Source organism: Sorex araneus, chromosome 11, assembly GCF_027595985.1.
Source record: "Sorex araneus isolate mSorAra2 chromosome 11, mSorAra2.pri, whole genome shotgun sequence".
NCBI classification, from domain to species: Eukaryota; Metazoa; Chordata; class Mammalia; order Eulipotyphla; family Soricidae; genus Sorex; species Sorex araneus.
The window spans coordinates 26,458,432-26,528,554 of record NC_073312.1 but is presented as its reverse complement, the minus strand read 5'-3'; the positions used below and the strand labels follow the sequence as shown (position 1 = coordinate 26,528,554).

The 70,123-nt window shown below is 51.7% G+C and overlaps 2 protein-coding genes across 2 annotated transcripts; one reads left to right on the top strand and one right to left on the bottom strand.

The window, feature by feature from the left end:
• Positions 1 to 31,392: 31,392 nt before the first annotated feature.
• Positions 31,393 to 35,803, top strand: WNT8B (Wnt family member 8B). The gene is made up of 5 exons (XM_004616411.3): positions 31,393 to 31,422; positions 32,583 to 32,721; positions 33,479 to 33,604; positions 34,608 to 34,750; positions 34,978 to 35,803. The coding sequence occupies exons 1-5, from the start codon at positions 31,408 to 31,410 to the stop codon at positions 35,521 to 35,523; spliced, it is 969 nt and encodes a 322-aa protein (XP_004616468.3). The 5' UTR covers positions 31,393 to 31,407; the 3' UTR covers positions 35,524 to 35,803.
• Positions 35,804 to 39,883: 4,080 nt separating this feature from the next.
• SEC31B (SEC31 homolog B, COPII coat complex component) lies at positions 39,884 to 69,805 on the bottom strand. The gene is made up of 26 exons (XM_055119132.1): positions 69,507 to 69,805; positions 66,985 to 67,071; positions 66,517 to 66,640; positions 59,303 to 59,498; positions 59,050 to 59,145; positions 57,585 to 57,725; positions 57,118 to 57,260; positions 55,428 to 55,527; positions 55,145 to 55,306; positions 54,557 to 54,691; positions 50,797 to 51,027; positions 50,191 to 50,265; positions 49,649 to 49,762; positions 49,238 to 49,337; positions 48,469 to 48,647; positions 47,731 to 47,857; positions 47,312 to 47,457; positions 46,567 to 46,740; positions 45,760 to 45,921; positions 43,072 to 43,249; positions 42,379 to 42,654; positions 41,705 to 41,763; positions 41,432 to 41,578; positions 41,083 to 41,193; positions 40,620 to 40,691; positions 39,884 to 40,085 (listed from the first exon to the last, which is right to left on the bottom strand). Exons 2-26 carry the CDS (start codon positions 67,067 to 67,069, stop codon positions 39,906 to 39,908), a joined length of 3,513 nt encoding a protein of 1,170 aa, XP_054975107.1. The 5' UTR covers positions 67,070 to 67,071; positions 69,507 to 69,805; the 3' UTR covers positions 39,884 to 39,905.
• Between the last annotated feature and the right edge of the window lie 318 nt (positions 69,806 to 70,123).

The following is a 70,123-nucleotide window of genomic DNA, read 5'->3' as shown; positions in this document are numbered from 1 at the left end:
CCCATTTGGTCCCGCAAGCCTGCCCGGAGGGATCCCTGAGAGAGCCAGGAGTAAATCCTGAGCACCACCAGGCATGGCCCAAAATAAAATAAAAATTAAAAATAAATAAAGATGAACAACAGAACAAAGTGACCCCGCGCTACAGAATCATGGAGCAGAATTTAAGGACGGCTTGCTGTTCAACATTCCACTCTCCGCAGCGCGCAGGAAGAATCTTCAACTTGACCTACAGTAGCATGAGGTGGAGGTTTTGGAACGACCGATTCAGTTATCAGCCTGAAATCACAATCACAACCTCTCTTGGCAGGATCCCCCGCCCCACAAACGGCCTGTGCCACTCTGTGAGGAAATCTTCCTTCCAAGTGATCACACCTCTCCCCTCAGAAGTCCTTACTGTCCATAGCACTACTTTCATTTTCTTTCTTTTTTTTTTTTTTTTTTTTTGCTTTTTGGGTCTCACCCAGCAATGCACAGGGGTCACTCCTGGCTCATGCACTCAGGAATCACCCCTGGCGGTGCGCAAGGGACCATATGGAATGCTGGGATTTGAACCCGGGTCGGCCGCATGCAAGGCAAACGCCCTGTGCTATCACTCCAGCCCCTACTTTCATTTTCTGAAAGCCTTATGACTTCAACTTCTTCCATTCATGTTGCTGTGATAACGCCTCTTCTATTTTTTCTTTTGTTTTGGGGCTACACCTAGTGATGTTTAGGGTTTACCCCTGACTCTGCACTCAGGGATCACGTTGGCAGGCTCGGGTGGGGGGGGGGGGAACCATCTGGGTGCTGGAGATCAAACTCAGGTCCGGCATGTGCAAGGCAAATGCCCGACCTGCTGTACAATTGCTCTGGCCTTTTTTTTTTTTTTTGCAGGGGGAGCTATTTTTTTGGAAGGTGGGGGTCGAAGGAGGGGCACTCAGTGGTGCTCAGGGCTTACTTGATGCTCTGCATCCCGGGATCACTCCTGGTGGTGCTCAGGGGATCCTAAGAGATGGTGAAAACTCAGGCTGGTCACAGCAAGGCAAGAGCTCTACCTGCTGTACTGTTTCTCCTGCCCCATTTTTCTTTCTGCAACTTCTTCCTGTCACTGGTCAGTTATCTGTCTTGGCGAGATAGATCTTCTTCCTTTTCCTCCCTTCGGGGTCTTCTTTATATCTCACCCTTGGAAGACACCTCACCGGCTCACCTGTTGCTCTAACCCTTGCCATTGAGCAAGCGGTGAGTTAGGCCATGTGTGTGGCAGAGATTCAAGCCCGCGGTTTGCAGTCCGAGCGCCTCCACTCCAGTTCAGGAAGGCAGCAAACATACCAGAGCAAACAAAACCATGAAGAAACCATGACTTGCAACCAGGTGAGCCTAGTGAACCCTCTAACTCGAGAGTCCAGAAAACTAAGCAGCTCGAAGACTCAAAGCAGAAAGATGACGCCCCGCCAACCCTCTGCCAGGAAATCTTACACAGAGCTGCAGAGCTATGTGCCTGGCACTGCCACCTCCCAACTCGGGGGCCCATGCTGTGAGAAAAGAAGGAGAGAGTGGGATGGGGAGATGGGACAGCAGGGAGGGCGTTTGGCTTGCATCTGGCCAACCCAGGTTCCATCCCGGAGCACTGCCAGGAGAGATTCCTAAGTTGCAGAGCCAGGAGTAACCCCTGAGCAATTGCCAAGCGTGGGGGCTGGAGTGATAGCACAGCGGGTAGGGCGTCTGCCTGGCACGGGGCTGACCCGGCTTCAAATCCCAGCATCCCATGTGGTCCCCTGAGCACCGCCAAGGGTGATTCCTGAGTGCATGAGCCAGGAGTGACCCCTGTGCATTGCTGGGTGTGACCAAAACAAAAAAATTGCCAAGTGTGGCACCAAAACAAAATAAAATAAAACAAATAAGGTTTTCTTTCTAACTATATTATTGCAGTGGACCACTTAGCACAAGTAAAGGCATGAGAGGTGTCCAAGTATCAACATACATCAGGAGTGCGTGTGCGCGCGAGACAGATAGATAGAGAGACAGACAGGGACAGAAGAAGTCAGAGCTAGGATGGGATCATTCAAAATATGTGGAATCAGAGCAAAGAGACAGTGAACAAACCTGCTCTACCAACATAAACCAGTGTGCCACTGAGTAGAAATATTGCAATAGGTCAGATCTGTCAATTAATGCTGGACTTGTGTGCACCATTAAAAACAGGGTTAACTCAGCACAGATCTAGTATCTCGGCAGATAATGTGTTTGTAAAGCCATACACTGACTCAGAACCACCGTAGTCTTACCCTGAGCAGGCTGGTACATATCTGTGCGGTGTTTCTCCGGGTTTAATCTAGCTTCTCAACCCGGAGTTCCTCTTCTTTCTCCCTTCCTCACCCGCGGCTGGACTCAGGGAACTATCTGTGGTGCCCGGGATGAAACCCAGGTCGACTGCAGTCAAGCAGTCCTCTCTCTGGCCTGGTCTCTGATGTGGGCTGGATGGGCCCGGCCACACGTTTTTTCCGGGATAACCCCACAGGGAGAGCAGCCTCACCTGAAAATGTAAGGGAAGGGCGCCCTCTGCAGGAGAAGCTGGCAACTGCCGCCCCAGAGAGCGCTCTGGCGCGGTCTGTGCTTTTGCGTTGATAGTTTCGGTCCACGAGGTGGCGCTGCTGCTCTAAGTGTCATTTCACAGCAAAATTCAGGAATTTCAGAAAGACGGTGACAGGATGAGAGAGGACCTAATGCGATGAGATGGAAAGAGAGAGGTTTGGGGAAGAAAGCAGTTCTTCCTACCAGTTAGGGCTTCCCTAGCAACCCAGATTAGTTAGACCCGCTGCGCGTAAGAGAGGGAAACCCACGACACGTTCTCTCAATGATCATGAGGTGGGGTCCCTGATAAGCATCCAAACGCTCCTTTTCCAGGTGCGCGACAGTGAGACCAACAGCTGGGCACAGGTTGTGCACGCTAGAGTCCCAGGTTCCATTCTGGCACAGAGAAACCCTCCCAAGTCCTCAGGTGTGTCCCCAACCCCCCGCAATGCCAAGCAAAAGAAAACGCTTCTGGGTGACCCAGTGCCCAGTTCCTAAGGAAGAGATTCTCTAGCTACAAGTAACAGGACGGAGAGAATAGTCAGAGTCAGGGCCCCCTCTCTTTCAAATAAACCCACATGCCATGGTTCCTACAGCGTTTACAGCTTGTGGGGTGAAGGAGGGCACAAACATCTTATTTTTGTGAATTTTACACATACAGTGGTCCAGGAATACTGATGGAGACTTGTCTCTGTCCATGTCTTCTAAAACTGACTGTCTTCTAGGTTTTGTTTGCTTGCTTTGAGCTATACTCAGCAGTGCTGGAAAGACCCAGTGATGCCAGAAATTGAGCCCAGGGCTCCTGCGGGCAAAACAGGCTCTCTAGCTCATAGAGCTACTCTCTGATGATTTTTAAAAATAATTTGTAAGGGCTTATTTTATTTTTTAAAATTGGGGGGTGGGGGCTAGAATACATCCAGTGCTGCTCAGGGATCACTCTTGGCTCTGTACTCAGGAATTATTCCTGCAGGGCTCAGGGGACCAGGTGGGATGCCAGGGATCGAACCCGGCTTGGTTATGTGCAAGTTAAACACCCTATTCGCTGTACCCTCATGCTCTGGCCCTGATTCATACTTACTTATTTCAAACGAGTAGTAATTTGTAATTCACAACAAAATTACAAAGAAAACAAAACTTCCTTCTCATAGCAAGAAATAGGCAGCCTCACACATACGTCCCCCGACCCCCCGCACAACCCCCTGTTATCAGTGTACCTCCTGGGATGGTATTTTTGTTCCAATGAATGAAACTGCATCAACGTCTCATAAGGACCCAAAGTCCAGAGTTTACATAAGGGCTCACTCTAAGTTGTTCCCTTTGTTGCCTGGACAGATGTATGAAGGCGCCCGTTTCTCACCTTAGGACTAGACAGAGTCGCTCGCTGCCCTAACAAGCCTGTTTTCCATCCCTCATCCCTCCCCCAAACACAGGCAGTTACAATTCTCAGAGGACTCGGGAAAGTCAGAAAACAGGACCAGGCCATATGTAGCCTTCACAGTGTGCCGCCTCCTTTCACTCAGTCAGAAACTGAGTTTCCTCCGTGTTTCCTCCGTGTCGTCATTGCTTGACCGCTCAGTTATTTCAAAAATGGAAAACTATTCTGTGGTCTGGAAGAACTCAGTGAACTTACCCAATCATCTACTGAACAGCATCTTGGCTGCTTCCAGACCTTGGGAATGGTGGATGAAGCTGGAGGTAAACAGCTGCTTGCAGGTTTCTCTGTGGACGTAAGTTTTTCATCCCTTTGGCTAAATGCAAAATAATTACTAAATCGAAGGGTAAGTGGTTGTACCATTTTGTGTTCCCACTGGAATGGATAAATGTTCTTGTTGTCCCATACTCTAGAGAACCTTTGGTATTGTCTCTGTTCCAGGACAATGGAACTATTGGAACTAATGGAACTATTAAATGATGCAAAGACTTGGTGAAAATTTGGCAATTTCTTAAAATGTTGAACATACACATAAGTAGTGTATCCAAACTAATCCAAGCAGTTGTTCAAAATAAATGAAAGTACAAAGAAGCACAAAGAAAGAAAGTAACCATACAAAATTTGTAGTAGCCTTTATTTATTTATTTATTTATTTATTTTTATTTATTTATTTATTTTTCTTTTTGGGTCACACCCGGCGATGCACAGGGATTACTCCTGGCTCTGCACTCAGGAATTACTCCTACCGGTGCTCAGGGGACCATATGGGATGCTGGGATTTGAACCCGGGTTGGCCGCATGCAAGGCAAACGCCCTACCCGCTATGCTATCGCTCCAGCCCCAGTAGCCTTCCTTTTAAAAGCTAAAAAACATCAAGACAATCAATAATACCATTAGGACAGAGCAATAGTACAGCAGGTAGGGTGTTTGCCTTGCAATCAGCCAATCCAGGTTTGATCCCCAGCATCCCATAGTACTGCCAAGAGTAATTACTATGTGCAGAGCCAAGAGTAATCCCTGAGCATCGCTGCATAGGTTCAAAAACAAAACAAAACAAATCTATAATATCATTAGCAAGTGAATAATTAAACAAATAAAGGCAACTCATATACCTGCATTTAAAAAAAAAAGGAAACAAACTCTCTGAATGCAATAACGGAAAATTCTCCAAAATGTTACATGGAGTTAAATAAGTCACCAGGAGCTAGAGAGATAGTAGAACGGGCAAGATGCTTGCCTTGCATGTGGTTGACCAGGGTTCAATCCCTGGCACCCCAGATGGTCCCCTGGGCACTGTCAGGAGTGGTCTCTGAGCAGAGCCAGGAGTAAGCCCTAACTACAGCCAAGTGTGGTCCAAACACCTCCCCGCCACCCCCCTCACACATACAGAGAACTCAAAGGGACTCAAAATCATACTATATGATTCCATTTATGCAAAACTCCAGAAAATGAAAACTAAAATATAGAGATAGAAAGATCAGTGGTTGTTTGGGAAATGGGATCAGAATATGGGGAAGGGTAGAAGAGAGAGAGAAACTGCAAAGGGAAAGGAGGAAACTTTTGAAGAAATATTTATTCCTTTAACCATGGCAACAGAGTTACCCGTGCACATACAGGTCAATGCTCCCCCTATTGTACATTTTATTTTTATTTATTTATTTATTTATTTATTTATTTATTTATTTATTTTGCTTTTTGGGTCACACCTGGCGATGCACAGGAGTTACTCCTGGCTCTGCACTCAAAAATTACTCCTAGCGATGCTCAGGGGACCATATGGGACGCTGGGATTCGAACCTGGGTTGGCTGCGTGCAAGGCAGATGCCCTACCCGCTGTGCTATTGCTCCAGCCCCCCTATTGTACGTTTTAAATATATGCAAGTGTACAATATGCCGGCCAACCTGGAGTGGTTAACATTCTCAAATGAAATTTCAAATTGGGAGTGTATGATAGTGATACGTGGCTGAACGGGCATTCAGACTCCTATCATTTTATTTATGAGGGGGTGTGGGCTGTACCCAGCAGTCCTGGGGGCTATGCCAGGAGCCAAGAATGCTCTCACCCCTTTGCGTGCTCTATTCGGCTATAATAATTTTAGATTATTACATATTAGATGTGAGATGACAAAATTTGTATCTCACTAATAGTTTATCTGTTTCCATTGTGTCAGGGATAAAACCTAAGTTCTTTCCCCCCAAGGTGACACCCCTACCCCTAACATGATTATGCCTAATTTTGGGTTTGGGGACCATACCCAGTGGCGCTCCGATGCAAAGCCTAGTTTGGCACCTGGAAGGGACCATCCTATGCTAGGAATAGACCCCTGGGCCTCCCACATGCCAGGAAAGTGTCCACCACTGACCCACATCCCTGCACCCATCATTTTTATTTTTTTGGCTTTTTGGGTCACACCCGGCGATGCACAGGGGTTACTCCTGGCTCATGCACTCAGGAATTACTCCTGGCGGTGCTCGGGGGACCATATGGGATGCTGGGATTCGAACCCGGGTCAGCCGCGTGCAAGGCAAACGCCCTACCCGCTGTGCTATCACTCCAGCCCCCCTGCACCCATCATTATTTCCCAAAGGTTGCTGCATGTGAAGCAGTGGTCATTTTCTTCATAGCCTGTGCAGGACAGACTCGCAATAACCAAGTACTTTTACACGGCAATACCAAAAACTGCCAAAGGAGATGGGGGAAAAAAAAAAGCCCAATGTTACCTAATTTTCAGGTCTCTATCACAATTTTCTCTCAAGACAAGAGATGACACATCACAAAGTCACGTGGTAACAAGTGCCGGTGAGGATGTGAGCACAGGGAGCGTCTGGGTGCTGATGGTGCAGCTGTGAGTTACACAGCCTCTGCAGGAGCCAGATAGAGACTCCAGAAAAGGTTTGAAATAGAATTACCCCAGCGGCCAGAGCCCCGCTTCCCGGCAGACAGTCAAAGGAAATCAGAAGAGGATACCGGGACGCTCTCTGACCTTCCGCGGTCACGCAGCACTGCCCACAACAGCTAGGAGGCGGGAATAGGCCCCGTGTCTCTTGGTGGGAAGAATAAAGGGGAGGTGGCATTTATGGTGGAAAACTGTGGAGCCCCGGGAAAAGAAGGAAGCCGCCAATTGTGGCAGAGTGAGCTCAGAAGACGCTCATCGCAGTGAGCTAAGACAGGCAGAGGGAGAAAATACTGCACGTGGAATAGGGTCAAACTCAAAAAACAAGAGGGAAAGATTGTCAAGGAGTATAGACATCCAGCTCTGAGACGACTGCGGGCTACAGAGCTAATTTAGGGGCCGAAGCAATAGTATAGCGGGTGGGTGCTTGCCTTGCACATGGCCTACCCGGGTTCGATCTCCAGCACCATCCCCCGCCCCAAACCCACCAGGAGTGACCCCCAAGTGCAGACTCCGAAGTAAGCCCAGCCCACTACCAAATATGGTCCCAAAACAAAACAACTTTAAAAAATAAAGAGCGAGGGGCTGGAGCGATAGCACAGTGGGTAGGGCGTTTGCCTTGCAAGCGGCCGACCCGGGTTCGAATCCCAGCATCCCATATGGTCCCCTGAGCATCGCCAGGAGTAATTCCTGAGTTCAGAACCAGGAGTAACCCCTGTGCATCGCCGGGTGCGACCCAAGAAAAGCAAAATAAATAAATAAATAAAAATAAAGAGCGAAAGCAGAACATGCCTAGAGTTGTGATACTATATTGTATCACTCATGTTTGCAGGGAAGGAAGCTGAAATGTTTTCGCCCAAAAACTGAAAAGCATATAAATATGCAAATGAGTTAGCCAGACAGGAAGAGACTGTTTCTGGTGCAGAGACACGCCAAACCTTCTCATGTCTGAACAGATGACTGGCTAAAGAAACTCTGATACATTTACACAATGGAATACTATACAGCCATTAGAAAAGATGAAGTCATGAAATTTGCATATAGATGGATCAACATGGAAAGTATCCTGTTAAGTGAAATGAGTCAGAAAGAGAGAGGCCTACAGAAAAATTGCTCTCACTTGTGGAATATAAAGTAACAGAATTGGAGACTAACACCTCATATTATTAAAGATTATTAAAGACAAGTACTGGGAGGATCACTCCACAGCTTAGAAGCTGGCCTCACATACTGGGGGAAAAGGCAGTTCAGTTAGAGAAGGGACTACCAAGTAAATGGTGCTAGGAGGATCCGCTCGGGATGGGAGACGCACCCTGAAAGTAGACTATAGACCGAACATGATGGCCACTTAGAACCTGTATTGCAAACCACAACACCCAAAAGGAGAGAGAGAGCAAAAGGGAATGCCCTGCCACAGAAGCAGGGTGGAGGGGGGGAGAAACAGGGTACGGATGGTGGGAGGGATGCTTGGACCATTGGTGGTGGAAAACAGGCACTGTGAAGGGATAGGGATGGATACTTGAGCATCACATGACTGAAATGCAAGCACGGAAGTTTGTAAGTCTGTAACTGTACCTCACGGTGATTCACTAATAAATAACTTTTAAAAAAACAACAACCTTCTCGTGTCTTCTTTCACTCTCTTCAACAAGAATTCAGAACAACTGAACCACAGCCGGGGTGGAGGAGGAGGAGGAGGAGGAGGGAGTGACCAGGACTGGGGAGAGCCACACCTCCCAGGGGGCATCCCCGAAATGTGCAGGTCACAGGAAATGTCGAGGGGTGGGGTAAGGCCCAGGGCAGGTGGCCCCTCACCCTCCCAGCACGGCAGCAGGGGCTGAGAAGGTGCGTGGGAACCCGTGCATTTAACTGGAGGGTTGTTCATTTGTGTCTGAAATCTGGACATTTCTTCAGAAGTTTAGAGTCCATCTAAATCGCAGAGGGTGTGGGGGCCGGAGTGATAGCACAGCAAGTAGGGCGTTTGCCTTGCACGTGGACGACCCGGGTTCGATCCCCGGCATCCCATATGGTTCCCCAAGCACCGCCAGGAGTAATTCCTGAGTGCAAAGCCAAGAGTAACCCCTGAGCATCGCTGGGGGTGTGACCCAAAAAGAAAAAAAAAAATCGCAGAGGGTGACCTGCAGGGCTGGCCCTTGCCACCTGCGGTGTGGCTCTGGTTCGACTGAGCAGTTGCCTGTTTGGCTGAGCGGTTGCCCGTCTCTTTGACTCACCCTAAGGCAGCAAGGTCTCCTCCCTCCATTCTGTCCCCAAGCAGAGGCCGGCGGCTGAACAGAGCGGCCTGCCTCTATATTCTTTCCTTTGTCGCATTTCTTCTATCTCCTTTTAAGTGGCAGCCTAAAGACACCTAACATAAAACCCGCCGCCTGGACTACGGTTAAGTGTCCAAACAGCTCAGTGGTGTCAGGTACACACGGTTCAGTGACGTTGGTATACTCACACGGTTTGGGAAACACATCTACCCTCTTTCCGCTCGTCCCAAACCATCTCCTCTTCTGTACCCTACCTGGGATTAACGGCATTCCAGTTGTTCAGATTCAAAACCCCAGAAATCAGGGCCCGAGAGAGAATTCCAAAGGGTGGAGCACGGGTCTACCAGGTTCACGGTCCCACGCTTGCTCTCCGACACTACTTACACTACGGGTACCACCAGGTGTGGCCCTAGCGGCTCTCAGTACCACTGGTCCCAAGTGGCACTGCACGGGCTGTGCCAGAGCATCTAACCATCCTGGGTCCTTGGATCACTGCTCGGGAGGATCTCCCTGCACTGTCCCCAAATCCCAGAAACAGCTGCTATTGACTATATGGGGTTTTTTTGGTTTTTGTGGTTTTTTTTTTCTTTTGCTTTTTGGGTCACACCTGATGATGCACAGGGGTCACTCCTGGCTCTGCACTCAGGAATTACCCCTGGCGGTGCTCAGGGGACTATATGGGATGCTGGGAATTGAACCCGGGTTGGCCACATGCAAGGCAAATACCCTACCCGCTGTGCTATTACTCCAGCCCCTATTTTTTTTTAAATTTCACTTAGCAACTCCAATCTACTCCACCTTAAATTCCAGTGATTTTTGCCTCTACCTTTTCTTCTTTCCAAGGTCCCTTCCTTTCAAATTCCTTTACCTGTGTCTTAATTTAAGTCCTTATATTACTTAGTCTTTCTTGCCTAAACAAAGAAGTTTCACAAATGATATCCTTACTTCCTCCTTAATCTAGTTTTCTAAATTAACTTTAAAAATTTTTTTAAATCATGTGATTCCTCTAAAATCAACAAATCATGTGATTCCTCTGTTCAGAAACCTTCAATAACTTCATCTACACAATGAAATGTGCTTTGCCTGGCACCCAAGGTTCTATGTTATCTGACATAACTTATGGGTTTAGACTTGCAGAGGGATGTTGTGACTTCAGGGACTTGGCAAGAAGAAAAGCTTCATTGGCGATGGACACAGAGGAGTCTCTACCTCCTCAGAGAACAATCTGTTACACCAGCATGACCCTGGGTTTATGACGGCCCTCGGAAAGCCCTTCCTGTTCCCAACCAGTGTAAGGAGTAGATACAAAGTCCCAGGTACCAAATAGGAAATAGCTCTTCCTGTCAGTGTGTGTTATTTTTCCTTCTTTGTTTTTGGAACACACTCAGTGGTGCTCAGGACTCAGTCCTGGCTCTGCACTCAGGAATCACTCCTGGTGGCGCTAAGGGAACCACATGGGATGCTGGGGATTAAATCCAGGTTGATCACATGCAAGCCACGCGTCTTACCGACTGGACTAACCCTCTGGACCCCAATCTTATTTTTCTTATTTTGTTTTTGGTGTGTGTGTGTGTGTGTGCGTGCGTGTGTGCGTGCTCGCGCGCGCGCACGCATGTTGGGGGAGGGGCACCTGGTGGTGCTCAAGTGACCATATGTACTCCCAGTGATCAAACCAAGGTCAATTATGTATAAGGCAAGTATCTCCCTGTTCCTCTGTGTTATTTTTCTTTCAGAAATAATAGAACTATCGTTTCTTTGTAAAATCAAAGAACCAAAGTATTGGAGGTGTTGGTGGGTCCCCTTCCCTTTAGGCGCCCCTGCCCTTGACAATCCACCAGCATTTCTCAATTTCTTTCTCATTTGGTCTTCAGTGAAATATTACACAGTCTTTAAAGTCAACCGTGTTGGGTCAGCATGACAATAGATGCAAGAGATAACTTTGGACAGGAATTGAATGTTGAAAGGGACATACCTGATAACCTTTCAGTATCTGTATTGAAAACCACAAGGCCCAAAAGGAGAGTGAGAGAGAGAGAGAGAGAGAGAGAGAGAGAGAGAGAGAGAGAGAAGAGAGAGAGAGAGAAGTAAAATGCTTGTCACAGTGGCAGCGTGTGGGGCAAAGGCCAGGAGGGAAATGGGGACCATTGGAATAGGAAAAGTACACAAGTAAAGGGACAGGTTTTGGAACATTATATGACTGAAATCCAATCATGAACAACTTTGGTAATGTATTTATCACTGTGATTCCATTAAAAAAAAACACTTAAAAACAACAACAAAAATAAAATCAGCTGTGAATCTAGTGTACTGTATTTTTCAGGCTTCTGACCTCGTTCTGCTCTCACCCAGGTTCTCACGCTGCATTTCGGAGCCTAGTACTGAACACAGGCATTACTGCCCCAAACTGTGGCTCAGCCAGAGCGCCCCAAATGCTCAGAACCTACCTCCAGTGGAACCCCCACGCTGGGCCACCTCCTCCTTCACTTCCTTGTCTGTAGTCTCTTGACTTGGGGGACACGCACAGAATCTGTAAGGGCAAATCCGAAGTTGTGAAACAGATCCAGGGTTCAGATCACCGGGATGTGCGCGCCATCCTTTGGCTCCTGCCCATGAAGTAGGGGAGAGACACCGTGTTTGACACCCCAGGGACCCAGAGGCAGGTCAAGTGGCTCCCGGGCCAAGTGAACTGGAGAGAGAGGCTCCGGGAAGCCACGGGGGTTTGGAGGGGAAGTAGAGAGCCCAGGACATGAGCCCCACACTGGGTTAAGTCTCCCTGTCCTTCGAGTCTGGCCCGTGAACCAGGATTGAGTCACATTTGTCAACAGACTCTGGAGCACCCAGGTTTGAATCTGGGCTTGCAACCAAGTGCACAGGGACTCCAGCCTTGCTATTTAAAGCCTTTTTTTCTTTGGGGACCACATCCAGGGTCTTCAGGGCTTCCTCCTGGTGGGACTTGGAGAAACCCCCTGAGGTGCTGGGGATCGAAGCTGGGTCAGCTGTGAGCCAGGCCAGCGCCCTACCAGTCCTTCTATCCCTTCATTCCCCTAAAGCCTCCGCCTCACACAGAGACAGAGCAATGCGGACACTGCGTCCCTCAGAGTTGAGAATTCAGTGACTTCAGCCACACAAATCCCTTTGGAGGGTCCTAGGAAATACTTGATCCAATTTATTATTTTTTTTTCCTCTGGTGTTTTGTTTTGGGGTCACACCTGGCAATACTCAGGGTTTACTCCTGGTTCTACACTGAAGAATTATTGCTGGTGGTTCTCAGGGGACCATAGGAGATGCCGGATACTGAATCTGGGCCAGCTGTGTGCAAGGCAAACTTCCTACCCACTGATCCTATTGATATCCATTTTATTTATTCACTTTCTTTTTTCCTTTTGGCCACAACTGGCAATGCTCAGGGTTACTCCTGGCTCTGTGCTCAGGGATCTCTCCTGGCGGTACTCAGGGGACCAAATGAGATTCCAGGGATCAATGCAGGTCAACCACATGCAAGGCAAATGCCCTACTGACTGTACCATTGCTCCACTCCTATTCATTTATTTTCTAATGAAGTAAACAGTCTTATTTAGGAACTAAGAGGACAGAGTGATCCCTGAACACAGAGCAAGGAGTAAATCCTGAGGACTGCCTGGTGTGGACCACCCCACCCCTCAAACCGCCCCCCCCAAAATAAACTCTTTATGGACATTGTCTTGGATAAACTAAAGAACAAAATGACTTTTCTATAATTCTCTCGAACTATGGAAACTCATACAGAGCAAAGAGTTCACTTAAGTGTCCACAGAGGCCAACAAGTCAATGTAGATAACTATGTAGATAAATACCAGTTAGACAATATGCTCAAGGACAAAGGGAAGGAATGATGAACAAACGCAAACTCTCCATCTCTCACTAACTGGGGTGTGCCATCGATTTTCTCAGTCTAAGGGTAAAAGCTGATCCTACTGGGAAGTGAAAGGAAGATGGAAGGGAACCTACCCTAGCACAAGGGATGAGAAGACGCGAAGTCGGAGACACAGTCTTTGGGACATGTGAAGGGGAGATGTGACATGACTTACTCTTGTCTGTGAACCCAGGAATCACTCCTGGTGGGGCTCAGGAAACCGTATAGGGTATCGGGGATTGGACCTGGGTTGGCTGCATGCAAGGCGAATGCCCTACCCACCATATTATCTCTCCAGCCCCAGTTTAGGGATATTTTTTTCTTTTTGGGTCACACCCGGAGATGCTCAAGGGTTACTCCTGGCTCTGCACTCAGGAATTACCCCGGCGGTGCTCAGGGGACCATATGGGATGCTGGGAATCGAACCTGGGTCGGCCTCGTGCAAGGCAAACGCCCTCCCTGCTGTGCTATCGCTCCAGCCCCAGCCAGGTTAGGGATTTTTGACTAAACAGTTTATTTGTCTAGGGGGGCTGAGGGCCACAGATAGTCCTGAGCTCTGCTGGGTATGGCTAAAAAAAAAAAAAAGAAAGAAACCAAATAAATAAAAAAAATCCCTAAACTCCCTGACTAAAATTATTTGGATAATAAATTAATGTCATAATTTTTTTTTTTGGTTTTCCAGCATATGGAACAAGAGGAACAAAAGGGAGAGAACCAAGACTATCTCTGGGGAGACTTTTGGAAGAGGGGTGTGGGTGCTAAAGCAGAAGATGTGGTCATTCGGAAGTAAGTTAGGGGTCCGTGGAGTACCCCTGCACTGCCCTGGGCAATAATTCCTCTGCAGTGGGACATAAGGAACAAACTCAGAGACCTGCGTGCAAGTGACTGCACATCCTATTGGCTTTCCCACCAGAGTTTAAGAGTTTGGCTGTCGTCTGAAAGGCTTCCTCATGTATGAAGCTCAAATTCAGCCTTCTTCAGGAAGCTTTCTTAAATGAGCCTGTATGATTACCATCAGTTAGGAGCAATTTAATACCTCCTTATTTAGTAGCCTTTTATTTATTTGGGGGAGCTTGAGGGTTTGCTGTGCCATCCATTTCTCTAGCCCCTAAATTGCATCTTCAATTATCACCTTACTAGCTCGTAAATCTCTCTAGGACAGAAATCGTGTTTTTGGCTTTTACGTGGGCCCGCCATGCCCAGCCGAGGGCGAGGCGTGTTAGAGGGGTTCCACGAGTCAATGTTCTATGGACAAGTGGGAGAGAAGGGACCATTTGTCTCCCTAAAGTTTCTCAGGCTTCTTTCTTAGAGAACATTCGAGACAGACCCAAGGGCTGATGCTTGCCTGGTCCATGGTATCTTTTTCTCTGAAGAAAGTTATCTGAATGCAAATGATGTCTGAAAGCCCCACAAAGGACAGCGGGAAAGTCCAGAGCCTCCTAAATCCCCTTGGAGTTACCGGGCACTCCCCGCTCCGTGTCTGAGTGAGGTGGGAGGGCGACAGGCAAGAGGGCGGAGAGCGCTCCATGCCCTGATTAAGTGCAAGGGATTTGCTATGTCCCTTGTCCTCCCCCCCACCCCTTCTTTCTTTGTCCTCTTGCTCCGTGGTCCTCTCTTTGTCCCCCTTTCCTCTGTCCCCTTCTTCTGCATTTGTCCGGGAGGATCCTGGAGTGTTCTTTTGATCGACTCAATCTTTCTCTGGCACTTGAGTTCTGATTGGCTGAAGGACTTGGGAAAGGGGAGTGGGGGGAGGACCACGACAAACTTTAATTAAGTAGATAATCTCTTCTTGGAAGTTTGGCAGCTCCATTTCACCTCCCCTTAACTCTGTTTGGGATCGCTTACACGCCAAGGAAGTTGGGGTGTGAGGAGAATTCCATCCCACTAGCCCTGAGAGACTCCTTCCTCACCTTCTTCCCTCTCCATCTCCCCGAGGATTATGTGTCTCAGGAAGCCTTGTGTGTGCCTCTTTCTTTTCACCTGTGTTCTCCAACTCAGTCATACCTGGTAAGTAACCTGGATTCCAAGCCGGATCCGGGAATAGGCAAATGTCTCGCATCGATGGGAAAGAGCTGATTTTCCTTTTCAGAACTGTCAGGAAGACTTGGGACTCCCCGAGGGAAACTCTTCGAAGGAGTTGGGCTCCTCCAAAAATGATGGCAGATTTCAGTAAATCACTTGGACTCCTAATAAGAAAGGGATTAAAATATCGGGGTTCCTTTTTTTTAAAAAAAAAATAGATGGCTATATCACAAGTGTCTGGCGTGGAATCTGAGAGTAGCCTTTTTACCAAATGCCAATGTCAGCAATTTAGAGGAAGGTGGTTCAAGTAAGTCCCACTGTAAGTAGAATCTGCTCTTTGAGGTGAAGTCTGGGGATGAAATTCAAAAGGAACTGACTTTGCACTGTCTGGCATTATTTTTTTCATTATTTTTTTCCGCTCATGTTGCCATTTCCTAGAGATTGAACATTTGAGTTGCTGAGTTGGTATTGGGTTAACAAACATAAGAAATAAAATTTTTTAGAAATATAAACTTCTCTATAAATGTATTCAATTGATTAAACTTAGAACTATCTCTAGTTTGCTCATAAAATGCATGTGAGGATGCACTATAGGCTATAAACCATTGCATAGAGGACATCATTTTTCTTTAGTTATTGGAAACCACGTAAGATCTCTGTACCTAGAAATTTTAAGAAGCAAGCACACAATGACATACAGAAGTTACACATGGAGCATGTGTGTTGTTAGGATGTTTGGAGTTTCTCCCCAACTAAGATCAGTCTGTCAGTTCTCATTTCGCCCATCTACCTTACCAAGATATGAATCCAATTGCTATATAAGCTGTTGAGGGAGCAAGAATCCGAACTTTTCTGCTGCAACCCACTTCCTGTGCTAATAGAAAGTGTATTCTTATCACAAATGAGGAAAGCCATCTTTATTTGAGGAGATAAGAAGCTTTCAAGTGAATAACAACTGTTTGCAAGTTAATGGAATCATTCACAATATTTCTGATGATAAACTCAACTGTCAAATCATTGGTCAATTTCGATCAGCGTTTTAATTAAATGGTTGATGTTTAAACAATCTGTCTTCTCTCCCCCTTATGAGAACAAAAAGACAAAAGGGACAGGGGACTATTTTAGAGGCGGCCTACAGAGGTCCGTAGTATTCTCCAGCTGATTCAGTATCAGCAAAAGAGAAACACGAGATTCCTTCCCCAGTCACCAGGGCAGGGCCGAGAATTGTTCTATAAAAAATACCTTGGCTGTGTATTGCTTTCCCGCTGTTAGGGGTCATGCCCACTTCATTCCCATACTGACACAGACACGCTGAAAGGTGGCTGGGATGCTTGTCTGTCCAAATTCAAGTGTCTGGATTCAAAAAGAAAAGAGGAAGAAAAGAGAGAGAGAGTGAGTGAGAGAGCAAGAGATGTGAAATAAAGTTCTGATTTAAAAACAGGATTTAAGAACTCCTTCCTGCCTTGCCTGACTTTGAGGAGAAAATGTACAAATCTCCTGTCTAATGCAATTAGATTTTAATTGCTTTTCCCCTAGAAGCCCCAGTTTGAATTAAATATTTAGACTTTGCCAAGAGTTTGGGTCTGGGTTTTTTTTTTTGTCTCTTTCTTTTTGGGGGGGCATGTGGGTAGCAATTTTTAAATTTAACGTTAGCGCTTGATGATTCTTCTAATGAAGCTATCAGGGTTTTGTACAAGGTCATCTTCCCCTTTGTGCCATGCAGGGAAATCTGACCAACCACAGCCTTTCAGATGTTCCTCTTAATACTTCATTATCAACCTTTTATGTAAGGGCCTCAAAAGCATTTAACAAATAGAGAATCACCATTTCTGCTTGGCTGTTCAATGGTGGGCTCGCCTGAAATTACTGTCTAAAAGAGTTTATCCACAGAAATGCCTGTGCTTGAAAAGGAGAGAATAAAGATGACATTTGCCTCGGTGTCTCGATACAAGATAATTAGGGGCGAGGGAAGAAGCATTCCCCATACTTTCTTTTTGTTGATAGTAACTTGGGGGGGGGGAATCTTTTCTTTGAATTTTTCTTTCAAACTCTAAAAGGCTCCCCCCCCCAAAAAAAAAAAGAGAAAAGGGGTTTATAACCATAGCCAGGCAGACGGCCACGGTTTGGAATGATGGCCAGAGAGGAAGTGACTAGAAGTGTTTACTTAGATTTACTCATCTGGAATGAATGGGACCAAACACGCTTTCTTCACTGCTGTCTTCATTTTACTCCAAACAACGTTTCATAACGAGACCTGGTCTCACCCACTCACTCTCTTTGCTCAACGCCATCATCTGAGAGATACGTGGAGACCAGGAGGTTCACGGTGACCCTCCCTTGGGCCTTTCGAGAGAAATCACCATCTCTCCTTCTTTCCAAAGGATTTCCACAGGCTCAGTTTCCTTGGCACAGCAGCGCAGGAATTTAACATTTTCAATTATGGAATGGGGCTCTAAGGCAGCTTTTGAAATACGTGCTTCCCTGGAAATCTCCCTCTGGCTCTGGAGTTTATCAACAGAATCCAATTTTGCAGGATTCTGATAAAGACAAGCAGGTCCCCTCACTAGCAAAAGCTTCAGGGACTGACGCGGGGTCATTGGCTTTGAATATTCTCAAAGTGTCTATAGCTAAAACTGCTCTTCTCTGTAGATATGTGCTGCCATTTTTCTTTCTTTTATTTTTTCTTTTTGGGTCACACCTGGTGATGCACAGGGGTTACTCCTGGCTCTGCACTCAGGAATTACTCCTGGCGGTACTCAGGGGACCATGTGGGATGCTGGGAATTGAACCCGGGTCAGCCGAGTACAAGGCAAACATCCTACTCGCTGTGCTATCGATGCAGCCCCTGTGCTGCCATTTTTCAAATGTATGTTATAACCCACAACATAAACACATTTTAAAAGGATCACACTTATGGTAAGCTGTCATCCAGTTAACTTTTTGCAGAGTGTTTTTATTTCCCCACTCACAGACCCACCAAGAAGAACAATTATAGTCAAGTGAAATTCCACTAAGTTTGGTTGCCTTAAAAAGGAATTCTTACCCTTGCAGACATGGGGAGGCTGAAGTTAGGAAAATTAAAGGGAAGGTGTGGGCCAGGGAGATGGCACAAATGATGGGAGCATATGTTTTGCATGCAGGAGGCCCCAGGTTTGAGCCCCAGTGCTACATGATCCTCTGAGCACTGTCAGAAGTGAGTCCTGAGCACTGAGCCAGAAATAGCCTCTAGCATTCACCAGGGGCTTTTTAAAAAAATATTTATTTTATAGCCAAAAAAAAAAAAGCCACACCAAAGAAGTGAGTGTAAGGAATGGCATTGGAATCTGAAAAAACAATATGCCAAAAGACTGACATACCTAATAGCTTCCCTGATCAATGAAAAGGGTTCATGGTCAATTAAAACAACACTGGGGTCCTCACAGGGTTGCAGTGGACCAGGTTGGCAGCTGTGTTGTAGTAAGTCTTTCTAAGGACTAAGGCCACAATCACATAAGTTTAGTTCCCAGTTTGGTTATAAAGTTCCTCAGCATTTTGAGTCCTGTGTTTTGCCTTTCTCTCTCTCTCTCCATTTCTTCTGCCATGAATAAGAATGATGACCACCACAGTCTATTTACAAAGACTGTGAAGTCCTGCAAAGAGTCCTTTCATTTAGCTTTTCTTAGAATATGTCAGTGTGTTTGAGTAATGAGAATGCTCAAAGGCTGTATGCATGTGGGTGTGTATGTCTGTGTGTGTCTATGTGTGTGTCTATGTGTGTGTTATGTGTGCTATGCTACAAAGGATTTCATTTTTGTGGTATTGTACAGAAAAATATGGAATATTTTTAAAAGGGCAGAAGAAAAGTATTTTCGATTCAAACCTTCTTTCTTCCATTCAAACCCCCCTTCTTTCCCAAAGGAAAGATGTTGCTTTATTTTCCCCCAGTGAACACAATTGGTTTAATGGTGCTTTACGTCAGTGAATGCTACTTTCTACTGGGACCATTAATAAAACCCCCTTTCCTGGGCTTCATTTTCTTATTTCTCTCTCCATCAGAAAGGTAGTGGAGAATTCAGAGAGCTGAGAGAGAGAGAGAGAGAGAGAGAGAGAGAGAACTCAATATAATTTTTCTTTGCATCCTCATTTTTCAGAAAGCAGGTTTCCCTTACTAGGTGTGGGCAGCTGAGGTGGTTTGGAGTCAGGGGAAATTCTGAGTGTGTGGCCACATATATCACATCCCCACAGCTTCCCTCTGAAATGCCCCTTTGCTCTGAGGGCCGCTTCAGAGAAACGTCATCCACTCTGGACAGTCTCTTCTGCCTCGTTATAGGCCATGCTTTTATGGTTTGTTTTCCTCAACCTTTCTTGGAGCATTCTGCTATTGATCATAACATTTTTCTTTATGCTCCTTAGATCTGAATTTTCTTCAAGCCCAGAGAAATCGGCCCATAAGGGGGTCATTTTAATCACCATTATCCAGCTTTTCTTAACAGCCTATTTCAGCTTTAGCTGGAACAAACACAGAGAGGTTATATCCCAGCTGGCCCAGTAAGACCTTCTAGCAGACGATAACAGTTAATTCTGCAACTCTGGCATGGAAATCTTGTGTTTTCAAGACCCTGCTTACAGCAACCAGAATAATGCGGAATCCCCCCTTGATTTGAAAATTTATTTCTCTTCTGCTACCCAAAATTTTGGTCCTTTTTCTTTACGTGGGCTCCTTGGGCTCACCCTATCAGATTTCAAAAGTCCCATCCCATCCCAATACTCAGGGTAATAAGTAATTATTTGCAGTAATTAATAAGTAATAACCCAAGTAATTCTGCCACCATTTATTCTTGTTAATCAAAGGTAACTGATGGGGCGCAGGGTGCAGAGATCATTGTTTTGAGAACATTCTATAATTTTATATCATGGGTTTAAAATTTTTTCTTTTTACTCAGACCAGCCTATATAATGATCCCTGTAACATTGAACCTCAGCAGTTATTGACCCCTGGCTAAGCTTGTGTCACCTCTACTTTATGCAGAATTTTACATTTACATATTTCTCATTGTTGAAGTCCTCCAAATACTCCCATGGTTCAAGACAGGAGGGGTAGAGGGACAGGGAAGGTGTTTCCTTATCCAGAGTTCAAGAAATCTCGGTGTCATGAAGAGTAAATATGGGGGAACATTCTACAGATAACACCTCCCTCATGGGAAAAAAATATCAAGAATATGAATTAGTGAAAAGGGGAAGACTGATTTCAATGCCTATTTGGGTTTCGTTTGTTTGAGTTGTGGCTGGTTAGCACAGACAACAGACATTGCTAACTCTGCAGATTAAGAGAATGTCTTGGGGGCCAGACATGTAGGGAGCTTGCCTTGCACGCAGCTGGTAAGGTTTTGATCCCTAGCACCCCGTACAGTCCCCTGAGCACTGCCAGGAGTGATCCCTGAGCACAGAAGCAGGAGTAAGCCTGGAGCACTGCCAGGTGTGCCCTACCACGCCCCTTCCCCCCGAAAAAGGGGAAAGTTTTTACCATTCGTTTGGTTTTAGCTTCCTAAAGCGGGAAAAATAATACAAAAGTGCCAGTCTACCAGTGCTCCTACTTTGAACTGTTCACCTAAGCAGTTTTGTAGGAGTACCCTGCGAGTGACCACGTACAACTAGCTTCTGGTCCTCACACACACTGAATTTCATGCCTGCTTTCACAGCCATGAAAGCAAGCGAGGACAGGGATGTTTTCTAAAGTCTCTCCAGGGACCAAGGAAACAAGATCAGAGAGCAAAGCACTCTCTGCCTCCGTAACGATGCTGGAAGAGGCTCCTGCCGGCCTCGCCGCTGCTCTGGGAACCGTGGCTTCAGCCCCTCTGGCAGCTTTCATTGAGAGGCCACGGGACAGAGAATGAGTCCAGCTTATTCCCCCGTCAGAAGCCTCATTTAAATGCTAAGTGCTGAAGTGCTTTTTTGTCGTGCGGCATTTCTCAGCAGAGTTTGCCACAATACATAAAGGGAGAAGGAAATGAGGGCGAAGAGAGAGAGACAGTCTACCGCGCGGTGAAAAACCCAGGAGCCCAAATGACATTGCGTTTTCAGGAGAGAGATTAGCCCTGGAAAGTTTGTGATTTGCTTGGGAAGAGTTTTCCTGAGGTCGTGTTGCAGGGCACTGTTATGCTGATCGCATTCTCCCCAGGGGCGCTTCCGTAGCCGCTGCCTGTAATATTTGGCAGGCGATGTATGTGGTTGAAATATACACTTTTGAACCCAGGTCCGATTACTAAAACTGACAGGTCTGTTTCACTGGACAACCCCCCAGTCTCTTAGACAAGAATTTTGTTTTTCCTTGCTTTAGGACACTGTATAGTCATACAGAACATTCAGAGTCACAGAAAGTAGGCTGAATCCCTCTGAAGAAAGGGATGGGATTTCAATCAGTGAAGTCGGTATGCGATTTGACTAAAAGTTACATGTCCCTCCTTATTTGTTCTGTTCACGCCCAGCAGTGCTCAGGGAGCCTTACCCGGTCCTGGGAACTGAACCCAGGTCAGCTGCACGCAAGTCAAGCACCTCACCAAGTACTCTCTCCAGCCCAAAGTCCTCCTTTCTCTCCCTTTTCATTCTCATCTTTGAAAAACCCTTCTTGAGCTGTTTCCCTTCTTTGTCCTCTCAATGCCTTGCCTCTTCCATGAGCTGCTTTCATTTCGTAACTCGGCTTGTTGTAATCTGCTTCTGTCCCATTGCTCTTCTGAAACTGATCACTCCACTGATATCACCTTTGTTCCCTCTTGACAAATGTCTAAGTAGGAGGAAGCTGGCCTTTCAGATTGGCAGTGCTTCACTTCCAGACTTCGGCTGTCTTTAGCCTCCTACTTCCTAATCCTAATCCTTTCCCTTGGTTAAATAGGAAAGAACCTGATTTCAATTAATTATGCTTTACAGTGGATAAAAATTGGTTATGTTTTTCACCCCTTCACCCCTTTTAAACTCAACTCTTCCTAATTGCACGGCAACTGTTGTTAGCAGTAATAAGCCTTGGGTATTGTCAAAAGGGGCACGAAGAAAATTTTTGGATGGGTGGGATAATTGTTCAGTCATTAGTAAGGCCTGATACCTAGGTTGCTCTGTGTGTGTGTGTGTGTGTGTGTGTGTATGTCTGTGTGTTTCTATGTGTGTCTGTGTGTGTGTGTGATTTTGTAGAGGACAGATCATGCTAGAAGCTGATCTGTTATTAGGCTCTCTGAGGTCCTAGGCACTGTGTGAGTCTCAGGAGGTAGACAACTAACTGGCCGGCAGTCATCCCCTGTAAATGCCTGTTCCAGGCTCTCTCTCTTCCCAGGAACCTCCCGTTTTATACCCCGTTTCCTCCTCCCCCAATACTCTCTGTGCCAGATGACCAGAGCAGGGTCTACAGGCCACCATCAGGTTCTACCACTTTCCCAGTGACAGTGATCAGATGGTCTCCCCTTAATTGGCCAACTAGAGTTCCCACCCAGAAACCGGGTATGGCCCTGGAGGGATGATATGAGGGAATAGAAAGAGGCTCAGCTCCTAGTTCAAGGACAACTGGGGGGAAGGGAAGAGAGTGGAACGAAGTTTTGTTTTGTTTTGTTTTATTTTGTTTGGGGGGTCTTGAGTGGGTGAAGAGTTAGAAAGCATGAAGGTGAAAGAGTGTGAAGAAAATTCCTAACAGCAGATTCCTATTCAGAACTTTTTTCTTTAAAAAAAAAACTCTCTGGGAAGGGTTGGGAGAAAGCTCAAGGTGCTTTGAGTGCAGGAGGCCCGGGTTCGATCACTGGCACCATATGTACACAGCTGGGCGTGATCCTTGAGCACAGAACCAGGAATAACCCCCAAGCACTCTCAAATGTGACACAGAATAATTTTTTTTTAAGTATGTATGGGAAGAGGCTGGGGCGATAGTCCAGCGGGTAAGATGCTTGACTTGCATGTGGCCAACCTGCGTTGATCCCCAGCATCCCATATGGTCCCCCAAACACCACCATGAGTGATCCCTGAACGCAGCCAGGAGTAACTCCTGAGCATCGCTGTGTCCACCCCCAATCCACCCCCACTGGTATCCGGTGAAGTGAAAATTGAAAATTAGCTTCGATGGATCTGTGGACAATGAATGTTGGGTAAGAAAAGACAAAGGTAACTTGGCCCTTCTCCAGAGCTAAAAGAGACGTGGAGGTAGCAGCAGCATGTGAAATCGTAGTGCCAGTAGTAATGACACCCTGAGCAAAGGGAAAGAGCCTGTTTCCAGGGGGCAGGGGAGCCGCAAAGACTCAGGCTCCTTGGCGGCCAAGCCCACGCCCCAGATAGTGATTCCTGGCACAGGGGAGAAGGACATAAGCCTGTCAGCTGCAATGGAACCACTGTGGAAGGCCAAGAGAGACTGCAAGGAAGGCAGGAGATGCACGGTTTGAAGGATCTCTGCCGGTAGAGACCCAGCCCCTCCAGGCAGTGATCGGTAAGAACTTTGCCAGCGACCCGCAGAACCACCCATGGTCGGTTACTGCTGCAGGTGGAGCTGCCACGTGCAGGACACGGGCGTCACAGCATGGGCCTCTCCAGCCCTCAGACGGTTCCCCGCGCCTTAGGTTCTCCTAGGCCTGCCTCACTTCCTCGATCCATGTTTCTTCACGTGGTCTCTGGGGCTAGTCTGCAGAATAGCCGTCTCAGAACTGAGTCCATGCCTCCTTCTGCCCCCTGAACACCACCTCCCATCACTGTTGGTTAACATGAGTCCCCAGAGCTGGAATCCTGGAATCTTGTTTAATATACACACCCCCTCCCACACCCCACCAAGCGTTCCCAGGCTCCGTCCAAGGAACTGTTTTTGCTTTCAGAGCTGAGCCTGAAACCCACTACTCAGATCTCTAGCACTCTGGATTATGTACCTCTGTGTGTGTGTGTGTGTGTGTGTGTGTATGTGATTTCTTTGGATTCTATTTCTGTTAGAAAAATTACAGATATAAAGAAGGTTGCAAAGAAATGTTCCAGGAAGAGGGCTGGAGAGATGGTACAGAGGGTTTATGTGGAGCCAACTTGGATTTGATCCTGGGCTCTCCCTATGATCTCCAGGTACTGCTAAGAGTGATCCCTGAGCACAAAGTCAGCAGAAAGCCTGAAGCACCGCCAGGTATTTCCCGAAAACAAAACAAAACAAACCTCAAATTTGCAGACCCAAAGGGCCTTGCAGTTGCCTCGCCTTGCAGTGTTCAATGTCAGTACAGCTGAACTTTGAGCATCCTTTGAGCATCAAATTTCAAATTGGAAATTTGAAAATTGGAGTGCATGCTTTGAAAATTGTGTTTCTAGGAAAGAAGCAGCCTGGAGAAAGTCCTGTCCTTGGAGGCCCCAGAAGTTCATTTGAAAACAGGGAGCATTTTCCCTAACGTTAGGGGATGGGAGAGCGTGAGCAATGATTCTGGCAGGTTGCTCACCCGCTCACTCTAGCCCGGTGAAGAGCGCTGGGCTGTGACCAGAGCAGGAATTCTCAGCAGGGCCACAGAACACGTGTGTGCAGAGGGCAGTACTGATATCCACGTAGCAAAGTTAAGATTCTAAAAGACCCATCCCTGCTTTCAAACATTAATACGGTCATTTATTTTGGTTTAGCATTACTCAGGGTTAGTCCCAGCTCTGTGTTCCAAGGTTGCTCCTGGCCACGCTTGGGGGCACTCGAGGTTCCAAGATCAAACCTGGCCCCCATCATATAAAGCACGTGGGCCCTCGGAGCTCTGTCCCCAATCCTAACAGTACTTTTCAAGAGAAGCTTCAGAGTGATGGTACAGCAGGTAGGGCACCTGCCTTGCATGCAGCCGACCTAGGTTCAATCCCCAGCATCCCATATGGTCCCCTGAGCACCACCAGGAGGAATTCATGAGTGTAGAGCCAGGAGTAACCCCTGAGTATCACCTGATGTAGCCCGAAAACAAAAACAAAACAAAAAGACAAAAAAGAAGTAGTGGAAACAAGAGCAAGAGAAATGAGGGTTGTAATAAAATGCAGACATTAAGGAGTCTGTGCTCCAGATAATACCAACCAGGTTCCAGTTCTTTACCCTGTAACTAGCTGTTGATTATGGTCTAACTACTGGCTCTCTCTTACATGGAATACATGGTCATTTCAGCCCCATGTAATTGCTGTGTTTAATTATGAGTTTACAATAAGAAAAGCATCTAGAACAGTATTTGGGGTATACAGAATAATCAATAAATAGCATAGTCCCTGTCCCCTTGGGGTTGTTATGAAAACTGAAAATAATAATATACGTAAAACACTCAGAAAAGTTCCTGACACACTCATAAGTGTAGGACATTGTGTGACAGAAATGAGATCTTACAAGGCGTCAGTACAGACGCGGGAAGACTAGCTAAAGGAGAGGCAATCATTCCAAGTGTTTATTTGACAGTGTAAAAGCAAAACTACAGCACTTTATGAGACTCGTTTATTACATCCGTCCAATTGCTCTGAGACAGTCACAGTCAGGCACAGAAGTGTGGCAGGTTGGCGGCGCTCAGAATCTGTGTATGTCTAGGCTCACCTGCTCATCGTCTGGCTGCTCGAGCAGCGTGATCATCTGCCAAGACGCAAAGTTATCTGCTCACAAAGTTAGGGAGTTGCTGGAATGACTAGCGGGTCACAGACTTTCTTCTCCCCATCCTCAGGGAATACTATTTCAGCTCTTCTTAACGTCAAATTTTCTGCTGCATCGGATGACCCATCATTTGAAACTAGGGACAGAAGAGCTAGTTCCAAGGGCTGGAATGCATGCCTTCCATAATAGATCCCATGTTCGATCCCCAGAGCCACATGGTGTCTTGAGTACCACTGCATTGCCAGCTGGAGCAGCATCAAACCATTTGGCTAAAAAGACTGGCTGAGGTCCGTGGAGAATCTGCCAGGCACTAGAGCACTGCTTGGAGGTGTCTCTCCTATGCTCCCATCTAACTACTTTTGCAGAGAACTTTCTATGGTCAAGGGACTAAAGCCCTGGGCTGGAGCGATAGTACAGCAGGTAGAGCATTTGTCTTGCACAAAGCTGATCCCCAATACCCTATATGGGTACCTAAGCACCGCCAGGAGTGATTCCTGGGTGCAGAGCCAGACATAATCCTGGAGCATTGCAGGATGTGGAAAAAATAATTAAATAAACCTAAACCAAACCAAAACCAAAACAAACAAACAAAAAGGGATTATAGTGGAGGGATACAAACATAATCAAGACAGCCCTGATTATTAGCACATAACGGGAAACCTTGCTCCAAGACAAAAAAGTGAGTGTGAAGTTTCAAAAAGCTTTAAGAGGCTTCATGCTTGGAGCCAGAGCGATAGCGCATTGGGTAGGGCGGTTGCCTTGCGCGCGGCCGACCTGGGTTCGATCCCCGGCATCCCATATGGTCTCCCCAGCACCGCCAGGAGTAGTTCCTGAGTGCATGAGGAGTAACCCCTGAGTGCCAGGAGTAACCCCTGTGCATTGCCGGGTGTGACCCAAAAAGCTAAAAAAAAAAAAAAAGGCTTCATGCTGATGAGGGGCCAGAGGATAGTACAATGGGCAGGGCACTAGCCTCGCATGGGCTGACCTGGGTTTGATCACCAGCATCACATATAGTCTGTCCAGCCCAGCAGGAATGATCCCTGGGTGCAGAGTCACTTGCTCTCTCTCTCTCTCTCTCTCTCTCTCTCTCTCTCTCTCTCTCTCTCTCTCTCTCTCTCTCTCTTTCTCTCTCTCTCTCACACACACACACACACACACACACACACACACACACACACTCCTGGCTGTGATGCTTGCTGGGGATTGCAACATCAGGTTTTGGTGCTCTTGGAGGCCTGCATTCCTTTCCCTGTGACACCCACATATGTGCTAGCTGGGGGTCGTGCACTATAGCTGAGGGGGCACTAGTTAGAATTTTGGGGTTCTCCAGCAGCCACACCCCTTTGTGGGGCTCACCTGGCTGTAGTGCAGCCACATATCTCCTGTGGTGGCACATATCACAGACAGCCTATCAAGATGTACGACTTGCAAATATTTTTTACCATTCTATGAGCTGTCTTTTTACTTTCCTAATGTTGTCTTCTAAGTAACAAAAGTTAAAAAAAATCTTTTTGAGGCAACTGGAAGTTGCCAGAAGCTGCTCCCTGCTTAGCACTCAGAAACTTCTGCTAAGTCTTGTTCAGGGGACCATGCAGTGCCAGGAATCAAACCTAGGGCCTCACACATGCAAGTCAACTGCTCTACTATTGAGCTCCAACATTTTGAATTCTGATGACGTTTTGGGCCAGAGAGATGGTATGTGTTAAGTCTGAGATGCCAATTAAACACAAAGACAGAGATGGCAAGGATATAGTTGCATATACAAATATGGGTTTCAGGAGAAGGTTAGCAAGCAATTGAGTGGGTGCAAGGAGGCTTAAACCCTTTAAGTGGTATCCAATCTGAGCTGCATCATTATCATGATATATATGGGGCTGGGAAGCTTGCAGCTCTGTCCAGGAGTATGTTGACTCACCGTGTCCCGTAGGGCTGCCTTCACCTGCTGAATAAATTGTCTTTTACTGTGTGTTAGCATTTTCTTTCAATCTGTTGACTGTTCCCAGGCTAACACAAATTCTTTCTTCTCTGGCTCTCTTTCTACCATCTCACACCATACACACTCACCTTTCAATATTGTATTTTAACCCCTCCAAGGACATCTTGCCATTGCCTCATTAATCAAGAACAAGATACCCTTTCTCTGATGCTCAGTATTTTTTCAAAATTGAAGAATAGGGGCTGGAGCGATAGTACAGTGGGTAGGGCACTTACCTTGCACATGGCTGACTGAGGTTCAATCCCCAGCAGAGCCAAGGGTAAGCACAGTTGGATGTGGCCCCCAAACAATAGCAAAACAAAACAAACTTTGATGAATAATTGACATAGATCCCTTTCAGGTGCTGAATATAATGGTTTGACATATGTACATACTCTGAAATGATCATCTCAATAAGCTGAGCTCATATCTATGACCACAAGTCTTCTTTCTGGTGATAATGTCCCTTCATTTGAAAATTTTCCCCATTGGGGCTGGGGAGGTAGTACAGTGGGTAAGGCACTTGCCTTGCATACATTTGTCCAGAGTTCAATCCCTGGCACGCCATATGGTCCCCTGAGTCCATCAGAAGTAATTCCTGAACACAAAGCCAGAAGTAATCCTTTAGCACTGCCAGTGTGGTAAGGTCCCAAACAAATAAACAAACAAACAAACAAACAAATTTTGTTGTTCCTCATAACCCTAACATTAACAATCTGTCAAGAGGGCAGGCTGGGGGCTGCAGGGAGGGGGTGGGGGTATACTGGAGAGAAACTGGGAGCATTGGTGGGTTGACACTGGTGGTGGAATTAGTGTTGCAATGCTGTATGTCTAAAACTCAACTCTGAATAACTTTGTAAATCCTGGTGCTTTAATTTCCCCATAGGCTCTGTAATGATGTCATCTCTTTATATTTTACCTGAAGTAACATTGCATTGTAACCTTATATGTTTCAGGAGCACATCATCGAAAATCAACAAATGTGTATATTGCATTAAGGTCACCTCTAAAAGAACAATTCTATTCCTCACCACTCAACTGCCCCCTTTGTCCCAAATGACCCACCCTGTGGGTAACCACTATTGATTTTGTAGTTCACAGGTTAATTACTATTTTATCTGTTTGTTTTCTCCATATACCATAGGTGAATGAATTAATACACTGTCTTCCTACATCTGGCCTTTTTTTCACTAAGCCTAAAACCCTCTAGGTTCATCCATTTAGTTACAAATGACACTATTTCTTTTTTTTTTTTTTCTAACAGCAAATAGGGAGAGACAGTACAGTGGGTAAGGAGTCTGCCTTCCACATTGCTGACCTAGGTTCGGTTTCTGGCATCCCACATGGTCCCCAGAGCCTGCCATGTAACCCAAAACCAACAACAACAAAAGCTGGATATTATCCCATTGTGTCAATATATCACACATTCCTTATCCACTTATCAGTTAATGGGCATTAAAGTTGTTCATAGGTCTTGTTATTATAAATAATGCTACAATAACCTTCACAAGTCTTTTCTTAATACTGGGTATCTTGGATATGAGCAAACCAGTCTCCATGGTTTTAATATGGTTGCTCATAACCTGGGGTAATGATACAAGCTAGGTGTTATCTAAATAAACCCACAGAGGCCTGCCATTGTGGGGGTAGAGGGGAAGGGACCACCAGGACCATGACAGAGGGAAACGGTCACTCTGGATGAGGATAGGGTGCTGAAAGGAGATAAAGTGGCATGCATGATATTTTACCAGTAACAGTATTGTAAACCACAGAGCCTTAAAGAGGAAAAAGATAAAGAAAAAAGTGCCTGCCACAGAGGCAGGCTGGGGGATGGGAGGGAAACTGGGGACACTGGTAGAGGGAAGTGGACACTGGCGATGGGTTTGGTGCTGGAATATTGTATGCCTGGAATTCAACCTTGAATTAATCTGTAGCTTTTAAATTCATGGTGATTTAATAGAAACAAATGTTTTCATTTAAAAAAAATTTAAAACCTACAGTTCTATACCATGGCAGGTGCTGCATTCTATCTAAATGGTTCATCAACTGGGCTAGACCAGAGTATCATACATACCTTTGCACACTGTAGAACCTTCGAGAGAAGAGGGTTCTGGGGGAGCTGCCCATCATGCCTGGTGACTTCAGCTTTTCCCACATGGAGCGTGAGTCTCCACCCGGGCAAAACCTTCTCAGTCTCCACTCAATTTTTGTCCTTTTGCTTCATGTTCGCTTCTGTTACTATTGTGTTTTGGAAAGGGAATTAGCCTCTATCTAGCCTGATGATGCCCAAAGTCTGCTAGAAAGTTATTTGAGACTGACCTGAGTCCAAGGAAGTTCAGGCTCCTTCCTCTGAGGCCAAGGCCCAGTGACTTCTCCTGCAGGGCTCCTTAAGGATCATACATTTATCTTAAACCTGTAGTGACCCTGGCAATTGTGACGTCATTTGAATCAGTGTGTGTGTGTGTGTGTGTGTGTGTGTGTGTGTGTGTGTGTGTGTGCGCGCGAGCGCTTTGCTGGTCCTCCTGCCTCGAGGAGAACAGCGCTTTCTTTTCCTCAGTTTGAGTTTGTCTTACAAACTATACAAAAGTAGGCCTTAGGTTTTGTGAGTCCCTGTAATCTGATGATTTTCTCATATTCTTTTTTTTTCCTTTTAGTTTTTTTGGGCCATACCTGGCCGTGCTCAGGGATCATTTCCATTGGGCTCAGGGAACCACATGGGGTGTGGGGATCCAACTGGGGTCAGCAGCATCTAAGGCAAGAGCCTTACCTGCTGTCCCATCGCTCCATCCTTGTCATTGCTTTTGAACAGACAAGATCATTTCTCTGAGGCTCAGACCAGAAATAGCATGAATCAATGGCTCAGCCCTTTGTATTGCTGAAGAGTATTCCATGGCACGAATGTCCCACAATCTTTTTTAAGAGTCTCAAGTTTTAACAATAAAGTTAGCCAAGCATACCAATTCTTTCAAACCACTCAAACTTTAAAGAATATTTGAGGGGACTGGAGAGATAGCACAGCATGTAGGGCGTTTGCCTTGCACGCAACCAACCCAGGTTCGATTCCCAGCATCCCATATGGTTCCTCGAGCACCGTCAGGAATAATTCCTGAGTGCAGAGCCAGGAGTAGCCCCTAAGCATCACTGGGTGTGACCCAAAAAGCAAAAAAAAAGAAAAAAAAAAAAAGAATATTTGAACAGTTATTCATTTGGTGTGATTATAAATAAATTTGCTTTTAACATCTGGATACAACCTGAATAAAAATGTCTTCCTTTTTCTGTGATAAAGGCCAAGAGTGAAACTGCTGGGTCAAGTGGCCCGTGTGTGATTGGGCTCGTGAGCAGGCTCTGAGTGTTGGGTTTGATCCCCAGTACTGCCCGGCCTCCCAAGCACCACTGGGAGCAACCCCAAGCACTGAGCCTGAAATCCCTAAGTACTAAGCATCATCTGGTGTGCCCTCCCCCTCAGATTCCAAGAAATAATAATTTTAGTTCCTTTTGTATGTGTATTTTTTTTGGGGGGGTGGCATATCTGGCTGTGCTCAGAGCTTACTCCTAGCTCTGTGCTCAGGGATAACTCATGGAGGGGCTCTGGGAACCAGATGCCGTACTAGGGATCAAACCTGGGCCAGTCATATGCAAGGCAAATGCCCTACCTGCTGTACTCTCTCTCTCTCTCCTGGACCCACTCCCCAAGCCCTGTGAATTAACTTTGAAGTCATTCTCACATCAGGTAAAAGAAATGAGTTGCATTAATTCATTATACTCTGTGGTTTTTGTCTCTTCTAGGTCAGTGAACAATTTCCTCATGACTGGTCCAAAGGTAAGAAAAAAAAATCCCTTTCACTTGACTTTCATTCATTCTAGTTTGGCCAATCATGGTCCAGGTTGATATCTTTTCATTACATCCACATCTTTGTGTGGTTCTTTAGTGCTCTATATATCACAGATAGGTAAACCATGGCAGTGATTGGGTTAAGAACATACCCCAAATCACAAAGCAAATCCATGTCGAAGTCTAAGGATCATACTTGAATGTATGATTCTGAATGTATGTTAGAACTTCTGGGGGTTCAGAAAAGTCAACATCTTTTGCCAGTGTCTGTTATTTTGCAGTGGCAGGGATCGAACCCAGGGCCTCGCCTAGGCAAGGCCAGTGCTCTACCACTGAGCTACGTCTGCTGTTGTACTGCTCCATTTTTTAAAATGCCAGAATTGTGCTGAGTGACCTCAGAGGATATTTTCAGCTCCAAAAGGTTCTTTTCTAATCTAGTAATGGGATGAGAAGCTGAGAATTTGTGAAGGATGTAATTTGGACTCATTTTTAGAGAGGCAGAATAGTGAATAAAGGCTAGTGGGATCTAATGTCTGATAAAATTGAGTTTCAGAGTCAGGGAAATTGGAGTGCCTGATTTGCATTCGGGAGGCCCTAGGTTTGATGCCCTCACTCCACGGTTTCCCAAGCAACATCAGGAGTCCCCCCCCCACCCCCAGCACTGAGTTGCTCCTCAACACTGCTAGGTGTGGCCCCAAACCAAAATTAAAATAAGAACACAACCGAGTTTTATTTCCAGTTTTACCACTTGGTGGTTTTGTTTCTGTTTGATGGTGGTGTTGGTGTGGAGAGGGGGGTGGGGGGTGAAACCCAGCAGTTCTCAGGGCTTATGCCTGGCTCTGAGCTCGGGTGGTGGCAATGACTGAACATGGGGCCGGCCAGGCAGGTGTCTTACCCCCTGTACCATCTCTCCAGGCCCCCTCATTCTCCCCTTTGCTGTCATGGAACCTTTACTTTGTCTCTCTGAACCTCAGGTCCCACATTACAAAGCAACCCCTAGTTCACAAGCAGACTTCTGAGCCCAAGTCCAACAGTGCATTTAAAGTGCTGGCTCTTTGTTGGAGAGATGGGAGAGTGGGCAGGAAGAGAGGCACTTGACCACTGGAGCGTAGCTGGGCGTCTGCATCTCCTGACTGCTGTCCCTACAGGCTTACTTGATCTACTCCAGCAGCGTGGCGGCCGGGGCCCAGAGTGGTATCGAAGAGTGCAAATATCAGTTTGCCTGGGACCGCTGGAACTGCCCAGAAAGAGCCCTGCAGCTGTCCAGTCACGGCGGCCTTCGCAGTGGTAAGAAAGGCCTCAGCCATGGCTCCCAGACGCCCTGGCCACAGGCTAGAGCCCCGTCTTTAGGGACACCTCCCCCAGCTTCTACTCTCAGTCATCTCCTCTGGACTGGGCTCTGTTCCTCCGGGCAGCTACCTCCTAGGTAGAGAGCTTCCCTGCTTTCTCCCCGACACCCACACCACTGCCTCACTCTGTTCCAATCCACCTTTTGGCTCCAGTGGTTAAAGGCTTCCTCAACGTGTCCTCTCCCAAGGTAGGTAGGAAGCAGGTCGCGTTGTGCGCTGAGCCGGCTCCTGCAGCAGTCTCAGCAGAGCGGGGCTGGGCAAGTGAAAAGCGACCAGGAGAACAGACTCCCAAGGAGCAGAGGGAGAGTGACCGGGACAGTCGAAAGGTGCCTATCAGACTCCCTGGCCCTTGCCTCTTATACTTCAGTGGTCCAGAAGGAAGTGCATTTGGCTTGTGCTTCTTCTCCTCCACTTATTCCTCAGGGTCTTTCCCACCTAAGTGCACCCCCGAGTATGACAGCACAAATCTAACCCCTCATTCTGCAATGGGTGAGCGGGAAAGATGGGAGGGGAGAGAGAAGCCCCCAGAGCAGGGCTGTGGCCCAGCCTGAAAGAAGTTAGGTACGTCCTAAAGGTGGGGACAGAGACGGAGCTGGGAAAGGAGGAGAGGGCCCGGGTATGAGAGGAAGGCAGCTGCTCAGGGTCTCCTGGGACAGCGGCTCTCCCAGTAATGTGTAGTGTGGGGTTCCCGCCAGCCAATCGGGAGACAGCATTTGTCCACGCCATCAGCTCTGCTGGAGTCATGTACACCCTGACCAGGAACTGCAGCCTTGGGGACTTTGACAACTGTGGCTGTGATGACTCCCGCAATGGACAACTGGGTGAGTTGCGGTGTGTGCTGAGGCCACTGACGGCAGGCGGCAGTGGGGGGTTGGGGGGGAGTAGACGAGTTCATTCAAACAGCGAAAAGCTTGGGTTGGAGAAATAGCACATGGGTGAAGGCGCATGCCTTGCACGGGGTCGGGGTGGGGGGGACGACACATCATTTCCAGCCCCAGCACCTCATATGGCATATGGTCCCCTAGCATGTAAAGCTTGGTGAGCAGAGTTATTTTATTCTTCTCAATCTAAGAAAATTGGGGGCTAGAGAAATAATTATGGGAGTTAAGGCGCTTGCCTCGCACGCAATCAATCCCGATCCTGATTCAATCCCCAGAACCGAATAAGGCCTCCCCCTACCCCCAGCACCTTTGCCAGGAGTGTGAGCCCTGAGCACAGGGCCAGGAGAAAATCAGCCAAAGGAGTGAGCGGGAACCCCAAGGGTTTAATGACAAACCAAACTAAAGTTCAAGGTGGCCTGGGATACCTACCCCACGGGGTGGGGAAATCAGTGAGCCCCCTCCCCTTGCCGGAGGATTCCATCCCGTTATGCCTCCAGACGAGGGGGGGCAGCCCTTTCTCGCTGGCCCACACCTTTCCCTCTCCCATCTACCTGCTCCATCTTCCCGACTGGTCTCGCGCGCGAGTCCTTCCACACTCTTTCCCTGTGCTTGTCTCTCCCGCCTAGGGCGGGGACCCTGCACGGTCCCCTGCACGCCTTTAGCGCCTAAGTCATAAGCCAGCTAGCTCGCGGGGAATGCGGGGGCGGGCCCGCGCGCCATGACGTCACGGAGTCACGAGCAGGCTATTGGCTGAGGCCACCGCGGGACGCGCAAAAGGCGGCAAAGCACCGATAGGAGCCGCCGGGGGCGCTCGCTGAGTCCTTCGCCACCTTCGCCACCCGGGATCCCCTCCCCACCCCCACCCCACCCCCACCCAATTAGGAGACGCAGTCCACCACTCTGCATCGCCCGGTGCAAACGACGTCCTTCCCCTCTCCTGCAGGGGGCCAAGGCTGGCTGTGGGGGGGCTGCAGCGATAATGTGGGCTTCGGAGAGGCTATTTCCAAGCAGTTCGTCGATGCCCTGGAGACTGGACAGGATGCCCGCGCGGCCATGAACCTGCACAACAACGAGGCCGGACGCAAAGTGAGTCCCGAAGTGAACGCCCGGGGTCGGGCGGCTGTTTCCAGCCAGAACCGATGGCAAGTGTGAAGAACAGCCGTTTGGGGGTTCCCGCACCCCAAGGTGGGAGAAATGAGGTGCCGAACGGGCGCGCTAAGATGCTAGATGCTCCTCCCCTCCGTGTGTGTGTGTGTGTGTGTGTGTGTGTGCTCGCGCGCGCGCGCGTGCTGCCTCCCTCCCTGTCTCCGCAGGCCGTGAAGGGCACCATGAAACGCACGTGCAAGTGCCACGGCGTGTCGGGCAGCTGCACCACGCAGACGTGCTGGCTGCAGCTGCCCGAGTTCCGCGAGGTGGGCGCGCACCTGAAGGAGAAGTACCACGTGGCGCTCAAGGTGGACCTGCTGCAGGGTGCGGGCAACAGCGCGGCGGGCCGCGGGGCCATCGCCGACACCTTCCGCTCCATCTCCACGCGGGAGCTGGTGCACCTGGAGGACTCCCCGGACTACTGCCTGGAGAACAAGACGCTCGGCCTGCTGGGCACCGAGGGCCGCGAGTGCCTGCGGCGCGGGCGCGCCCTGGGCCGCTGGGAGCGCCGCAGCTGCCGCCGGCTGTGCGGGGACTGCGGGCTGGCGGTGGAGGAGCGGCGCGCCGAGACCGTGTCCAGCTGCAACTGCAAGTTCCACTGGTGCTGCGCCGTGCGCTGCGAGCAGTGCCGCCGGCGCGTCACCAAGTACTTCTGCAGCCGGGAGGAGCGGCCGCGGGGCGGCGCGGCGCGCAAGGCCGCCAGGAATCCCTAAGCGTCTCCTCGAACCCCCTTCCTCCCCTCCGTGGCTTCATCTAGAGAACCCCTCCCCCGTTCTAGAAGCACCTAGGGAATAGGGGCGCCCCCCGGAACTCCCGAGCCCGGGGATCCCCGCAGGGAAAAAGCCGCCGCCGCCGCCGTCTGTCCTCAGAGCTCGCCAGTGAAGTGGCTGCCCCAGCGCCTCTGCGCTCCCCTGGACAGCGGGTGGGCCTCGCCGGGTACGCTGAGGTCTGGGAAGGCTCAGGTCCGAGCCGCTGAGCGCCCTGGGCGGTCCTCCCGCCCTGGTGGGGCCTGACCTAGTGTTGCAAATTGCCAGCGGCTTTCATCCTTCTGGTTCCCTGCACCCATGCCCCCCCCCCCAACATCTTTATTTTTAATTTTTTTCTTTTTGGCTTCAGGGCTCCTCCAGAGCGGGTCTTCGCCCTCAGAGCCCCTCCCGCTTTCTGATTCTCTGCTCACTCTTGGTAGAGTTGCCCTAGGATCCCCATATACCTTTTCTCCCCTTCTCCCTTTCACTGTTTTTTCCTGAAGAGAAACTGTGAGGAAGAAAAAGCTTGGGGGGGGGGGGGGGGTTGCTTCCTAGAGGCACGGGGTGAAGATGGGGAGTGGGGGGAGCACTGACTTGAACCCTAAGGATGATTACTCAGCCTGTGGCCCCTCTTTCTGACCCTCAGGGGCCCCACAGGCTGCTCCTGATCCAGCGCCAGTGTCTGGGGGGAGGGGCAGGGCAGTGCCCCAGCTATTCCCTCTCCTTTACACTTCCTGTTTCCTTGGACCAGGCTCTTCGCCTCCGCAAAGTCCCAGGCTTCCCACGCAGGCCCCCTGCTTGCTCCTCCAAGGGCAGGTGGTAAGGAAGGGGAAGCTCTGGCCTTCCTTCTCACTCAAACCGGCTCTCACACAGGCCCATTCAGAGCCTTTCTTCCATGACTTCCAAGACATAAACTTCCTTGCTACAGGGAAGTTCAGCACTTTGAACCTTAATTTATTGCAGTCGCTGTGGTTGAACTTCTGGGGGACAGAAGTTCAGGCTCCCGGCTAGGGCACCCCTGGCCTAGAGTCCCCCCACCCCCCGTACCCCACTCCACCCCCACCCCACCACCATGGCCTGATCCAACAGAGGCTAATCTGCCATGGATTAGTCAAACATCTGCATAAATCTACTCATACATCCTCTGGGTAGCAAGTTCACTGTGTGGGGTGCTTACGTTGTTCTGCTGCTCTCCAGTTGGTAGGCCAGGGCCTTGTAGACAGACCAGGCAGGGCTCTGGGAAGGGAAGACCCAGGCCCTTGGCGGGCCCAGGAGTTCCCCAGCTGGTTCCTCACCCTCAGCCAGACCTGGGGGTGGCACAGAGCAGGTCCCCCAGAGCCGAGCTGGTCAGGCTCCGATAACCTCATCCTGCCTCTCCAAAGCTCCGAGGATGTAAGGGGAAGAGAGGCTCTGCAGCCCACCTGGGAGAGCGAAGAACCCCCCGAGACAAAACGCCTGGCTTCATTCCCCCTGTAGTATCTGGTCCTTGGAACTCTGAGATTTCCTCTTCCTTTCTTACAAGAGACTCACTTCCCTTCGGGGCCTCCAGGTGCTTCATTTTCCAGTTCTGTCAGCAAAAGACCTTTTGCTCCTTCCCTCAACTTTGAGCTGAGCCTCCTCAAAGGCCTGACGTGGCCTAATCAGGAGACAGTGGGTACCAGCGATCCTGCCCAGCCTGTTTGCCAAATTACTTGATGGTGGCCAGGAAGTTCTGGCAAGGTAGCTAGGAAATACAGAAAGAAAGGGAAAAAAATAACCATTATAAAGTAAAGCTGTATTCTCCAGGTCTCTCAGCATCCAGGCCTTCGGAGGACACAGGAGAGGGCGTGCAGGGGGCGGGGATAAATACTCAACAAGATTTTATGCTGCATGGAAGTTCTTTCCTGGGTTCTTGTCTTGTATTCCCAAATGGACACAACTGCCATCAGATTTGCTAGAACTCTACAAAGAAAACTTCGCTGAGCTGAGCGGAAGCTCTGTCTTGCCTTTTTTCTTTATTTATTTTTGTTTTGTTTTGAACCCGGGTCGGCCACGTGCAAGGCAAATGCCCTACCTGCTATGCTATCACTCCAGCCCCTGTCTTGCCTTTTTTCCCGCCTCTCGTGTTTTATTCATACATTCACTCATTCATGTATGTGTGGATGCGTGCGTTCATGTGTTCCACCCGCCCTGGAGCGGAACAGCGGGCTGAGTAACTGAGATCGCAGACTCTCGCGCACGCAGTCCCCAGAGCCGGGCTCCACTTTACTGGTGTGGACAGCGGGATGACACCCGAGCAGTCGCCTAGTCAAGCCTCTTGTTCTTTTCCACGCATTAAACTGTTGCTGAGAACCAGGTCGGCCTCATTCCACCAACGAGCAATATAGCAGGGGTGAGGCCTGGAGCCCAGCCCCCCTCCCGCCCTCCTCTCGCATGCACTTTCGGGGGCCCATCTGTCACCAGCAGGGGACAGAAGCAGAGGGGGTGGGGGTCCTGAGAAGTGACAGGGACACTGGCCCGGGTGGGCAAAACACTGTCTTCTTCCTGTCCCCGGCGTGTGAGCGTCCACACGGGCAGGGCTTTCTCTCCCTGAATAGAATCCCAGCTGCCGCTGGCCTTAGCAGCGGGTCGGGGCCAAGACAGAGCCAGGGTCACGCTCGGCGCTGGTGGTGCGGGTGGTGGCGGGAGGGGAGGGCAGGCCAGGGCACTCGCCCATTGTGGGTGTGGATTGGATGCTTCCACTCATTCATTTCCTTTTAATTAACCAGCATTCCTGGAGGAGAAATATTTATGTTGGCTCCCAGAGAGGCAATCTGCAGACTGGAAAGAAGGGGGGAAGAAAGCCGGCCTTAGCAAAACAATATCTCTAAAGAGCTCAAGGAGAGAAAATAAGAGAACAAAACGCCATTAAAATAGCCTTCTACCCCCACCGGCGTCAATGAAAACTTCATTTCACATGCTAATCCCCGCTCCGCCCCCTTCTCTTCTCACAACACCTTTGCGAGAGTGTTTGGGAAAAGTCCCTGCAGTCAGTACACAGCTCCCCGCCGCTCAGACTTCTCCTTGTGTTAGTTCAGGGCCCCAAGTGGGGCTCTCGCTCCAGCAGAGGCTTTTTTCTCCCCCACTTTAATTTAAACAAAGACTCCGGAGTTCATCAACCTCCCACTGAAATTCACAGCTGCCGAACAAACTAATCCCCTCTCCCGGCCTTTCTTCCCTTCAATGGGCTCTTGGCTTCAAAGACGCTTTGGGAAAGGACTTTGCCGGGGCTCACGCTGCTCCATCAATAGAAGTTAGTGCAAGTATTGTCTGAAGAGCAAGTGGCTTTACAAACAAATACTGCCGAACAATCCCTTCCTCCCAAACACACACATCTAGCCCGCAGACATGATGGGTCTACAACGGGATTAGGGACAGTCCCCTCGGGCTTCACACCCAGCCCCTTTGTGCAGCTGAGCTGGGCCCTGAAGTGGTGTGCAGGGGTGTCAGACACGGAGGGACACACACACACACACACACACACACACACACACACACTGCTGAGAGAGTACCGCTTGGAAGCCTCATTCAGGGGTTCCCTCCTTTCTCCAACCCTTGGTACCCCCCATCTATTCTCAAGCCTCTTCCCACTTTATTAGGGTGCAGGGACCCAGAACAAAGGGACTAAGGCGAGAGGTAGGGCAGAACAGGACCCAGCAGACAACAGCAGGGAGAGGCCGAGGAAACCACATCAAGGCAGCTTTATTGCCCATTACATACACGCCTGGCAGTGCCACCCGAGGGGGAGATGAGAGCCTGAGACTTGTGGGGGTGGGGCGGGGGGGCCTCCAGCACCGGGAGCAGCTTCCTTCCAGAACGGGTCTTGTCACTGCGGAAGGAAGCGTCTGGGGCCTGGGTTAGACAGATGGAGCCCAGGGCCTCTCCCCAGAGACAGCCTCCGAGGCCCGGGGCCTCCCTTCCACCGTGGCCCTCTCCTGGTCGGTTCTCTTGGTTCTGCCCAGCACTGCTCCCTGCCGGCCCAGGGCTGGTCCAGAGGGCACTCGGCTCCACCCAGCCTCGGGGGCAGACAGATCTGGGTCCCGGCTGGGAAGCCGGAGGACAGAGAGGAAAGAGAAGGCACACAGGCACACAGGGAGGGTACGGCACTGGCCCCGGGAAGTCGCTGTCCTGCTCTCCAGAGCACAGACGTCTGTGGAGCACCTGGGGCAGGTGCAGAGGGCTGGCACAGAGGGACAAAGGGAAGAGGATAGGGGACCACCCCCCCCGAGTCAGGGCACGGGGGTCTCTGCCCAGGAGGAGTCAGAGCCCCCCCGAGTTCCAAAGCCCCCCACCCCCGGAGTCAGGGCACAAGGGTCTCTGCCCAGGAGAAGTCAGAGGCGCAGCTTGTGTGCGATGGTGAGGACGGCCTTCAGGATGGGCATGAAGCCTGACACCTCGCTGAAGGTGCTGCAGCCCACCACCTGGGCGTGCACGGCGAGGCCCTGCTCGAAGCTGCCAGCGTCCACACAGCGGGCCACCTCGTGGAGCCCAGCCAGGACCTGAGGCGAGAGCTGCCGATGGGAGGGGCATGGGTTGGTATGGGGGAAGGGGCTGTGGGTTGGTATGGGGGAGGGGTGTGGGTTGATATGGGCGAGGGGGTATGGGTTGGTATGGGGGAGGGCTGTGGGTTGTATGGGGGAGGGGTGCAGGTTGTATGGGGGAGGGGCTGTGGGTTGGTATGGGGGGTGTAGGTTGGTATGGGGGAGGGGCTGTGGGCTGGTATGGGGGAGGGGGTGTGGGTTGGTATGGGGGAAGGGGCTGTGGGCTGGTATGGTGGGGAGCATGGGTTGGTATGGGGGAGGCATGGTTGGTATGGTGAGGGGGTGGTGTGAGTTGTACAGGGTGGGGGGGTATGGGTTGGCACAGTGAGGGGGTATGGGTTGTACAGTGGAGGTGACCCCATGGGTTGTGCAGTGGAGGGGGCCCCGGGTTGGTACGGTGGAGGGTATGGGCTGTACAGTGGAGGAAAGCCTCACGGGCAAGATGGCCGTCCTGCAGGGAACCCAGCCCAGGAGACCTGCAGGAGACGATGGCAGGGCCCTTACCGTCCCCTCACAGAGCTTCTCATAGAGACCTTCCAGCCGCCGGGCGGCCTCCTCCAGCTTCCGCTTTGTTTTCTGCGGAGAGAGAAGGGATGGCCCGACCCCAGTCCTGAAGCCTGACCCGACCCAGGACGAGAAAGAAGCACAGCTCCAGGGCCCTGCCTCAGACTCCGGCCTCACTCACGAGGGAAGGGTGCCCCCCTGCCCCCAGGGCAAGCTGATGCCCCAGGGCCTGGCACAGGCTGCTTATTTTTGACGTCACCCGCCTTGCACAATGCCCCCCAGTGGCCTTGCCAAGACCGGGCTCCCGGTGTTACGGGGCCCTGCTACCAAGGAGCCGACTTCACACCAGAAAATGCCCCCAAATCCACCCAGACATCGAGTTTGGCCCAGCAGGACCAACAGCTAAAGGGCCCTGGAAGTCCCCAGGGGGCTGTGAGGGGCCCCGCGCCAAATTCAGGCTCACCAAGTCTGTGGCACACGCGGAGCAGCGCTGCAGAAGTGCCTCGAAGCTGGTCTTCAAAGGCTGGTGCTCGGCCGGCAGCTCCTTCTTCTCCGGCTTCTTGGGCGCCTGTGGCTGGGGAAGAAGCAGGGAGGCAGGGGACACATGAGCTGGCGCCCCCAAGGACTCTGCGCCACTCTGCTCCCTCTGGGCACTCCCTTCTCCCCTCCTCAGCAGGAGGGACACGGGGTGGGGGCCCCCCCACCCCACCATCTCCCAGTGAGACTCCGCCCCTGCCATGAGGAAGGAGGCCCGTCCACTGTGCACTCTGCCACCCTTCACCCAGGAGAACGAGGCCTCGGTCCCCCATTACCTGCAGGCTGCGTTCTCTGGGCGCGCCTGGGGGAGTGTGACCCCCGCCAGGGATGGGGCGCTGTGAGGAGAGGCTCCCCTGGGGCTCGGGGGGAAGGCTCTGAACTGGAGCAGTGATCGGTGCTGGGGGCACAAACGTCTCTGGCAACTAAAGGAGAGATCCAGGCACGTTGTTGAGTCTTGGCGGACAGAGGCCCTGAACCCTGGGAGGAAGGACCCAGCGGAACCCAGCATGGACCCAGAACGTGGGCGGCTGGGAAAGACACATGCTGACCTGATTCCTCCAAAGGCTTCCCTTGGGAGCTGGGGCATTTTTCAGGGAATCTTGAGGTCCTGTTTAGTTTAAAAGTATTTAACGGGGACGAGAGAGACAGAACAGGGAGTAAGATGTTTGCTTTGAGTGAGGTTGACCCCAGTTGCATCCCCCCCCCACCCTGTACCACCAGGGGTCTTTTCCATGCACAGAGCTGGGAACAAGCCACGGACACACCACCAGGTGTGGCTCCAACAAATTATTCTTAATATATATATATATATATATATATATATATATATTGCTTTTTGGGTCACACCCAGCGATGCTCAGGGGTTACTCCTGGCTCTGATTCAGGAATTACTTCTGGCAGTGCTTGAGGGACCATATGGGATGCTGGGGATCGAACCCGGGTCAGCCATGTGCAAGGCAAACACCCTACCCGCTGTGCTATCGCTCCGGCGCCTTCTTAATATTTTTAATGGTATTTAACGGTATGGTCCTGTGTACTGAAAAGTTTGGGTCTGAAGGCCAGCAAGAGGATTGCAGTAGAACCCGTCTCTTGCCCCTCTGTGGACTGAATTCTTTCACCCCACCAGCCCCGGCTCACTAGTGTGGGGAAAGATATTCCCAATGGGGTGCAGGGGAGCGAGCAAGCCTCGACCCAGAGCGGGAAGGCGGGGAGGGAGACTGACCTGGTAGAGGAGCTGAGATGCCCGCGGTGGGGAGGACGCTGAAGCCGGGAGCAGCGGGGCCTCCTGGGGGATGTGGCCCAGGCTGGGAGCTGACAGGGCTGGGACCCAGTGGCCTCACCGGAAGCGGTGGGAACAGTATGGGAGTCTCCGCCAGGGAGGCGGGGCCAGGCTGCAGGATGGCTGGAGGGGCCACTGGCAGAGGCCACCTGCTGGTGACCCCTCCCGGGTGAGGAGCCTGGGCCTCTTGTCCCCCGAGCGGCTGCGGCTGAGAGAAGGCTGGGGTACGACAGAAACAACAGAAACAGGTTGGCTGCCACTAAGTTGAGCCTGAGGGAGACTGTGCTTCTGACAGGAGTAAGGCAGCAAAAATAAATGCGTGATCCACGCACCTTATGAAGGGATCTATCAGTTACAGGGACAGTTTGCTAGATTCCTCCACACAGTCTCGGGCAACTGAACAGACCCACATAACAAATACTCTCGCGCTTCAAAGGAGTGTATTGCCCATAGGTACAAACCCAGAAAGTGACAGTACTGAGATGTTAAGTCTTCAAATTCCTGTTCCTCTCACAAGACAGACATATCATCTCTTGAATCCAAGTTGGTCATGGCAACTGTCTTGCTCTCCCACACCCCCTCGGCCCCCACCCCCACCCCATGCTCTTGCTGTGGGCATCCCACGGGCGCACTTACCAGGCCTTGCCCCAGGGCCCAGGGGCAAAGACTGCGGGGTCTCAGGCACGGGGGTTCTGTAGTCACTTATGTTCTGCATCCTGGGACCCTGATAAGGGTTGGGGCCCGAAGGTGTGAAAGGCATCACTAGGGGTGACTGAGGGGTAAAGATCCTTGGAAGAGGAGGCGGAGCTGGAACCTGTGAAGAGAATAAAGGATCTGTACTTGGGAAGGGAAAGGAAGGGAAGCAACGGGCCAGAGAAACAACAGTGAGAGAAAGTAAGAGGCACAGCCAGCCAGCTCTCCCAAAAACCACACGACATCTCAGGAAAGACCGACAGAGATGAAAAGAGACAAGATACAAATAGCCTAGATTAGGGTTGCAAGAGAAGATGTTATGATTGCCATTAAAAGGATAATAAAGGAATACTAAAAATAACTGTACACTCAATCCCTCAACAAACGCAAACTAGCAAATCTCAGCCAACATTAGATAACCAAATAGTCTGATACCTATCATAGGAATTAAATTTGTAATTTAAAAGCTCCTTCCGGGGCTGGAGTGATAGCACAGCGGGTAGGGCGTTTGCCTTGCATGCGGCCAACCCAAGTTCGATTCCCAGCATCCCATATGGTCCCCCGAGCCCTGTCAGGAGTGATTCCTGAGTGCAAAGCCAGGAGTAACCCCTGAGCATCGCCAGGTGTGACCCAAAAAAGCAAATAATACTACTACTAATAATAATAAAATAAAAGTTCCTTCCAAAAGAAATGCCTGGGCCTAGATAATTCCACTGGCATTTGCGTGCCGTGAGCTCAGTGAGCTTCCTACAGTCAGAATGCGACACCACCATCTAACAGTGTCACCCCCTCCGCCCCGTGAACATTTATAAACACAGCAAATAGAACAATGGGCCCGCAGCAGGCACCTGGGCCCCGTGTGCAAACACCGTGGCCTGATGTGCGATACCCCCCACCCAAGTGAGCACAGTGGTTGTGGTGGCATGCAAACCTGATCACAATGACCGCAGCAAGGGGGTGAAAAGAAAATAAAACCTACATGAAAAAGACAAGGTTTGAGAATCCCCAAAACAATATTGAAAAATAAAGTAGGGGGCCAGAGTGATAGCACAACAGACAGGGCATGTGCTTTGCACACGGCCAATTTGGATTCGACCCCCACCCCCCCTCCCCCCGCCATAGTCCCCTGAGCCTTGCTAGGAGTGATCCCTGTAACCCCTAAGCACCTCTAGGTGTGGCCCCAAAAACAAAGCGAAAGTGGGAGGAAGTGCTCTCCCAGTGTCCACACTTGATGGAGGTTCTTATTTACACAGATTCTGAGAGTGAGAGGTGGTGTGAAGATCAGCAGGACAGAACAGAGAAGAGCGAACTAAATCTCTCCCACGAAGCCTGATTCATTCTCAACAAGGGGAAAAATATATATTCATCAGTGAAAGGGCAGACTTTTCATGAAATAATTCTGGACGTCTTCTGGCAATAAAGAGACAGACAAAAGGAAAAGGAATCACAAGCTAAACTTTACACCCCAACCCCTACACATACACACAATGAAAGACTCAGGGATATTTGATCAGGTCATATTCTAGTCTCGATGTAAGAAGCATAGTCCATAGTAGAAAAAAAAATGTTAATGGCGCACAAAAATATTTTAAAGCTGTGAAGGACCTTTTTTTTTGGCACTGAAAAGATAAACCCTTACACAATTACAGACAAACACATGAGTGCATTTAACACAGGTAAAATCTGAATCTGCAAGGGAATGAGTATCAGTTTCTGGGAGGGGGGTTACACTAAGGTATAAGTGATGCTATCATGGGGTGGGGCAGGGATACATAAAGCTTCCCTGCATGTTTCTTTATAATCCTGTGTTTATTCCAAGAGCGAAAGGGAGAGGGAGACAGGATGATAGAGAGAAGGAAGAGGAGAACAGGGGGAGGTTGAGGAGGGAAGAGAGGAGATTCTGGTGGGAACTGAAGGCGAGACAGGATGAAGCATCAGTTTCTACTGGTGCCCTGGATTTCCGTCCCTATACAGTGAGCTCCAGGCTTTGTTAAGCGCAAGTCCATAATGATATAATGAGCTTCTGATGAGCTTATTTAGTTCAGGATCCTGCTGGCGGTACCATTCTGTTTTAAAATTCAGCAAGCTTTAGGCTAGGGAGAAGACACAAAGGCAGCGTTGTGTGGGGGAGCCCCCTCAAATCACGTGATCCTCTGAACACCGCTGGGAGTAACCACAAGCACTTCTGGGGAGGACCTCCAAACACACAAAAAGTCTGGGGGCCCTGGAGATAGTAGAGTGGTCAGGGCACATGCTTGGCATCCGCTAGACCCAGGCTCCACCCCCGCACCATGTGGTTCCTTGAGCATCGCCAGGTGCAGCCCTGCAGGGCGACCCAGGAAGCCCCCCACTGTAGTGTCCGAACAGCACCGCAGCCTGGGCCCTGACCGCCCAGCCCACTGGGCTGAGAACTGTTAGTGGTGAGCCCCACCCCTGACTGTCGGGGGAAGCCCCCCCAACACCAAGAGTCAATATGCAACTAAACAACCTAAGCTGTGCTTTATGCAATTAGGAATTTTCATCACTGTTCACTGATGCACTGCAAGTGCCTAGAGGTCTGAGGGACACCCGGAAAGCAGCGAACGAGCGGTTTTGAACGAACAAAGTGAATGAACAGAAATACCACCTTACCTGGTAAGAAGGCTGGAAGCCTGGTCTGTAGGATGCTGTATCTTTAGGGTGGGGGGGAGCCCCCACAACAACTCGGGGGAAGGGGAAAGGGGGAGCCTGTTGGCCCAAGACACCAGAACCCTGGGCATGAAACAGTCGATCTCTCAGCTGCTGGATTGGTGGCTATAAAAGTCATAACAGTGAAGAACTGTATTAAGTAAAACACAATGGGGAGCGGAGATCCAGTCTCAGGAGCCTAACCCCAGGGAGTGTCCAAACCCGCATCTCTCGTTTCCCGTTCAGCCTCTTTTCCTAATGTTCTTTCTGCCGACAACATCCCACCTCTGGGGCTGGACCCATAGGACAGTGGGTAGGGCGTTTGCCTTGCACTCGGCCGACCTGGGTTCAATCCCTGACACCCCACACCCCATATGGTTCCCCAAGCACTGCCAGGAGTGATTTCTGAGTGCAGAGCCAGGAGTAAGCCCTGAGCATCACCGGGTGTGACCCCCAAAGCCAAAAGAAACCAAAAATCCATCTTCACTGCTTCTGAGCGGCAGAGCCACAGAGTGAGTTGGAGGTCTGACCGCTCAAAGCCTTGCCAGTCTTCTCCAGGCAAGCCAGCCCCTTCCCGAGCCCCACCGCACTCAGGGGCCCTTGGGACACTGTGACTCACTGAAGGTGAATCCCCCAGCCCTGCCCGAGTTTCCCGAGGAGCTAGATCTTAGTTCTCTCCGGAGCTCTGGCATTTATCCAGTGATAGGGACATGGCCAGTGTGAGACTGGTTAGATGCAACAATTTGCTCCCTCCCACAAGGCCCTACTCACCTGAGCACTGTCTCTGGGTAGGTAGCTCAGGGCAGCATCCAGGCTGCCTTGGGCTGCCAGGAAGTTGGCGTACTGTGTGATGCTGGAAGTCGTGGCAGGGCCCAGGCTCACCGCCTCGGGTCCCCGCAGCAGCTGCAGGCTCCTCTGGAGGACCATCACCTTCTCCATCAGGTCCTGCAGACGGGCAGGACAGTCGGCCCCGGGGGAAGTGTCTCTTGCTCTCCCAGACCCGGGGACCGGGCTAGTCCAGGCGTGGGAGCCCAGGGAAGCAGCTGGAGGGAAGGGCCGCTTGGCCTCGTGTTCATCTCTCGCCTGGCTGGGATGGGGTGCACCCGGGCCCACGGGGGCCTCAAGAGTCTCACACCTCTGGGACCTGTGTTGGGCCTTCTCTGCCCCTCCTGCTCGTGTGACTGTGGTGTCAGACTCTCTCACGACTCCTTATGTGTTTTTGCTCCTCCGTGAATTTGTCACACATGCCTCCTTCTTGGGGCTGAGTCTGGTCACAGAGCTACAACAGAGGTGGGCCAGGCTCACAGTTCCCTTAAAATACAGAGTTAGTGCCGAGGAGCAGCCCGGAGCTGGGAGGACTGGAGAAGCCGAGAGCCTGAGGAGCAGAGAAGGAAGCGCCTGCTCCCCGCCCCCTCCCCCACTGACCCTGCCCTGCCTGTGATGTCCCCCCCCCCCCCCGCATTGTCCCCACCCCTAGCCTCTCCCCAGGGCTGGCGTCCTTCGGGGCAGTGGGTACCTGGAGAGCCATGGGGGACGGTGCCGGCGCACCCTTGGCCCAGCACTCCACCAGCCGCTCCACACTGCCGGAGCACACATAACAGAGCCTGGCGTCGGCCGCCAGGGCCCCGCTGCCCTCCTGCTCCAGGCGCGTGCCCAGCATGTCTGCAGAGAGGGGGGGAACGTCTCTAAGGCACGATGCCAACCCCGCTCCTCCTCCTGGGCACACACAGGAGCAGTGGCCAAGCTGTACGTCACACCCAGGCTCATGGTGGGTGGGGGGACCAGGTCTTCCACCAAGAGGCGACAAGAGAAAGTCCAACGTGTAAGTGACCTTGGCCAAAAGTAGGGGATGTGCTGTTGGCCCTGACAGCCCGGACCTCGGCCCCCCTCCCACAGTGGCTTCGCCGGCTCCACCAGGCAGCCGAGCTCGCCTACCACAGAGCCCCGGGAGCTCCTCTGGCACTGAGTAGGTCAGCAGCATGGCCAGTGCCTCCCGCCAGTTCTTCAGGCTGCAGGTGCATACCAGGGACTTCCAATTTTTCTGCACGACACAGGCCAGAAGCTGGGCGGGAGAGAGGGGAGGGCTGTTGGTTCTCTACCCCACAGGGCTGCAGCACCCGGCACCCTGCACCCGCAGTGCCCAGGGCGGGCCTCCCATGGGACCACTGACTCCGGGCAGAGTGGAAAGGGGGAAGGGGAGAGGGGCTGGAGCAATAGCACAGCGGGTAGGGCGTTTGCCTTGCACATGGCTGACCAGTGTTCGATTCCCAGCATCTCATATGGTCCCCCGAGAACTGCCAGGAGTGATGCCTGAGATGCAGAACCAGGAGTAACCCCTGAGCATCGCATCACTGAGTGTGACCCAAAAAGAAAAAAAAAAGGGAGGGCAGGGAGGAGAGAGTGGTGGGCGCAGAACCTCTAAAGCAAGGCCAGGCATCCACCTGACAAGACCCACCTTCTCCCCCGCCCCCCCCCGTCCCCTCCCAACAGGGGTGATTGCCAAGGAGATGCTGCTGTTTTGGGGTCACACCCAGTGCTACTCAAGGGCCATCCTGGCTCTGCCACCCCTGCCAATGCAGGGGGGTGGGGAGGGCTAGTGGGACCACGTGTGGTGCTGGAGACCGAACCAACGGGGAATGCTAACATGCAGGGCTAGTGCCGCGACCCCCCTACCAAGGAGACGTTCGTTCTCCTCTTGGTCAAGTAGTGCTGCTGGGTTCGCTTCAGCAGGTCCGGGCTCCCGGCCTGGGCCAGCAGGATGGCATCGGCGAAGCGCTCTTCCTTCAGACACAGCTCCACCGCGGCTTCCAGCTGTCCGAGCAGGAGCGCCCGGCACAGGAGCCCGTCCGCGTCTGCGGGCAGACCCTCCATCAGCTGGGGCTCCTGCCCGAGGCACCCCGTCTCTCTCGACCACACTCCCTCCCAGCCCCAGCCCAACTCCCAAGTTTCATTCCTCGGCAAGAGAACAGTGTGGGGCTTCTCTGGGGCGCCCAGTCCCTGTGGGCCTGCTCTAAAGATGGGCCCTGAGCCAAGAGACGGACATGTGGTGGTGTCCCGAGAGTGACACGCGCCACTAAGTGAGGGCAGTCACAAGAAGGAAGTGGAGTCGAGGGGCTGGAGCAATAGCACTGCGGGTAGGGCACTTGCCCTGCATGTGGCCGACCCGGGTTCGATTCCCAGCATCCCATATGGTCCCCTGAGCACCGCCTGGAGTAATTCCTGAGCACAGAGCCAGGAGTAACCCCTGTGCATTGCCAGGTGACCCCTCTCCAAAAAAAAAAAGAAAGTGGAGTCGAGCTGAGCCTGCTGAGTGAGCCACAGAAAGGACCCGTCAGGCCAACGGACAAGCGGGAGGCAACTGGCATGGCCACGGAGGCACTGGACTGGCCACGGCGAGTTCTCCAAGGTGGAGGGGGGGCATGTGCTCTCTGGGTCGGGGTACCTTCTGTGAGGGGGATCTCCCAGGGAGTCAGACTCTGAGGGACCAGCTCGTCAAAGAAGGCTGAGGAGGCAGAGACTCCCTCTGAGGGCTGACTGGGGGCCTGTGTGAGGCAAGACGGGCAACTCAGAAGCACACCCCCAGAGAGCGGGCTTAAGGGGAGCGCTGCTACTTGGCCCTTCATGCGTCAATCTAGGCGAACATGCAGGGCAGGTCTGCAGAGGGCGCTGGCTCCTGGCTAAAGCCAGGCCAGCCCGCCCCACAGCCCCGAAGCCTCTGCACTCGGCCACCGGGGTCCCAGGCAGTGTGTGCAGAGTGGGAGCCAAGCAAAGGGCCGGGAAGGAGGCGCTGCCCAGCCGTGTGCCCCCACCTGCCCCCACCTGCCCCTGGCCAGGCGGCTGGGCCCCACTGCACCTGTCTGCAGAAGAGCTGTTGCCCGGTGCTGGTGGGTGTGGCCCCCTCAGGCGCAGCCCCCTCGGGCACAGCGCTCTCTTCAGGCAGCACATCCCTCCTCAGCCACGTGGTCACCTGCCGGGAGAGTCCTCCAAGGATGACTCAGGGCCAGGTCTCGCAGCCCGGTGCCCTGCCGCCACCTGTGCACGCGCTCAGACCCTTCAGCTCTTCTCCGAGGCTCAAGATCCACTCCAGGAGGGAAAACGCCGAGAAGCCGCAAGGCAGCCTAGGGGATGGCCCGCTGAGACTCTCAAGCTTTCTGTTTTGGCGGGAGGGGGCCACACCCAGCAGCGCTCAGGGCTTACTCCTGGCTCTGTGCTCAGGGATCACTCCTGCTGGACTCGGGGGGCCAGATGGGGTACCGGGGATTGAAGCTGGGTCGGCTGCGTGCAAGGTCAGCGCCCTTCCCGCTGTGCCAGGCGCTGGCCCCTGTGAGAGCCTTTCCACGGGCAGAATCCCCTTCTCGGCACCGAGCCTGTGTCTCCGATGGGGGAGCGGCTCACCTTCTCCTGTAGCTCCTCTTTACTGTATCCTAAGAGCTTCAAGAATTTCACTTTGGCGTCTCGCTCGGAGGTCACCTAAGGAACCACAGAACACAGATGACTCCAGCGCACGAATGCAGGCGACGCTTCACAGAGCATGTGTGTGTCCCCACAGCACTATTCCGTGCTACCACAAGCGCCCTCTCAGTCCGACACCATTCCCACCCTTGATGCTGTGGATTCGGTCTGAGCTGGGCACTGGGCACAGTGTGGACCAAACCCCTTCCCGATTCTGCAGGAGGGTCTATGGCTGTCACACTTCATGTCACCCAGTCACTGCGCAGAGGTCACCAGTCCAGTTGGCTGTTTCTAGGCAACCCTGTGGGATTGCATGTCAGGGACAGCAAGGTACAGAAGTGATCAATAGACGCTGTGTTCCTCAGCTTCCCGCACTGCATGTGGCCTCTGGGCCTCCAGGAAAGGGTGAAGATATGGTGGTGGCCTAGGGCAGGTGTCATATGGGGCGGGCGGAGGAGCCCTCCCAGTGGGCAAGGTCATCTCTGGGGGTGACAGGAGCCGGGACTGGCTCTGGGAGGCCTGGGAGCCCCCGCCACGAGGCTTCCCTACCTTCAGAAACTGCCAGAGCAGCTTTTCGCCGTGACCGCGAGCCTGCTGGATCTTGTTCTGACAGAAACTTGGGAGGGTTCCCGCCCCCAGCGCCTGGCGCAGCTCTGCGGCCCGCTGCAGAAACTCGGGCTCCGTGGTGACTTGGCTGACGAAGACGAGGCAGGGGCCAGGCTGCGCTCCCTGAGGGGCGGGGGTGCTGGGGAGGCCAAAGGTAACCAGCTTCCCCCCAAACTGAAGAGGGAAGACAAAGAAGGGTAAAGGCCACGCCCGCAAAGCAAAAATATAACCCTAAGGTTCCAGGGACTCCAGCCTACCACTGGACAGGAAGTCAGTGTGAGCAGTGCCAGGTGGGACCGGCTGAGGGACCTCGTGACCAGCGTGCCACCACCCGAAACTTTTCAGCTCAGGGCAGGCATCCTCACCTGTCCTGGCACCACTCTTACTCCCGGGACATGCTGATCACCCCTATCCTCCTTTTTTTTTTTTTTTTAAATGGAATAACCAGTGAGAGACAGTTACAAAGTTGCTCATGATTGGGTTTCAGTCATACAATGTTCCAACCTCCATCCCTCCACCAGTGCTCATTCCCATCACCAAAGTCCCCTGTTTCCCTCCCCCTAGCCTGCCTCTATGGCAGGCACCTCTCTCTCTCTCTCTCTCTCTCTCTCTCTCTCTCTCTCTCTCTCTCTCTCTCTCTCTCTCTCTCTCCTATCTCTCTCCTCTCTCTCTTCTCTCTCTCCTCTCTCTCTCTCTCTCTCTCTCTCTCTCTCTCTCTCTCTCTCTCTCTCTCTCTCTCTCTCTCTCTCTCCCCCTCCCTCCCCTTTTTGGGCATTATGTTTTGCATTACAGGTACTGAAAGGTGCCCATGTTTGTCCCTGAGTGATTATTTCCAACAATCATTGTCCTGGTGGTCCCTTCTCTGTCCTTACTGCACTCCCGCCCACACCACTTGTGGCCAGCTTCCAACCATAGGCTGTCCTGGCCCTTGTTTCGACTCTCCTTGGGTATTAGTCTCATACTATGTTGTGGTTTGTTTTTCATAGCCCACAAGTGAGTGCAATCAGTCTAGGTCCCTCCCCCTCTCTAAACCGGGCCCTAACACCTGACTGCAACCACAATCTTCAATCCACCCTGTTGGCCAGCCCAAGCCTCCCATGCTGCCCTTGACCTGGGAGTGTCCAGGAGCTCAGGCTGTTGCTTTTGTCCCACAGCCCACTGGGCACAAAACCCTCGCGAGGCAAAGCCAGACCTCCACCATCATTCCTGCCTCGGTGCCGGGACCACTCATCACCCCCATCGCCCCCACAGGGGCAACCCTCTCAGCTGGGGGCGCCCTCCACAGAGCACCCACCCACAGCAGAGCTTACTCGAGTTCCTTTATCCAGGTGGTGCACTGGGGGGGGTCCCCTAACCCCCCCCCCGCCCCCCAGCGCTGCCCAGAGCACCCAGGCCACTCCCAGCAGTAAAGCCTGATTCCCCGCCACAGAGGGCACCGGGGGCACCGGGCATCGGGACTTTGGAAAACTCTCCCAGTTATTCCAATTGCAGCCAAAGCTGAACTACCATTCTCCCCAACCCCCCAAACTCTTCCTCCTCTTAGGAGCCCCTCCCTGGTGCACCCCCCCTTCCCAAGAGGGACACTCCCCTCCCCGCTGCCCCGAATCTGCACCATAGTTCAGGGCTGAATACACTCTCCTGACGTGTCTGGAACTTGACAGTCTGACAAAGCGTGTAATTCAGGAGGGTAAGTGGGGCAGGGGTTACCCCTCCCAGCGTTACAGAGGCGAACTCTCAGGTCCTGAGCTCAGCGGCAGCCCCTGAGTCACCGGCCCGTAAGTGGCACAGCTGTAAGAGCCGGGGCCTCTCGGCTGCAGAATTCTATTTTTTTTTTCTCTTTTCCTCTTTTTTGCAGACTTGGGTATTGCACCCAGAGCCTCACACAGCCAAGGGAAGTATCCTACCAACGCGCGCTACGCCCCCCGCTGAGCTAGGCTCTCCCTGCAGGATTCTTTATCTTACTGCCTCCTCCGGAGCAAAGCTGTTGGTTCTGAAATCCAGAAGTTCTCCTTTTGGGGGAGCCTGGAGATGGCTCAGAGGACCAGAGCACGTGCTTCGCAGAGGGGAGCCCCCGGTGCACTCCCCTGCACTCGCGCTGTTCCCCGGAGCACTGTGCCAGGAGTGAGCTCTCAGCACCCTCAGCACGGCTGGATATGGCCCTCCAGCCACAAAAGAGGTGCTACACTTTCACATATCTATTGTTTATTTATTTGTTTATTTTTGAGCCGCACGCGGCAGTACTCAGGGCTTTCTCCTGGCTCTGTGCTCAGGAATCACTCCTGGCGGGACTCAGGACTGAATCTCCAATATGGGGCACTGAGCATTGAATGGGTTGGCCGCACTGCAGTACTATCTTCCCAGTCCCTCGGCAAGTTCTAAATTGCTCCTGTATTTCCAGCATTGTGCCGGGCCTCAGGCCCTGCTGCTTCTCTGACCTGCGCCTACGGCCGCTGCCTGAGTTCTAGCCTAAGTCAAAGGATCCAGAAGCTAAGCCTGAATAATATTTCCAGGAGATCTGAATTTACTTCGGAAGTCTGAGGTGATGTACTGCTTGAGGCATAGAAGTGAGACACACCGTCTCTGCCCTCCAGGGGTCTACGGCTGACATAACCAGCACAGTGACAATCACCACTGTCAGGAGTTCCCAACCGGGGACCATAGAACTGGGGTGGAGCCTGGCGGAGGGCAACAGGGGCAGCACTGACTAGGGGGCCTTTAAGAAAGGGACTCAGCGGGGCCCAGAAGAAAGGAGCTCTAGGGGATGGGACACAACCGAGCCCAAACACAACCCGGAAGGGCAAAGGGGCCTGTGCACGTTTGGTCTTAAGTTTTATTTATTTATTTATTTATTTATTCATTTATTTATCCATTTATTTATTTATTTATTTTTGCTTTGTGGGTCACACCCAGCGATGCTCAGGGGTTACTCCTGGCTCTGCACTCAGGAATTCCTCCTGGCGGTGCTTGGGGGACCATATGGGATGCTGGGAATCGAACCCGGGTCGGCCGGGTACAAGGCAAATGCCCTACCCGCAGTGCTATTGCTCCAGGCCCAAGTTTATTTTATTTTTACAAAGCATCTTCACACACATATTTAGAGCAAATGAACCATCCGCACGTGTGTTCTCTCTCTTTCTTTCTCTCTCTCTCTCTCTCACACACACACACACACACATGGATATGCACACACACATACACAAACACACGCAAAGTGAGCAAAACTACCTGCAAACACAGCAAACAAACCACCTTCACATACACACAACAAATGAACCATCTGCACGCACACACACACACACACACACAATGTGTGCACATGCGCACACTCACACACAGCATATGAAACTCCTCTGCATGCATACATTTACACAAATGAAACACCAGGGCACACTGTAGCACTGCAGCACTGTCACCCCGTTGTTCAGTGATTTGCTCAAGCGGGCACCAGTAACATCTCCATTGTAAGACTTGTTACTGTTTTTTGGCATATCGAATACGCCATGGGGAGCTTGCCAGGCTCTGCTGTGTGGGCGGGATACTCTCGGTAGCTTGCCGGGCTCTCCGAGAGGGGCGGAGGAACCAAACCCACTAAGCAAATGAAATACCTATACAGACAAATGGCAAATGAAACTCTATCTCTCTGTCTCTGTCTCTGTCTTTGTCTCTCTTTCTCTCTCTCACACACACACATACACAGACTTACAGCAAATGAAACCCCTGCTGGCCTTCTCATCCACTTGGGGGCCTTCTTCAGGGGCGGGATCAGTGACGCTGGGGCCAGCCGCTCTGGCACCTGCAGTGGGGGGAGAGGCCGGCCTTCACCGAAGGATGCGGAGATCTGGGGGCACAAGGACACCTGTGTCAGCCGCCTGGGGGGGGTGGCTCACCCGTGACCCCACCTGCAGCTCAGAGGGAGGACCCCTGAGATGTCCCACTCCAGCCTGCACTCGGGGGCAAGGGTCAAGGAACCGGGCATGAGGGCAGGGCCCTCGGGTAAGTCTAAAACAAAGTGAGACAAAACGGAGCTACGAGAGATGGAGGGACGACTCATCCTTCCGAAACAGGGGACCCCCTGGACCCGAGACCCCACAGGGCCATCCATGGCCAAGGCTTCCTGTGCACTGCAGTGGGAAACACAGCCTCCCAGTAGAGGGGTCTGAAGCAATGGGGCACTCGTCCCGAACCCGGGCCCTCATTTCCCTGTCTATTAGCTTCCCTCTTCCAGGCCCCTTCCTCCCCCGCCCATCAATACAGCCCCTGACCTCCGTACTCTCCACCGAGCCCGGCACACCTGCTCTGCCCGACTCATCTGCTGGGCTTCCCAGCTCCGACCCATCACAGAGCACAGAGCGATCCAGCCATCGAAGGAGGCGGCGGAGAACACCGAAGGGTCCCGAGGGCACCACTGCACGTCGAAGCACCAGCTGCTCTGGGTGGGCAGCCGGTAGACCACCTAGCAGGAGGGAGCCACCCGTCAGGGGCTGAGGCTGTATGGGGGGGAGTGGGGAGGGCGATCCAGAGCGCAGGGCCGCCGCTGGGCTTCCCGCCAGCACCCCGCCAAGGGGCCGACTCACGTCACCGCTCTCCAAGTTCCAGCACAGGATCTGGTTGTCCTTGGCGCTACTCAGCAGCAGCTCGGCATCAGCCTGACTCCACGACACGGACAGGACCCCCCTGAAATGATGGAGAGAACAACCAGTGCTCGGAGGGAGCCGACTAAAGGGACGTACAGCCTCTCGGAGCTACTGCTGGGCAAATCTCATCCCCATTAAGATGAGCTGCCTGATTTCATTTGACGAAGCAGGGTGATGAGGCTTGGGAACGCCAAGGAACTGCCCAGCGGCCCTGCAGCCAAAGCCCAAGCCACGTCCCGGAGACCAAGCCCCGGGCCCCGCTGCTCCTCCCTGCTGCAAGTCTGCTGCCCACCCAGCCGGCATCGTGCCCGTGGCCAGTCCCAACCCAGGAGGACAGTGAGAACTGACCTCGCAGAATCCCAAAGGAGGAGCCGGAGAAGTAGCACAGTGGGTAGGGCACTCGCCTTACATGCAGCCAACCTGAGTTCAATCCCTGGCACCCCGTATGGGCTCTGGAACACCACCAGGAGTGATTCCTGAGCATTGCCAGGTGTGGCCCCCGAACCAAAAAAGCAAGAAAGAAAACATCCCAAAGGAGGCTCGGCAGCTGACAGAATAAAGAAAACGGGGTGTGGGTAGCCACTGGAATATTACTCTGCCATTAAAATGAAGGCTTGGTGGTCAAGGAGGCTGGGTGGGTCAACAGGCTGGAGCACAGGCCTTGCATGCCGGAGGCCCAAGTTCCATCCCTGGCACCAGATGGTGCTCTGAGTACCTCCGAGTCACATGGCTCCTGAGCACTGCCAGGTGTGGCCCCAAACCATACAAACAAAAAAAGATGCAAGTGTGCCTTTGGGGACAAAAGGGTTCATAAGCACCTTAAAGTGATGAAGTAAATAAGTCAGGGAGTGAAAGATGACATCACTCAGATGTGTGATATAAGTAACTGAAGCGGGGGCTGGAGAGATCGTAGAGTGGGTAGGGGGCTTGCCTTGTCTGTGGTACCCAGGTCCCATCCGTATGGTCCCCTAAGCTCTACCAGGAGTGATCCCTGAGCACTGCCAGGTGTGGCTCCAAACCCACATAAATTAATAAAGCAAAGGAACTGGCAAAACAGCTACAACAACAAATCTCCTAGTTTCAGTAAAAACTATGATTTTCCAGAGGAAAGTGGTTGGGGAGGGGAGGAAGGGCAGAGGGGATTCTGGTGGTGAATCTGGCGGTAAATCTGGTGGAGGAGTAGTACTGGGCCAGCAGGTTCTGGGCTAGCAGACATGCAGTTAGTACTCTGAAAATTCTAAACAATCTAGAAATAAAATATATAGATGTAGGGATTCCGTAACAGAGATTGCAAACCAACTACAGATCAACAACAGAGAGAGAGGAGAAAGGGTGGGGGAAAAAACTAAAAAAAAAAAATAAATTCCCACGGGGGCATAAAGGCAAAAGGGCCCCTCTACCAAAGAGACTGGGCTGGGGGCTGCTCTGTGCCCCCCCTCGCAGAGCCGGCTGCTCCCCGGACAGACCAGCCCAAGTCCCGAAGGAGGCGATGCCGTCACCGGTCAGCCAGCAGCCGCCGGGCAGAGTCACTCCCAGGCCTGTCGGGGGCCCTGGGTCCCTCGGAAGCCCCCCCGGCTGGCTGGGACTGGAACTCGGTGGCTCTGAACGGGGAGGCCGGGCCCGGGTGTACCTGCTGTGGCTCTCCAGCACCTTCAGCGGCGAGGAGGCGAAGCGCAGGTCCCACAGCTGGATCACAGGCAGCCGGTCGTCTTCTGAGCACAGCACCAGCTGGGTGGCGACGTCGGGGCGCCAGGCCAGGCCCGAGCAGCGCATCTGAGGGGCAAGGCAGAGCCCCCACCCCCCGGGAGCATTACCAACTCTGGCAGGATGAAGCCTTTCTTAGGGGCTGGCAGGGGCTCACCTGGGAGGTGGACTTGGGGTCCCTTCTATGTGAAAAGCAGGGGTGACAGCCAGGATGAAGGCAGGTCCCCTCTGGGCCGCCCGCAGGCTCCGTGCTGCTTCCCAAGGGCTGGTTCCCCAGGGGCGGGGCTGGGGCAGAAGCTCGGGCTTCGGGTTCGGTGGGGAGCAGTGCCCTGTGAGGAGCAGGGAGGCAGTGGGGGGAGCGGCCGGGACTCACCCTGGGGCCCCAGGACTCACCCTGCTGCTGGGGTCGCTGACTTTGATGATCGGTTCGTTCTTCCGGAGGTCCCACACCACTGCCTTGCCACTCGGGTGGGCTGAAGACAAAATGTGCTGAACTTGCCGGTTCCAGGAAAGTGCCTTGATGTCTTCTGGGGGCTGCCGAGGCAGGATGGCGTGCATGTGTACCCATGTGTGAACACGTGTGTGCGTGTGTGTGTGTGCAGAGGAACTTGTCATCCCTGGACCAAGAGACATCTGCTGTTTCCTTGCACCCAACCACCCCCAGGAAGCCCACAAGTATACACAGGACTCCCCAATTCCCATCTCGGGGAGCTGGGCATGGAGTTTCCTCAAGAACACTGATGTGGCTGCAGAGAGAACAGCAGGCACACTTGGGTCTTATTCGGGTCTTATTCTGACCCTTGAGTGCTCCCGAGAGGATGGTCAAGAATCAGAAACAGGGGCCAGAGCAATAGTAAGGTGGGGAGGGCACTTGCCTTGCACGTGACTAACCCAGGTTCGATCCCTGGCATCCCACATGGTCTCCTGATCATCGTCAGGAGTAATTCCTGAGTGCAGAGCCAGGAGTAGTCCCTGAGCACTGCTGGGTGTGACCCCAAAACAAATAAACAAACCATCAGAAACAGAAGTAGAGCAATAGTACAGGGGGTAGGGTGTTGCCTGGCACATGCCAGCCCAGGTTTGATCCCTGGCACCCCGTATCCGCCAAGCCCAGCGATCCCTGAGCACAGAGCAAGTCCTGAGCCATCAACCATCCGGCCCGCACAGCCAGGCCAAGTATTGTGGCCCCTGGCACCCTCGATCACTGCTTAGGAGCCCCACCACGTGCTCACCCCATTAAAAAAGTGGTTCTCTATGACAACGAGAGTGGGAGAAGAGAAGGCAGGCAAGGGAGGGAAGGAAACAGACCCCAGAGAGAAAAGGCAGGAAAAATAAAAGCTGCCGCCACTTTAAGGGCATAAGAGCTGGCCAGTGGCTGTTGAAGGACCCAGCGTCCTGCATGTCCTGCACGCGTAAGACAGAGGAAAGCCAACCAGCAACCTGCGGGGTCAGTCACAGGCTGGTACTAAGGGGTTCACTGAGTTGGAAGGCACAACAGCCCCCCCAAAAGGACACGAGAGACCCGAGTATGTTACTGCGGCCCTCTGGGCCCTGCCTAATAACATCTTGCACACCGCTGAGACCAAGAGTGGCTTCCTCCTCCCTGGGTCCTCACCTCCCTGCCACTTGCCCTCTGTGCTTCCTAACATGGTCATGACCCGCCTCCCCGCGGTTAGTAACGGCCTGGGAGCTTCGTCTGTGGAGCTTTAGTGCCCTCCAGTGGCCAAACATGGCACCACCTGTTCTCAGGCCGAATTCCAGCCCTTCCCTGCGGAAACTGGGGGTGACTGGAGGTGGGGGTGGAGGCGGAGGGTCCCCACACTGTCTCGGAGCAGCTGGCCCCGAGGTTCCTCCTCACCTGAGACTTCGATCCTGGGGTCATTGGTGTGCTCAGATGGTTCAAATCCCAAATGAAGATTTCAGAGTCATTGGCCCCCGAGGCCAGGAGGTTGGCCTGTAGGGAGAATAGGCCTGTGGCGACACGGTGTGGCAGGGAGAGCACAAGGGATGTGTGGGGTGGGGGGAGGCGACACCTATACCTGGGGCCGGTAAGGCCTCCCCTCTCACAGCCTGGGAAGGCTCGGCCCGCAGGACCCGGGAAGGGGCAGTACCTGGAAAGGGTTAAAGTCGAGGGCCCCGACAGGCCCCGTGTGCTTCTGAGTCTGGGCCAGGACAGGTTCCTTCCCGGCAGACAGGATGTGGGCCACGCGGTACACAGTCAGCGTGCCATTGTCCCCGCCGCCGGCAAGAACCCCGGAGCCTTCCAGAAGCCCATTGCCAAAGCTCCCCCACACCAGCTTGTGAAACCTACGGAGAGGAGGGGCTGGCATCAGCACCACGCAGGGCAGCACCGCTGCCAACCTCTGCCATCATGCACCCCGAGGGCAGCCAGTGTGCAGACACAGAACAGAGGCCTAATCCCTTTTACCCGGCACCTTTCTCTGGGGGAGGGACAAAAACATTCCTGCTGGAACTTACTCAGAGGTGTGCAGCGATGCTTCGAGGGTCGGGAGGGTTGCCCCACACCCGGCAGTGTTCAGGAGTTATTCCGGACTCTGGGACCCAGAGTGACCATGGGTGGGGCTCCGGGGACTGATGCATTGAGTCGGGGGCCAGATCTGAGTTGGCCACACACAATGCAGGATCCTCGCCCCCTGTAACTATCTCTCCAGCCCTGGGGTTATTTTTTCTTATTATTATTAATTTATTTATGGCTTTTAGGCCACACAAAGCAATGTTCAGGGGTTATTCCCAGCTCTGTGCTCAAGGATAACTCCTGGTGGGCTCGGAAGGCCATGTAGAGTGTCAGGGAATCAAACCAGGTCAGCCATGTGCAAGACAAGCGCCTTACATGCTGTGTTCTCTCTCCGGCTCCTATTTTATTCAAGTATGTAGAATGGGGTTATATAAGCTCAATGATTAATACTTCGTATAGATTAGTCAATCCAATCCTCATAACTCAAATAACAGTAACACCAAATATTTAAATTGTACCCGGAACTGTTTTAAGTGCTTTTTTATTAGTAGGGAGAGCAGGCCTGTGGTGACAGTGTGGCAGGGAGAGTGCAAGGGGTGGGGGGGGGCCTTAGGGGCTAAGGGGCTCACACCTGGTGATACTCGGGGGTTACTCTTAGTTCTGCTTTCAGGAATTACTCCTGGCAGTGCTCAGGCAACCATATAGGATGTCAGGGATTGAACCTGGGTTAGCGTGTGCAAGACAAGTATTTTACCTGCTGTACTATTGCTTCCATCCCAATAATCACTGTTTTAGAGTTTAACAACTTCATGAATTATTATTAAAGCTCATTTTCAACTGAAGAAACTGAGGCACAGAGAAGTTATAAAATTACACATACTACACATAGACATGTGTACATACACATGTGTGTATACATACACATACAGGTGTGTGCGCATGGATGGGTATGCACATGTTACACAACTAGTCATTTATCCCTCATTTTACAGCCAGCAAGTGGCAGGGTCAAGGCTTAAAGGTCAGATATGTCTTATTCCAGAGCCTAGCTCATAAGAGGTGCTTCTTTATTTTAACTTAAAAAAAATTTTTTTTTGACCATACCCTGCGATGCTCAGGGGTCATTCCTGGATCTGCACTCAGAAATTATTCCTGGCGGTGCTGGGGAACCATACGGGATGCGGGGATAGAACCCGGGTCGGCTGTGTGCAAAGGAAATGCCCTACCCGCTATACCATCTCTTCAGCCCCAAACTGTCTTCCTTTTAGAGGATGATCCAATCCTTCACTGCCTGACTTGAATGGGGTTCTCTAGGCCAAGAGCTGCTGTCCCCTCCTTGCCTGTTACCAGAGGTGAGACCAGACCTGAGGAACCCCTCCACGCCGCCCCCCCGTGGCTGCTCCCCTGGAGACGCCACCTGGGAGCAGTGGGCGAGCCCTACAGACAGCAGCTCGGGCACAAAGTGCCCTCGGGGATGTGCTTCTTAGGTTTCCTACAGACACACAGGAGAGAGCAGGAGCGGGAGCGGCAGGGAAGCCTGGGGGAAGGCACCCCACACCCCCCAGCGCTTCGAAAGTGATCTGTCCACTTCAGAGCTGCGAGCCAAGGACATTTCCACATCCCGGCGGAGCCGCCCAATTTCACAGCAAGCGCTGTCACAAGATCCTGCATGGAGATGCAATGTCCTACCCACGGGTGGCCGTGAGCAAGGCGGTCGGTGGGGTAACCGGCAGGAACCTGTCTGGCTGGTGGCTGCCGCAGAAGCACCTTTCAGGAGAGTGCGCTGCGATTCAGCCCGGCTCAGGGTGCAGCTCGAAAACAACCCTCGGGAAGGCTTCGTTTCTGAAGATGGCACAGATCCTCAGAGGGCAAAAGGCCACATGCCAGGAGCCCAAAACGCGCCACTAACAGCATGGTAAATCTCAGTGCCTACGCAAAACCTAAAGAGCAATTTGAGGAAGTAAAAACGTGAGGAGGGGCTGGAGCTGTAGTCTAGCGGGAAAGGCACTTGCCTTGCACGTGGCCTACGTGAGTTAGATCCCTGGCAACCCATATGGTCCCGCGAGCCCACCAGGAGTCAGGAGTGATCCCTGACTACAGAGCCAGGAGTAACCCCTGAGCATCGCTGGGTATGGCCCCCAAGCCCAAAAAAAAGAAAAAAAGAAAAAAAGAAACAACAACAAAAATACTTGAGAAGAAACCCACACATCACCAATTAGAAAAGAATTTGGGGGAGTGGAAAGAGGGTCCGAGAGATAATACAGCGGAAAGGGCACTTGCCTGGCTTGCAGTCAACCTGGGTTCAATTCCTGGCATCCCATGTGGTCCCCTAAGCCCACTAGGAATGATTCCTGAGTGCAAAACCAGGAGTAACCCCTGAGGTTACTCCTGCCTGATGTCACCCAAAAACCAGAGAGAGAAACAGAGACAGAGAGATAGACAGTGAGATAGAAAGATGGAGAGACAGAGAGGGAGAGTGACAGAAACAGAGAGTGACAGACAGAACGGCACAGAGATAGATAGAATGACAGAGAGATAAACAGAGACAGAGAGATAGAGACAGAGACAGAGAGAGAACATGAGAGACACAGAGAGAGTGATAGAGAGATAGAGATACAGAGAGTGACAGAGATAGAGAGACATAGAGAGACAGAATGACAGAGTGACATAGAGATAGTGACAGAGAGATGAGAGATAGAGAGATAGAGATACAGAGAGACAGAATGAAAGAGCTAGAGAGAGAGAGATAGAGAGTGACAAAGGGATAGAGAGACAAAGAGAGACACAGAGAGAGAGAAAATATGTCCCATATGGCCATAAGAGGCTGCATGTTGTCTGAGGCCTCTGCCTGGGCAGACGGCAAGTCTAGGTTATTCTGGTCAGTGGAAAACTAGTAGAAGGACAAGACATACAGACCAGAGTCAAGGATCGCAGACCTTGGGGTTGTTAAAAAAAAAATAGCCAATGTTAGAAGAGTTAGTTCCATCAGAAAAGACCTAACCACCAAAGTCAGGCCGTCCCAATGGGGTCTCCCATTTGCCAACAGGAAGAGAGCACATCCCTACCGCAGACACGGCAGCACCAAGGGAGGTGAGGGGCAGTGACTGAGGGCAGCCGGGGGGAGTAGGAGCCCTGGGACAAGCCATGTGGGGACAGGGACAGGTCCACAGAGCGTCAATCATCCCTCCTGCAAATGAATAGGAAACTGGAGATGGTGCTGCCCGTGCATGCGTGAGTGGGCAGAGCGGAGAGGGTGACGAGATGTGAACAAGTAACGAACCTAAGGGAAAGTACACTGTGCTATCCTTTATCAACGCCATTTAAATAGTCATTAATTTATTAGGCTGTTTGGAGACATTTGATGATGCTCAGCAGTTACTCCTGGCTCTGCACTCAGGAATTACTCCTGGCAGTGCTCAGGGACCACATTGGAGGCCAGGAATCTAACCTGGGTCAGATTCTGGTTCAAACTCCAGCACCTCATGGTCCCTAAATTCTGTTGGGAGTGGCCACCTACCCCCAGCACAGAGCTGGGAGTGATCCCCCCAAATAGTGCCCGGTGTGGCCCAAAACACGTCCCCCTGAAAGAACAGAAGAACAGGGAGACTTACTGTAGAAAGGTAAAAACCTTTGGGGCCAGAAATAAACAGCAGGTCGGGCATTTGCCTTGCATGCGGCCGACCCAGGTTCAAACCCTGGCATTTCGTATGGTCTCCTGAGATGGCCAAGAGTTATTCCTGAGAGCATAACCAGGAGTAAGCCCTGAGCACCCCAGGTTGGCCCCCAAACAAAAACAAAAGAAAAAAGGTGAGCAGCTCCAAAAACATTTCTCTCCAGGATGATGGCAACAGTAAGACCAGCGTCACAGGACAGGTGATACCTAGGTAATTCTAGGTTCTCCGATTCCTACTCAGAAAGCAGAATTCCCAGAGACAGGCCTTCAGAACCAATCTTCTTTTCTTTTTTTGGTGCTCGAGAGACCATCTGGGATGCCAGGGATCAAACCAAGATTGGCTGCATGCAAAGCAAGTGCCTATCTGCTGTCCTATCACGCCAGCCTCCAGAACCAACATTGCAGATGAGAGCCCATAGATGATTCTAGCAAGCAGCCAGGGTCGAGAGTCACAGAGCAACGTCTGCAAGACTATATGCAGCCTCTAGAGTCAGAGAAGTGGATCAGCTGCACAAGACAGAAACAGCCTGGGTACCTATCAGCTCATGGCTCTGCTTATGGCAGAAAGAACAAATGGGCCGATGAGAAGAAAGTAAGCTGGGTGAGATCAGATCCCCGAGCCGATGAGTCGAATCCCTGGCCAAGATGCAGTGTCTGGGAGAGCTGTATCAACTCACTTTCAGGACACAGGTGTTTCTCGGGCTTGGGTTTTGACTGTGTTTGCTTAGCCAGGTTCCTTTTGAAAAACCTCCCCTCTCATGTTAGTTATGAGTTAGTTAATGACAGTGCAACGCCAGTTTGGTCCACATCCTGGCCAAAACAGCTCCTGAGGTCCAGGTGTCCTTAAGTCAAACCAAGTTGGTAAAGGAAGAGCTTAGAGTGGAAGGATGGAAAAATGAGAGAGAGGTGTTTTTCCCGTGTGCCTAGTCTGTACCCTGGTCACTCGGCATCTCCTACGCAGATCTACAGTGGAGAAAACAGGGTCACAGAAGTTCAATATTGTGCCTGAAAGGAAAACAGATGAGAGATTTGGGAACTGAACCAAAGCTCATGCGTCATCTCTCTATACTTACAGTGATCCTGGTGTCCCTGCAGAGAAGGCAAATGTGGGAACAGGAAAGCAAAGGACATAAAGCGTTTTCTCTGCTGGGTGTTTTCCCTTACCCTGGCATGCAAAGAGAGATCAGAGTGTTTCCCACACGGGGGTCTGAGGTAAAGGACCTGGAAGCGTCTGCCTGCTTCCTCCGTGTCACTGGAAGATGGGGCATCCCAAGATTAGAAGCTATCCGGAGAGCTAGAACCTCAGCCGAGGGAGAGGAAATCGCACTGTGGGCTCATACATCATTCAGTCACGGCAGCCGGGCCCTTAGTTCGAAAGTCAATGAAAAACATAAATAATGTATTTCCCCCCTAAACCTTTCTTCTTAAGTGAAATTCATCTTACAAACCAAACAGCGCTTGCTTGGGTGCACATGCTAATCCAGATGGATCGTGACTGCAGAGAGGGGCATTTTTCTCTACTCTCTTGTCAGTCGCGTTATAACCCGAGGCTGTCCCTTATCTGTACCCATGCTGGTACTTCAGAACATCTCATTTGCAGGCAGGTATTTCTCAATAGATATTTCGCTGAAGCCCTGAGATTGAGGACTAAGGCCATCTTCAGGACTCAGCCCTGGTGGAGGCATGTGACTGCAAGGACAGCTAAAGGAAGAGGAAGCTGCTGACAAGGACATGTTTATTTCGTAGTGAAGAGACATGAGAGAGAGCAGATTTTAATTCAAAAGTGAAAGAGTCTAAGCTAGAGAAAGAAAGGAAGCGAGATGAGCTCAGCCTGGATTTGGAATGGGTAGGTTCTTAGAAGTCATGGATAGGGGCCAGAGAGATAGGACAGCTGGGAAGCCGTGGGCCTTGCACACAGCTGACCCAGGTTCAATCCCTGGAGCTTCATGTGATCCCCCAAGCCCTGCCAGAAGTGATTCCTGAGCACAGAGTCAGAAGTAAGTCCTGAGTATTGCCAGGTGTGGGCCCCCAAACAAAAGAAAACACACACACACACACACACACACACACACGCACGCACAAAGAAGTCATCTACAACCTCTTTTAGGTATAAGTGAGGAAATCAGGGACTTAATCCAGACCCAGAGGCAGGCAGCCTTATCAGTATAAGGCAGTCAAGGGTATAACCCAACACAGTGGTGTTTTCCAAGACACTGCAGACACGATACCAGAACAGAGGAGCAGGGCAGGAGATATAGTACAAGGGTTAAGACGTTGCCTTGCATATGCCTGGCCGGGGCTCAATTGCTGGGACCTTATATGCTCCCTTTAGTACTGCCAGAAGTGATCCCCGAGCACAGAGTTGGGAGAAATCCCTGAACACCGCAGGGATCTGAGTTGCACCCAACCCAAACCCAAGCACACAAAAACAACAACAAAAATCCAAAAGCAAAGAGCATAGGATGATTACAAAAAGCAGGCTTCTGATGGTGCAAAACTTTGGAGGTAACTGCTTCTGACACTGAGACCTTCTTTAGACAGCTTACATAACAGGTGAATAATGGGAAGAAGACACGCTCTGGAATCAGATAGATTTAAATCTTAGACTCTAAATTTGGGGCCCCTCCTCGAGGGGAAAAAAAAAGAGCCTAATGGCATTCATGACTCAAGCTCCTTCTGAGGCATAAACCCAATAAGCAGAACCCCCAGCACAGGGCATGTGCTCTGTGGCTGCTAGTACTCAGTCGTACCCAGTGGTGAGAGGCCAGTCAGAGCCATCAAACCCAGAGGACCCGATCCCAGCCTGGCAAGCGGTGAGAAAACGGTGCACTCTCCGCTGTACTATCAGAAAAGGGAAGAATTGTCCAGGTTGTTTTCTTCAGAGAAGGAAGAAGCCTAGACCTCTGGGTTCAGATAGAGACAAGGGACTCGTGGGTCCAGCCGTGCGTGAGGCTCTCCCTGGCCTGATGCTGCCTGCCACAGCAGTGGGCATGGGTGGGCATCAAATCCTTTTTTTTTTTTTTTTGCAAAACTCACCCAGAGTTAGTTCGCATCTCTCCAACTTTTTGAAGAGTCTTCTCCCCTCCTGTCACGTGACCGCACCCTCCCCTTCCCCGAGCTGCCCCGGGGACGGTCCTCCTCCCAGAAGACCCCCACCAATGGTTCAGACATAGTACCTGCAGGAGGCAGAAAGGACTCCTTTGCATTTCAAGTCCAAAGAAGGGTCCCTGAAATCGACCTCAAAGATTTCCAAGGTACCATTTGTGCTAAAGGAGGCATCTAGCTGCTGGGCAGATGTCCCTAGGCACAAGAAAAGTTAGGAAGAAGCAGTGTATGAGCAACAGTACATGCAGGGAATAGAGGGGTAATGCCAAGTGGGAGGAAATGACAGAAGATGACTGGGCATACGCGTATCCTCTCCTAATGAAAGCATGAAGTATCTGACCCTCGTGCCATAGCTCAAGGTTGCCCTTAGAGGTAGGGATGGATAAGGAACAACATAAACCCCAAATATCCCCTTGTTAATCCTGATCCATCTTTCTGGGACCCCAAAACTGTCTTTGAGGCACAACACTGAATCCTGGGTACTTGGTTTCCCTTTAACCTGTGTGTCCCGTGCATCCTAATTCACAGCAAAACCATACCTGTGGCCAGATACACAGGGTACTGGCTGGCTGGGCTCCACGCTTGGACAGCTGGTCGCTCCAGTTCTTTCAGCTTCATGGTCATTCCTGTGGTGGCAGAAAATGGTATGCCTGCAGCCCACTGAAAACTCAGACTAGCTAGCTTATGAGGACCCATGGACACAAGGTCCTGTTTCTCTCTGTCATGGGACGGGCTTTTCACGGCCACACAGTGACCAATCAGCGACCATCTGCGGATCTGTCAGGCCGATTTATTTAGTCAATTACTGAAATCTAATGAAAGATCCTCTGCTGCACTCACTGTCAGAAGCCCTATGACGATTATAATCACCAAACCAGATCCTCCTAGTCACTTGACTCACTCGACACACCAGCCACATGCAAATGATTCCCAAATTGCTCTCACCGACACACAGTTAGCATATAGAACTCCAAACAGCATCATTCCACTTGCCTATAGCAAAGACCCTCGAAGGCTTCATCTGCCTAAACCGGAATTCTCTATGCCACCATCTCCCCCGCCCACATCTATTCTCTCTCTAGTTCATTTCAGTAAATGGTTCCACAATCTACCCAATTGCTCAACTCAGAAACCCTGGGTCTGGCCTTCTTCTTCAGTTCATTCTACAATGGATCTTCATTTACACTTTTCCAACTCCGGCCCACAGCACTCTTACCTGGGGACACCGCCATCTCTCACCTGGATTTACTGCAACGAGCTTCCAACTGGTTCTCTCCCTGTGCTCATGCCACTACTCAAGTCATTACATAACAGGAGGAGCCAACGCTTTAAAATAAAAGGACTGTGGCCATTTTATTTGCTTAAAATATTTTTAGTAAGGTTGGGGGGAGGGCTCATGGCAGAGTGCACATCCCAGCACTTGTGAGGCCTTTACTTCCATGCCCTGTGCTGCAGCCTGCCACCAGGTGTGGCCTCTATACAAAAGTATTTTGTGTCTTCTCTCATCCTCAGAATAAAATTCAAATCCCTTGTATGGCCTGTTAAAAGGCTGCAGCCAAGCACTTTAATTCATCTCGTGCTCCTTCCCCCTATGCACTCTATCCAGCTGGCATCAGCCCTTGCTCATTTGCCAGTCTTCTCTCACCTTCTTTTACAAACGGTTTTCTATTCTTCCACTCTCTGCAGAGGGGGGCTTCTTCTCACCTCCTCTCACCTCCTTAGAGGTGAGTCATCCCACCCAAGGTCTGTTTTCTTCTTAGGATTGCATAATAATATTTCTTTACATTTCATCTTTGGTCTTTTCCATTGACAAGCGAATTCTACAAGAACTAGAAACCATGTCTGGTTTGGTCATCTACCACTAATGGCAGAAAAACTACTGGGTACATAGTAAGTGATCATTAATATCTGTTGAATGCACGCAGAAATTATTTTAAGTATTTATTTCTTGCATAGGGGTTGGAGACCAGGCAGCATAGAGATGGGGATCAAACATGGTTCCAGGGGCCTGAATGACAGTACAGCATGTAGGACATTTACCTGACATGCAAGGGACACAAATTTGATTCCCAGAATTCTATGTGGTCCCCCAAGCCCACCAGGAGTGATCGCTGAGGGCAGAGCTGGAAGTAAGCCCTGAGCACTGCTCCAAAACAAAAAAACAATGTTCTAGTCCTTTGAGCTCTCTCGGTAGTCCCACAGTTGTTTTGTTTCTCACTCAATTCTAACATCTATTGAAGGGCCTGTCACAACAGGCCAGCAAAACAGCAGGAAAGTCGCTGGAGGGCCTGAGAGATGGTACAAGGGTTAAAGGGCTTGCCTTGCATGCTCCCCACCCGTTTTGTGATTCGTGGGAGCCCCACCAGGAATGACTCCCCGAGCACAGAGCCAGGGGTAGCCTCTGCGCCCCCATGGGTGCAACTCAAAAGCCAACCAGGAAAGAAAAAAAAAAAAAAGCCCTGGAGTGCTGGAAGGAAGCCTGGGACCCACTTGGGTTCCTGCTGAGCAAGTCACACGGTCAGTTCGGCCTCATCCAACGAAAACGGAAGACGCCGCTATTTCCAGCGGGCAGAACTTGTAAGCGTGCCCACGATGCCAATCCCCCCCACCCCGCCCCCTCCACCCACCACCCCCAGGAGGCCAGCTACAGAGACCGCTTGGACAAGCGGCAGTCACACGCTGCGGCGACCAGTGCCACCTGCTGGCCACGGTCGCCGTCACGTTTCTTGGGGAAAAAAAAAAGAAAAAGAAAAAGAAACCATCCCCCAAACCCTTCAATCACAAAAAAGTAAGGGACGAGCCGCTCGCGCGCGAGCCGGGCGCCGGGCAGCGTGCGGACGCGCTTCTGCCGCGGCTGTCCCCGGGCTGCTGAGTGGCACCCACTGCGACTCTCCCCGCTGATGCCTCTGAGTGAAAAGTGCCCGAGCCCGGGAGGTGCAAGAGGGGTCTCCATCCCTGACAGTGTGCAAACGGGGGGCTCCGACACGGCCGGTGGCCCACGGGGTGGGACGGGGGCGCGGGGGGCGGCGCGCGCTGCCCGGGGCCGCGCCTGTCCCCTTACCCGAAGCGCCGCGCGGGGGGCCTCCTCGGCCCGCAGCACGCGGCTCCTCGGGGCGGCCCCCGGGCCCGGGAGGTCGCCGGAGAGGGAGGGAGGACGCGGGGGTGAGCGGGCGGCACCGCGGAGTCCTCGCACGGGCGGAGGGTCGGGGAGGGATCCCCTTCGAGGGTGGGCGTCGTGGGGGCGTCCGGGAGAAACACGGGTCCCTGGAGCGGGCCACCGCGGGGGAGAGCAGCGGTACTCTGAGTGCCCGGCGCCGGCTCAGGGGTCCCCCGGCTGCAGCCGGGGCGCAGCGGCCTGCGCGGGGCCCAGGTCAGGCGGGGTCAGGCGCCTCCAAGGGCTTGCGGGCTCCGGGGAGCGCCTGTGGACGGCGGCCGCGGAGGGTCAAAAGTCGCCGCGCCCGACCCCGCGACCCACCGTCGACCTCCCTCCCCGCCCGGGACGTCTCTAAGCTCCGGTTGCTGCCCTCCCCGGCCCGCTGCAACTGCAGTCCTGGCGCCGCCGGGGGTCCGTGCCCACCGTTCCCTTGCGGTTCCAGTCCCGAAGCGAACTTTTGAGTTTTTAAGACTCTGGGGGCAGCCTCGGGAAAGAGAAAATACGAATTAATTATGGACTTATCC

Bases quoted from the DNA above. Each gene is read 5' to 3' on its own strand.
- WNT8B (XM_004616411.3), top strand. The intron at 33,605-34,607 runs GTGAGTTGCGGT...CCTCTCCTGCAG, and splicing joins CTCCCGCAATGGACAACTGG to GGGGCCAAGGCTGGCTGTGG. The intron at 34,751-34,977 runs GTGAGTCCCGAA...CTGTCTCCGCAG, and splicing joins ACAACGAGGCCGGACGCAAA to GCCGTGAAGGGCACCATGAA.
- SEC31B (XM_055119132.1), bottom strand. From the start codon at position 67,069: ATGACCATGAAGCTGAAAGAACTGGAGCGACCAGCTGTCCAAGCGTGG. The intron at 59,146-59,302 runs GTACTGCCCCTT...TTCTCCCTACAG, and splicing joins TCGACTTTAACCCTTTCCAG to GCCAACCTCCTGGCCTCGGG. The intron at 41,764-42,378 runs GTCAGTCTCCCT...TAAACTAAACAG, and splicing joins CATCTCAGCTCCTCTACCAG to GACCTCAAGATTCCCTGAAA.